This window comes from Cheilinus undulatus, linkage group 12 (assembly GCF_018320785.1).
Source record: "Cheilinus undulatus linkage group 12, ASM1832078v1, whole genome shotgun sequence".
Taxonomy (NCBI): Eukaryota; Metazoa; Chordata; class Actinopteri; order Labriformes; family Labridae; genus Cheilinus; species Cheilinus undulatus.
The window spans coordinates 23,250,472-23,314,595 of record NC_054876.1 but is presented as its reverse complement, the minus strand read 5'-3'; the positions used below and the strand labels follow the sequence as shown (position 1 = coordinate 23,314,595).

General features: G+C 39.0%; 1 protein-coding gene across 4 annotated transcripts; it reads right to left on the bottom strand.

Moving 5' to 3' along the window:
• Positions 1 to 6,198: 6,198 nt before the first annotated feature.
• On the bottom strand, positions 6,199 to 63,289 carry crebrf (creb3 regulatory factor). Of its 4 annotated transcripts, XM_041801012.1 has the most exons (13): positions 63,152 to 63,262; positions 57,400 to 57,462; positions 55,704 to 55,764; positions 46,116 to 46,376; positions 45,433 to 45,473; positions 39,962 to 40,087; positions 35,432 to 35,610; positions 27,882 to 29,056; positions 27,566 to 27,763; positions 23,775 to 23,964; positions 23,526 to 23,599; positions 21,548 to 21,667; positions 6,199 to 18,319 (listed from the first exon to the last, which is right to left on the bottom strand). In XM_041801012.1, the coding sequence occupies exons 5-13, from the start codon at positions 45,445 to 45,447 to the stop codon at positions 18,201 to 18,203; spliced, it is 2,196 nt and encodes a 731-aa protein (XP_041656946.1). In that variant the 5' UTR covers positions 45,448 to 45,473; positions 46,116 to 46,376; positions 55,704 to 55,764; positions 57,400 to 57,462; positions 63,152 to 63,262; the 3' UTR covers positions 6,199 to 18,200. The 4 variants fall into 4 exon arrangements, with proteins under 4 accessions (XP_041656946.1, XP_041656948.1, XP_041656949.1 ...); XM_041801014.1 differs by lacking the exon at positions 57,400 to 57,462 and having other exon boundaries at positions 63,152 to 63,283; XM_041801015.1 differs by lacking the exon at positions 45,433 to 45,473.
• Positions 63,290 to 64,124: the final 835 nt, after the last annotated feature.

The following is a 64,124-nucleotide window of genomic DNA, read 5'->3' as shown; positions in this document are numbered from 1 at the left end:
ATTGGCACTTACACAGTGGAAATTGGCCAGATTTTTATTTGAGTCAATTCACCGGGGATTACAGAATGGAAAAATACCAAGATATAAATTCAAATAACAAAACAACTTGAAAAACTGTAACATTAATAAATAAATATAAACAAGAAACTTATACTACTGATAATCATAATTAATCCTGAAATTACGTTTATTAATAACTTGTCGGCTGTCTCATATTTCTAACTTTTCATTTAAAAATGTATTAACAAGTCGTGATTTTGATGTTTTATTCTTCTTTCTTTAAGTTGATTTATTTTAACGGATAGAGTTGCCAGAAATTGCCCAAATATTAAGCTGTTATTTTTGCAATCAACACTGGTAAAGTAGGATGCTCATGGTTTCCATAGTGACAACAGAAATGGATGTAAACATAAGGTTTCATACTTGTGATTGGTGGAAATTAATTCTAGAGTGCTCATTCCATCCCGAGGGTATAAGTACAAGCTGAGATCAAAACTTGGCCTTTTTCACCAAGACATTTGGAGAGGTACGTTCATTCTGAGCTAGCAAGCTAGGCTAAAAGTTAGTTAAGCTAGCTAAGCTCGGTCATTTTACATATTTGCTTACTTTTTGTGAATAAATATATCATGTTGGGTTTGAAAAAAATTTGAGTGCCTTTGTTGCCAGAAATATTGTAAGGTTTATTTTAAAAAGTGAAATGGGTTGTGGTTAAGAAACGTCAGAATTGGTTTTGAAACCTTAAAGATTCCAAATCAAATTTGAGGGTATGAGATTTTATTAATGCTGTAAGATCTAAAGAAATATGACTAGTGAAGAGAGAAAAAAGTTATTTGTTAAGTAATTGAAATAAAGTCTGATTTTGATATTTTTCTCACATTAATGCATCGATATGTCAAATAAATTTGCTCTGTTAAATCAAAACAATCAAAAATGGCTGTGATCAGCTGTTTGAATGAAAACAAACATGTGTCGGACTTGGACTGTTATTTACACAAATGAGTTTTAACTCATTGTTTGACCTTTATAATTCATGATTTTGATTTCAATCAAATAGTTCGACCCTTATAAAACTCAAAAACTTTTAGTTTATTTGTCATATTTTGACCCATTAGACTCATGATTTTGAATTTATTTTAACACACTGAACTTTTAAACTCACAACTTAGGATTTAATCACATATTTTGACATTTATCTTTTACTGTGGCCTTTTAGAGTCATGATTTTAACATTTATCTAATTTTTTTATCTTTTGATTTCTAACTCATTGTTTGACCTTTAGCTAAAACTTCTAATTTTAAATTTCTACACATTGATTTACCTTTAAAACCCATGATTTTGAATTTTGCCATTGTTTGACCTTTATAATTCATAATTTTGACTTTTATCAAACATTTTGACCTTCAAGACACACAATTTTGGAGTTTATGTCATATTTTGACCTTTTGAACATTTGATTTGACTTTAATGTAATGTTTTGACCTTTAAGATACACAATTTTGACATTTATCTCATACTCTAAACTTTGAACCTCACAACTTGAATTTAATCACATATTTGAAACTGTTGATAAACAATTTTGACATTTATCTCATATTATAACCTTTAAGACTCATGATTTTGACTTTTATCTTGATCTTTATCTCTATCTTTATCTTTGACTTTTTTTAATTGCAGTTCTTTAAGCCTTGTAATTTATTGTGACTTAAATCTCAAAAGCAGTCCTCATGATTTACCCCATATTTAAATACTCATGGAAAAGAGGTTGACAGTTTATAATTAAATGTTGACCTTGCCAGGTTTTCAGGTCAGACCTAAATTCAGAATCCGGCCCCTGCTGTGATTAAGTTTGACACCTCTGTTCGATAGCGTGAAGTTAACATGCTGCTCTCCTTTTCTGTTACTGTACTGTACTGTACTTTGAAAATGTCCTCTGAACTCTTGTCTCTGAAATTTCCCATCCTGAACCAAATGAGATGCTCAAATAATGATTCTAAAATATGTTTTTGTTAAAATTGTTTGGCAGTTTTACTGATACAACATTGTGAATTTATCTTTCAGAACACTGAAGCGAAAAAAAAAAGACCACCGGGCAGTCGGCACTACAGGATAGAGAACCAACACCAACGAAGGAGAGAGTGAAGCTGAGGACGCTCGATAGAAAGAGTGACTGAAACTGAGAGAGACAGAGAGGAATGGAAGGACTGACGATGTCAGATAGAGAGAGACAAAGGAGCAGGAGGGAGATGGTAAGACAGGAGTCAGAGGAGAGGCAAAGGAGAGAGAGACAGGAGAAGGAGGAAACAGGAAAGACCTGACATGCCAGATGGATGTGTTTCAGGTCTTGTATTTCACACATCCATCTGGGAAAGCTTCAATAGGAAATGTTTGAGAAAAGGCAGAGGCTTTGAAAAAAACTCGGAGTGTGATTGGATGAATGTTCTGTCTGTCACATCTCTACGGGCCAATCAGAGCAACAAAACAAGTGACGTAGCAGCTATCGAGCTGCGCGTGTGCTGCTACTGAGGAATAACGCGAAACATGGCGACTATAGACATGTAAGTACTCGACTTTTGTCATTTTTGAAAAGAAAACAACTCGCTCTCTTCTTTGTTCTTCTTTTAATAAGTAAATGTTTTCAAGTTCTGATAAAACTGGCACTTTAGCAGTATCCACGCTAAGCTCTTCCTCTTGCTGCTGCTGGTTTATGTCAGGACTCTGCTGCGCCTGAAAGTACTGCCCGTCTTTGCTGATTGATCCTGTCAGTTTCTAACCGGGCCCAAACGGTTCAGATGGGAGCTTTGCAAGATGGATTCACCAGTGAAAAACAAGGAAACAGGGGTATCCATCTGCTTTGCAAGGTTAGGAAATGAGGTTAGATCACAACACAAACGTATTGTCTAATTTATTGATTTAAAAATGGAATAAAAGTAGTTTTTAAAAAAATTAAAACATGCATATTCATGTATTTTTTTCTAAAATAAAGTTACCTGTCCTAATGGTGTAGTTTAACAATTTACAAAAAAGAATTAACAGTAGTTAAAAAAATTAAAAACTGAAAATATTGTATTTTCTCACAAGAAGAAAGTGATTAGACCTCCGATGAGGGGGATGGTGGCGGGTTTAGATGAAGACACACAGTAACTAGTTTAAGAATTTAAAAAAAAAATAGAATTAAAGTTGTTTTGAAGAAAAAAAACTTTTGTTGTATTTTTTCACTCAAGATTATTTGTCCTCAGATGAGGGGTGGTGTTGGTGGGTTTAGATTATGAAAGATAATGAGTGTCTAGTTAAACTTTTGAAATTTAGAATAAAAGTAGTTTAAAACATTAAAAACTTAAAATATTGAATATTTTTAGTTGAATAAAGTTATTTGTCCTCCAATGAGGTGTGGTGATGGCGGGTTTAGATTATAAAAGATAATGATTGTCTAGTTTAATAATTACAAAATAGAATACAATTAGTTTTTAAAATTAAAAAAAACATTATATTTTTTCAGTTAAAGTTATTTGTCCTCTGCTGAGGGAAATGATAATATATTGTATAATATTATAATATATAAATTATAATATATTGATGCTGTTCTTGCCATTTGGATCACATGACAGGATACCCCATGCATGTATTTTAGATATATGAACATATAATTCAGCTGCAATCTCTCTTGGGCTCTGCTGGGGGAAGAGTGCATATTTGTGTCCTTGTTTCCAGATTTTAGATGTTCCAACAGGTGATGGGGCAACACCCCCACATGCAGAAGACTGTGTGAAAGCAACCTGCATCCTCAAGAGCCTTCTGAGGTCAACAGAAGCCCAACCTCCATCCCTTGAAGAGTCAGTCCCCATGGGTGTGTTGGATCCAACAAGTCCACCGGATTATCGATGCAGCTGAAGGAGAGGTTCACCTGGTATTTCAACCCTGAGGCTGCTGAGCGGTCCTGGAGGCATTTAGTTGTGACCAACCCTACAGTATTCCACAAACTAAAGGCCCTTTTCAGGGCTACTGAACTCTATAAAGAGCAAAGTTTCTAGAAGCTAAAACCCAGAACTCTAAATCATCTATGGGTTAATCCTAACCCTCTATCTATATGACCAGAGAAATAGAATTATCGCACTTCCAATTCAAACTGGAGGTCCAAAATACAGCCCGCTGTTAGAGGCGAAGCAGTAAAGGAAGCTTTTTCTTATAACACATGATCAAATGAATTTGGGGAAAGGCCACATAACTAAAAACGAATATGTGGCTCATCTCAGAATTTCAGGATTTTTTCTTGGATGAGCATGCCATTATAAAACCAGTGAGTAAGTAAGTAGAGATAAATATAAATGAAAATAAATGACTAAATAAAAAAAACAACAACAAAAAAACAAAAAAAAATGCATTTTATGTAATACAGGGGTATAAAATCCTTCACTATCTTTTAACAGGTGAGTAATATAAAATAAATGGGGAATATATATATATAAATATATATATATATATATATATACAAAAGTGAAATTGAAGGCCAGTGAAATTGAACTCAGCTTTCCAAGAACTGTGGTTAATCACAGTTAATTCCTGACTTAACAAAGGGGGCAATTAATTTTTCACATAAGTCCAGATTGTTTTGGATGTTTTCCCTTAATAAATAAAATCATCATTTGGAAACTGCATTTTGTATTTACTTGAGTTGTCTTTGTGAGATATCCAAATTGGTGTGATGATCCGAAACATTTTGATGTGATAAATGTGCAAAAAAAAAAAAAAAAGGAATCAGAAAGGGGGCAAATACTTTTTCATGGCACTGTATATTTTTGAAGTAGGTTGTATGGGTTTCTAAATAATGTATTTATGTAATGAATGAGAAATGCCCAAATCTTTAAGAATGACAAACCCATATAATAAACTAGAAAAGCATTCAGAGAGCGCACACCTCCGCCATCAGCCCTATCTCCCAATAGTGAAGAATCCTTTTAAAACATTCCTGGATCCAGACGGTGATCCAGATCACTCCCAAAATCTAATTCACCGATTACTCCCTCCCCAGTGGGGTGGAGACACGCTGAGGCAAAGCATTAGCTTCACTAGGTGTGGACTGTCATGGTGGAAGCACCCATGGTCTCACTGGACGACTGAAAGTCATGGCGGATGGTGAATATTCCTCTACTCCTCCCAGCATTGTGAGTATTCTCGCTACAATTCACTGTCTTTCTCTCTGTTACGCTCCGACTCGTCTCCTCGACCGAGTGTGCATCTTTCAAACTCTATAAACTCCAAAATTCTGAATAGAAACACACCAAAAATGCTGCTGGGATTGAAGTTACTCATGTCCGCCATCTCCTGGTGTAAGGTGGTAACAGCGTAGACCTCTGCCATTAGCCCTTTCTCCTGATAGTAAAACCGTGATCTGGATCAGTCCCAAAATCTAATCAGTTCTTCCTTATGCCTTTTGTGACATTTCCTGAAAATTTCATCAAAATCCGTCCATGACTTTTTCAGTTATGTTGCTAACAAACGAACAAACCCACCCAATCACATAACCTCCGTACCAGAGGTAAATATCAGAAACTTTAGTTGAACCTTTTCCTGCTGTTTTTTGTAGGTGGTATGACATAAACTTTTCATCTTTAATCAGTGACTATTTGTATCAATGCATCATTACATCCCAAGAAAATATTCACACCATTCAGTTGTTGTGTTTAAGTTTACAAGCTGAGTTTTAAAGGACACTGATCGCATCTGCACTAGTCTACCACATTCCTTTAAAAAGTTATTTTTCCCCATTATAACTTATATTCAACAGAAAGAGCAAGAGCATATGATAACATTTATATGGTTTATTTATTTGTTACCTCCACCAAGGAGGTTATGTGATCTGCAGGGTTTGTTAGTTTATTTATTAGTTTGTTGGCAACATAACTCAAAAAGTTATAGACGGATTTTGATGAAATTTTCAGGAAATGTCACAAATGGCATAAGGAAGAACTGATTAGAGTTTGGGACTGATCCAGATCACCGTCTGGATCCAGGAATTTTTTAAAGGATTCTGTACTATTGGTGGAGGCCTGCGCTCTCTGAGTGCTTTTCTTGTTAATTGTAATTTTGATGGCAATTCAAAAAGGAAAAAAATAAATAATATACCAATAAGTACACAGGAATCATCAGACATGTACTGTAGATGTACCAAGCTATATAATAATAATCAAACACAAGTCAAGTTGGGGTGCTAATGGTTTTATTATTTTGATATTAAAATCAATAAACATAATCAGACTAATGTGGTTACAAGCAGAGCTGTGGTACCAACTCCTGGCTGATACAACAGAGAAAGAATGATTAAAAAAATAAGAGAGAGGCACAAAAACACGACAGAGATTCAGGGCAGGTGTCTGCAGTATGTCAAGCAGCCAGAGACAAAGACTGTCAGAAGCTCTGAAACAGAATGAGTCCTTACAGTACAAACCTTAAAGAAAATAAAGAAACACAACCTCTTTTAGATTTCCTTCCCTGTGCATAAAGCCACCCACTGTGCCTCCAAGAAAGAAATGTAAAACAGAGATAAAGTTAGATAAACCAAAAGTAAAAACCCAGCACGACATTTATTACACAACATAAATATAACGACTGTCAAGATATTGTATTGAACAGGCATATATGTGAACTACAAATATAGACGTCATTGCTAAAGAGAGGATCAAGTTAGTTTCAGCAGGATACTTTACTTTCTGCAGGTTTTGCTTCTTTATGAAATTAGAATCACCAAGAGATCTATTATAGAGCACTTAGCAATGAAGACCAGCCTTCCTACTGAGACTGGGGAGAGGAACACACACAGGACTAACTACAGAGAGATCCCATGCTGTTGATCTAATCAAATAAGTTACCATACAAGACCAGAAGCATCAAAACAATGGCATGTAGCTGTGGAGCACAGGATGACCCATACCTCACACATTCTCTACATGTTTGGACTTGTATGGATTTCCTATAAAATCATCTTACTTCCTGTTGCTTAATTACCAAAAATTTCAATGAAAAGAAACAAAAGAGATGCTTTAAGATAAACTTTTACTTTTGTTTAGCTTCTCTCACTCCATGAGTTTTGGCAAGTCTGGAGGAAGGTTAATCATTGCAGTGTTGGATGATGAGTGAGTAGATATGAAACGAGGGGTTTTATTTTAATTATTTAGGGTGGGTTTTTGTCATTTGCTTTAATAAGATCAGTCTGCAGAGGAGAAAATTAACCCTTCCTCTTCATCGTTCATCATAGAGAAGGGTGAGAGGTCTCTGCCCACCAGCCTTTATTAAGTGGCCCCTGGCAAATCTCAGGAGCTCCCTGACAAGACGACTGTGAACCAAAGCCCTTCTAAAAAATTTACAAAAAAAGAAAAACAAAACAATCACAGCACCCAGAAAGGGGGGGGGGGGGGGTGTCAAAACCTCTCTGGCACACTAGAGAAGTTTTACTAGAAAACCGATCACATTTCTTTAATATTTCCCCACCAACATTAAATTCCTAAACTGAGCTCCCAGGCTGTGGAGCACCTGATCCTTGGTCAGTCAAGTCAGATGGACTTGTGTCAAGGCAAGGCTGTCTTTGCTGACTCATGGAGCCCGATTTGGGACCTCATTGACTATAATCACAGCAGCCATCTCCTACAGGTTTAAACTCAGGGTGAGATGACAATGCACTCAAGTCACACAGCTGTATAACAGGGTGTAGGACTTTTTTAACCACTTGTTTTCATTTCATGACTTCTAATAAATCTACAACTGGTAGTGGAAAAGGGGCAATCCTGAGTAAAATCTGAAAATACATTTGAATTAATACAATAAAGGTGACAACTAACATAAAAAGCTGGCAATTTTCAGTTGAAACAATGCTGTTAACTGCTTATTCTCCATTGATGTCTGTTACCAGCTCATCTTTTTTGCCACTCATTGGCTGGAACAGTGCTGCTACTACATCACATGCATACCCTCTGTCTTCTTAGCTAACACAGTGCTATTAGCTAATTTTAAATTTTAGTTAGGAATTTACAGCTAAGCTAACAGAGTGCTAGCAAGGATTTTACTCCCTACCGTGTGTTGAATTACTGTGAGGAGTTTGCTTTTACTTAGCTTAAACAGTGCTACCAAGGAGTTTACTGCTTAGCTAATGTCAAATTGTAGTTAGTGCTTTTCTATTACTTAGCTAACAATGCTAGCAAGAAGTTTACTTTTGAGCTAATGGTAAATAATAGGAGTTTACTATTACTTAACTAATGCAGTGCTAGCAAGGAGTCTAGCTAACTTGAAATTATAGTTAGCTAGCCATTACTTAGCAAACACAGTAAAAGCAGGCAGTTTACTTCCTTGCTAATGTTAAATTCTAAAATGCTGTTACCTAGCTAACACAGTGAAAACAGGGAGTTTATGTCTTAGCTAATGTTACATTTTAGCTAGGGGTTTTCAATTACTTATCTAATGCAGTGCTAGCAAGGGGTTTACTACCTAGCTGATTTTAAGTTATAGCTAGTTCAATATTCATAAGCTAACACAGTGCTAGCAGGGATTTACTCCTTTACCAATGCAAAATTATTGTTAGGAGTTTACTATTACTTAACTAACTCAATGCTAACTTTTTTTTTGCTAATCTAAAATTAGACTTTGGCATTTGCTACTTCTTAGCTAATGCAGTGCTAGAAATGAGATCACTTCTTAGTTAACACAATACGAGCTTAGTTAACTTGTTATGCAACAGAGTACCAGCCCAGAGTTTATTTCAGATCTTACGTTATATAAGCTGAGAGTTAAAATTTTGGTTTACTTAATGTTTGCTAGGAGTTGCATCTAGCTAGCATAATGGCAGATGTGGTTTTACTGGGAGTGTCTTCAAAACTCCTTATAAGAATAAGAATAAATGAAATATGCAACAAGTGCCCTTATATAAGACTTACAACCTGTCACACAGTAGTACAACATTACACCGTCATTTGAGCTTCCCAACATGAGTGAAACGCCAAAAGACATTCACTGCTGTGTAAAACAGTAAAAAAAATGCCCCTTCTGAATTTGTAAAAAAAACAAAAACAAAAACAAAAAAAAACCTCCAAAACAAAATACTTCAAGAGCTTCACACAGATGACTCAAAGCAACAATGAAACTGAGGATCCCTTCATCAAAATACAGAGAGGGTATGAAGTGCCCCTGCAAAAATTATGTCAGTAATATCTATCTTTTTTAAATAGTAAAAAAGATATCAATGATGCCACAATGGTTTAATAGCATCTGATGAGTGAAAATGATATTTTCAACATTATTCTACATTCAGACTAAGCCAGGTTAGGTGCGCTCCCCTTTTCAGTCTATGCTTAGCTACGTTAGCCAGTTGCTTCATATTTACCATAAAATAATGAAAGTGATAGCAAGGGTCCTGTCTGAGGCTATGTAAGCAAATACCTCATATCTTTTCAACATGAACAAATATGCTTTTATTCCTGGAATAAGAGTTGGATCGTTCAGTTAATGTGCAGATCTTTTAGTTGTTGTTAATTTTTGTTTTCTTTATTTTTTTTTGCAAAAAAACTACATTTACATAACTGCTATTAAATTACTTAATTGTCTGTAGCGTTACATGAATATTATCGCAGAGTGTAGGGGAGCGTTTGAATGTTGTATTTTTCTTATTCATCTGTTGATGATCAAACTGTAAATTTTACACTCTGATGTTCAAATCGATCAATTCACAGCTGTTTGGTTCAACATCATTTGATATAATTTTTAAACCATTTTAAACCATTTTAAACATTTCCAGTGTGCAGTGATTGGATGAGGGATGCAGGATGTAAAAGTCTTGTTACATTCTCACTCTGATTCATGTGTGTGAACTCCATGAAAAGTCCTTGACTCCTGGTGAAGCCTGCACCAGTGGAAAAGCTATAAAATTTGGATTTGACAAGTCATCTCCTAACACTAAATTTATAGGATGAAACACATAAATTTCAAAGAAATGCTATGAAAACATGAATCATGGAAAAAGGCAAAAATATGTAATTTAGGGTTAAATTTTGAACAAGCAACATGGAGTCAAAGTATAAATATCAAACTATAATCTTATTTCAAACAAAGTTTAAATACATAAGCTGGACTGGGCCTTATAAAAATACAACATTCATGATCGTTCTGGATCCTGACGACAGGAAGCTCCCTCTGTGCTTCAAACAAAAAAAAAAGGAAACAGAACAACAGAAAAAAGCTCCACCAGATACTCACATCTGTCTGAATGATCCTGCTGAGGAAGACTAGCCTACATTCATCAGCAAAGCAGCAGCAGAGTTAAACCTCACCATGTCAGCATACAGTGCAGCAGTCAGAACATGACACTGACCCCAGTCATCAACAGAAGAAATATTATGGCTAATACAGCTCGTGAACACAGCCATGTTAGCACCCAGCAACGGACAGATTAGCACCACAGTTTGCCTCCATGCTCAGTTTGTCGCTTCATTCGCAACCTGCGACTCAGTGCCAACACTGACTTCAAGGAGGGTCTGGCACTTCATCATAGCAAAGTTAAGAAAGGGAAAGTATGTTTTTTAAGTTTCATTTTCTTGCTCTAAAAGGTCATAAGAGGCAGCAACACAATGCTGCATGTTAAAACCAAAGAAGAAGAACAAGAATGCATCATAATTTTTAAGGTAAAAAGCAGGCCCAAGTTTCCTTCTGCCTCAGACACAGTGGAGGTTGTCTCCACGCAGACACACCAGCGGTGATAGCAGCAGTAGCAGCCAATACAGAAAACACAATAACGTGGCATAGTGGGCAGAGAAAGAGCTAAAAACAGAACTAGGTTTCCCAAAACAACATTAGCTTAGTTCACAAGTTGTCAATCATGGTTTTCTTTAGTGATGCTTTGAAAGAGAGATTTATTTTTTTCTATTTATGACAACAAAAGAGCTCAGATCTGCTATAAAGGCTGAATATATTACAAAAGTAATGACTGGGTTAAGTGAAGCTTTATTTTCAGTTTTTTGTACTTCAAGTGTAGGTTTTGGGAAACCCCCTCCAGACTGACACAAGGTGTAGATTTGTGTTCTCATATATTTAATTAAGGCACCTGGTTCAGCAGGCATCATTTCAAAGTACTTTTTTTTCTTGTTTATGTAAAAACCAAGTGCAAGGTGAGTAACACTGCTGGGCTTTTGACTGTTGTAAAGATAAAGGTGTGGAGAAAAAAAGCGGGGTTGGTGGTAATATTATACTGTATTTGTGGTGTAGACACGCTCAACGAAAATCTAGAGTCTCTTTGTGCTCATTCATTAGCAGCAAGAATGAAATCATTCAACTGAGAGTACAGTGAATTCACTTTCTGACAATGGGGACGCCAAGTTATTTCCTAACATGCAAATGATTTCCAGACGTCACTTGGTTGTCTCAGTGCTCTGCAGGAAATTGGCATGCAGCGTTCTCACTGTATCTTAATCACAGAGTACATTTCTGGTGTGTCGTTTAGACACAGAGAACAACAGTAAGCATACAGCCTCTGAAGATGAGGCGCTTTTACAAGCAACAGGGACAGCTCACATGGATTCAAACAAGACAGGAAACATTGAAATGTGAAAGAGACGTAAAGCCAGACTCTGAGATCTGACATCACAGCCTGCAAGAGGGTATTCCTGCTTTTATTAGTCCATTATGATAAGATATGGTTTATTTTTTTAATCTGTAATTTCCCAATTATCTCCTGTAACATTCAGTTGCTCAGTCAGTTTTCAGAGCTCACTGTCTCTCATTGGTTGTTTTGGAAACGTTCATAAAAACCAATTGTGGGCAAGGCCATCGAATAAATTTACTTTTAAATTGTTACATTTATGTTCTCAATGTGAAGGTCGCGACCCCCACAGATGGGGTTGCCAGACGCCTTTCAAAGGATTTCAAATGTGGAATAAAAACATGGTAATTTGGTGAGATTTATGCTGAAATTCAAGTAATGTTTTTTAAAAAAAAATCTTTAAAATGTAAGTATGCACAAGACTATTCTTCAATGTCCACGGCTGTGTTCAACATTGCTTCGACCACCTTCAGGTACAGGGGGGGTCCCCGGTCTCTGGCTCCTCAATTTTGGGGGTCACAGACTAAAAAGTTTGATAACCCCTGGTTTAATGCATCAAATGACTAACAGAAACCAGGTTTAAACAACATTTGTGTGATCAGCTGGCTGCCATCACATACAAGTTATAAGCCTTACAACTCAAAGTAGTAAAACGACAGCTTGGAAAATGTCCTAATAGTTCTGAGATTATCCTTCATTTTTTTTCCATGCTCAAAATTTTAATAAAGTACTTTAATTTGTTAGGTGTAAAGAATTAATCATAGAGCTAAGCTCAGTGCTCCAGGTCTGCAGCAGCCAACAGGGGGAGGAGTCTAAAATGTGTTATATCAGTTGCTGTAAAACTATATATATGCAAGATTTTATTAACAGGACAGAAAACTGTTTCAGCACTCTAATTTTATCAAGGTTGGGTGGTTCCTATTGCATTCAGTTGCCCATGCCAATGTGGATCAGAAAGTCCCATCTACTTTGATGCAGATAGATATTAAAATTAACAGGAATATTTTATTTCAGATAGGTAAACCCAAAAAGAGCAAATATTCATTGTCATTGCCTCAATCAGTCAGGTCAGTTTTTTAGAATTTAATGTAATCATCTAAAGACAGAATTTAATTACTTACAACATCTTTTAGTGTTTTTGATGACATTTTTAACTTTTAAAAAGAAATACTAACAAGAACAGCTTTGTAAACCAACAACACATTAATGATTATAATTAAATTCTTTATAAATGTTTAATTAGATTCCGAATGGAGACAGATATAATCAGCTGACTTGCTTGGCACGGACATAAAAAAGGTTTGATTATCTGGATGCAAACGTAAACATTATCACTATTTTCCCAGATCATGTTTGTCTTTAAATGTGGTAGATAATTGGAAAATAACAGACATAACATTAAAAATTCTCATATTATATTCTCTTTGTTATTAAATGTATAAACTACGTCTTAACACACCAGAGTTGTGTCATAGTTTTTAGCTGTATATTTTGATCCTCTTTGACTTTCAGGCAGTGACGTCAAGTCTTGGAATCTGGCTTTTTACAAAAGAAATACCACAATAATGATGATAACAGGTCAGTAACACAGAAATCACCATTCTGCTGTGGAGCAAGACTGCATGTGAATCTTTCTCCGATTGGTCCGGCAGTTGTTGCTCATGCTCTGAATATGATGCCATTAATTTTCTTGGATTATTTCAGATATAATGAAAAGTAATCAGCACCATGTGACAAAAACCAGTTAATTTACGGTTAGAAATCTGAATCAAATTTTCTAATGAGTGGACACATTTAACATCATGTCTGTTTGAAAGGTTGTGATTTGTTGTGATAAGTCTGTTGGCCTTATTTTTCAGTTCCTGTAGAGAGCATCGATCTACATTGATTGACATTTATAGTAACACACACGCGCACACACGCACATAAAATATTTTGTACAGAGTAAAGAATGGCGACAATAATTGGAATACATAAATATATTTTCTTTTGATTTTATATGTCATCACATACGTCAAATAGAAGAACGATATTACCCTGATTTGCTGAAGAAGAGCTTTATGGATCCACTTAGCTTTTATTGGACAAGAGTAGCACAAAGTTACACACTCTAGTAGCTTAATATTTGACTGTATAGGATTTATGTCATCAGAAATCAAAGAAGGAATAGTTTTACTGGCGTGGATTTATTCACTCACTCCTCCACTGTTAAAATGCCACAGAGTCTCCTGGTTTGAATGTAAAGTTGCACAGCTTTCGCCTCTCATTTTAAATGTAAAAACCTGTGAGGACTCTCTTGAGAACCAGCCTTGTGATAGACAACAAAACACACATTCCTTCTCTTAAGCCTCTTGACAGTCGTCAACCAGCAGCTGATGTAACCGCTGTCGACCCCCTATCAGACCTGGGCAAAAAAATCTGAAAAATGCTTCAAATATTATTCAAACTGAGAATGAGTCATTCAACTTTTGAAGCAGTATCTCAGGTAGATTTCACCACGTCTGTTCTTCAGTCATGGTAGTTTTGAGCCAATCAGGCTGAATGGATTTTGTTGTTGTTGACCGTATTATGGCAGAATGATGCCTTAAACCTCAGGGAACATCCCTTGAGATCAGACTCATCTGCCATATAGTTATTGTTGTTTGTGTGATGAAAAGTTACTAAAAGGCAATAAGTGTCCGGATTGAGTCTCCATTTGTAATTGGCTTGCCATACAGTACAGTGATATAGTAACTTCCCCCTAAGTTGGCTGGGAACAACATCTTTCAAACAGATTGTTTCCAGCCACCCCAGGCTAAACCCCCTCCTCATTAAGTCACAAGTAGAAATCAGTTTACAAATGATAACAATATAGCTCTCTGGAGAAATGTGTCTACACTGTACATCACCCTGAAGAGGAAGCCAAAGCAGAATCAGTTTTTCCATAGGAAACCTCTACTGAAGGCAAATGAATCATGACGCCAAGGGGGTCAGCATCAGGATCAATGTAGGGGCCCTGGAATCAAAACCCTCTTTTTTTTAAGACCACAAACACACTATCCCCTGACCAGGAAATAGACCTATCCCATCAAGACACTAAACTTTCCCGAAACCAGGCGATGATACCCTCTTATTCGATGCCACATATCATCACATGGCTCCAGAAACGTGGAGCTACAACCCTCACCAGGTCACACAACAGTTCCTTGCTTTTTTATAGACCTAGCTGAGTCAGGTAATAGACCTATCCTAGCAAGTAGTCGTCAGGTACACTTGCAGCATTCACACCAGGCCTTTTAGCAGCAAATGGAAGAAAAAAATGCTTTTCTTTTTGTTTGATTTTTTTTTCCTTTTTTGGACAAAGTGCTTTTGTTTTCAAACATATAAGATAGAGTATTCTATACACATATCTAACATTGAGAAGATAGATATTAACTTATATAGGCTATTTACAAAAATGAATCACTACTAAGAAAATAGCTATGGACGGGAGAGCAAGTCATTAGGCTACAGCTAGACTAAAATAAGAATCATGGATACTCATCATTCTAGTTTCAGAAAAAGCACCATTTCTCCCTTTTTAGACAGAACACAAACAGTAAAAATATATTTATATATATGTGTGTGGGTAGCACTGGCTGTTATAAAGAAAGACCACAGCTCTGCATCACCATCGTCAGACATCAGAGTTCATTCAGTGAAGGAGGACTTTCTCACCTAAGACTAACCTGAACTCAGCCACTCTAAACGCTTATTGTTTGTATTTTCCTGCTGACTGTGTAGGTTGTGGTTGAATTTTAGAGTTCCTGAGATTAGCAGCGTTTCCTCTGAGGGCAGAGCTACGAGGCAAGCATACAAGCATCATGCATTTTTTAACAAGGGTTAAACAGGCTACTAGTTTGTGGCCTTGACTTTGTATCTCTGTGTTTTGAAGTTATTGGAAGGATGCAAGCTGAAGACCAGAGGCAAGGCCAGGCAGGAAAAAAATCAGCTATTTGACCTCAAAGGTAAACACATCAATCTCAGGAAGGCAAAATCAGACCAACTCTATCGTTAAGGAGGGGGTATTTGTGAAAATCAGAAGTGGAAATACACAGTGCTAAATCCAGATCAACCTGGGACTAAAATATAAGAGCTTTGGCTTTCTTGCAGCACCTGTAGCAACACCTCATCCTCATCTTTCCTTACATCTTCACACAGCTCAGACAGGATGTCCTCATCCTCTTTATAAACTAGAACAGGGCTTCACTGCATTGTGTTTAAATAAAGTCCAGATTATCTGCAGGTCACTCAGCCAGCAAACCAGACCACAGGGGTCTAACTATCAGACACACTGACGGTGTTGTAAGACTTCTCCTTCTCCCCACCAACTCTCCTTCTCTGAACTTGAAGAAAATCTGACCAAAATTCCAACAGGAAAGCTAGCAGGCAGCTAAAGTACAAAAATATAACAAGAACTTCTTTTTTTTTTTTTTTTTTTTTGGCTTTTGTTTTTTTTTCCTCTAACGTTCTCGATGCAAGGGTAGGCTTTAGAAATGTGTCATGCTTAAAAATGAATCAATTGTCATGAAAAGTGGCATTTCACCATTGATAGATATATATATCATTAATGTTCTATGTACAGTACTTGAAAACACAATTCAGTTAATATTTTGTCGATGAACTAGACCTCGTCTACGCACAGAAAAATCAAACAAATGACACAACAAAACATTTTGGTTATTGTTCATGACATTTTGACAAACAAGCAGAATATGTAACATAGCTTATCTACCAGCACTCTCAATTTTTGTCCTAGAAAGCGCCATAAACACAATTAGCATGTGGAGGGAGGAATCAGTTCAGGAATGAAGTGCTTGCTAAGCAGTAAATCTACCGGAGAAGCCCATAGATGGGATTAACTTCTAGATTCAAAAACAATAAAATGAATGTTCCTTTTCTGTACAGAATTGGACCCAAGCTAATTTCACAGTTCATTGAATTTCCCTGACCCTCCCACATTTCTTACATTCAATACGGCGTCAGGTAAGCTGTGCAAAACCTTACTTAAACTGGCTGTTCGCCATTTCGTTGCATGTGTCTTTGGTACAAAAAACAATCAAAATATAGTGTGCAAATATTTTTATGTAACTCTTAACAAAAATATCTGTTTACCCCTCCCCCGATCCCTAAAGACAGAGTACCAAAAACCAAAAGTAATCTATTGCAGAGCCCTCCTATTTACACAGACTCTGTGGCATCATGCAACAAGAGCTTCCATTTCTTTATATGTACATTCAGAAGATCATCAGACAACTGAAATACACAACAAATCTCACAGGTGTGTCTCTATCTCCTCACATTCACTAACAATCTCCCTCAGTGTAAAGTCATCCCCTCCTTGGCTGGACCTCAGGGAGTTCTGACCAATCCCTCGTACACACGCACTCTCTCACTCAGACTTACAGAAACACGCACGCATACATACACAAGGCACGATGAATAGAACTCTGATCAAACACTATAGTATGAACACACCAAACTGTTAGCCTGGTCGTCTCTGCTGTACAAAAAGGAAAGCCAGTGCCGTTTTTGTCACTCTGAGACACTTTTTATGTACACTTTCCAAGAGGAGATGGATCACTGTTTGTCATCTTTATCTAAAAACATCATCTTCCTCTCAATCTGCTCCCACAATGGCTTATTGCCCATTTCACTCAGTCCAGTTCAAACTAGCACAAGGCCAAAAAAGCACCAAACCACACGCACAACTACCTCCTGTTGTTTAAGTTAACGTCTTCAAAATAAAAGCTTCATCCTGCATGCTCAAAACTTCAACCCAGCAGGATTCTGACACTTAAATTGTGAAACTTTCGTTTGATTTTTTTGTTTTGAGCTTAAATTTGCACCTCCTATGTAATAACAACAGCTCAGCTGGTTTTAAAACGGGATGGCATGAACATATTTAGGCCTTCAATACAAAATACATCCTGCCAACCCATGACGCCTCGGAGCATGCTGCTCATTTTCTTTCTGTATGCAGCAGTCCATGCACCCAAAGCTGTTTTTATTTTAGTCAAAGTACTTTACTCAGTGTGGACATCCTGTTTTTGTTGTTGTTGCCATGAGAGATGAACCTCTTCTGAGAAATGATAACTTCTCTTACATCTGATGGCAACTGACGTTGAACAATTCTTCCTCTGTCATTGCAACCTCGAACAATTGCGTGAAAGTTTTCCAGTGGTTACACTCATACGATTTTTTTTTTTTGTCTCAGCCCTGGAAGCAGACCGTACACAATGCTTTGCTTTTGCTTAACACACCTAAGAATCCCAATGGATTTGCAACATGCTCTTAGCTACACACCTATTCATCCTTTTCTTAAAAAAAAAAGGCGCTTTACCCAACAGATGCTGGCGATGGGTTAGGAGAAGGTGATGCACTGACTCTGCACACACTGTGTAGAGACAGGAAGCTAGGGTGTCTGCCATACAGGTGCATGGCGAAAACAAGCACACATATATACACACAGGGAGTGGTATGTGTGTTTGTGTGGCTAACAATGTGTATGTACTCTGGATTTGAGGGGCATGCAGAGGGGAGCATAGTTACAACAGGACAGCACGGTGATAATATTTAGTCCACTCCTCTCAGTGGACCTCTGTTTGTCTAGATTTTGGAGGTGGGGACGCGCAGGCCGATCAGTCCACCGGTAGGATCACCCTGCCCTGTGTTCTCCAAGATCTTGTTGACAAAGTCTGAAGTCTGCCCAGCAACAGGTGATGCCACTGCACATGGAGACACAAAGACATATAGTTTAGATTTTTCTTTTCCTCTGTGTAACTAATTTAGTTCTGATGAATACTTTTGCAGTTTGCACTGTTTTTTAACAAGATTCTGACATTCCACAAAGTTTCCTCTTCTGCGACCTGATCTTAGCTAATCACAAAATCTAAAAACACTCGAGAACACTCCTTTGAACATTTGAGTACTGATATGCAATGCTGATAATACCGTAAAATTATCAATTTAGCATTTATCATCACTCAAATACAGACTATATAACATTTAATTCAAAATTTTACTGCAATTTAAATAATTCCATACTATAAAACTATTAAATTAAATACACAAATTCATGACTAACAGTGTTCCAAATTATTATGCAAATGATATTTTTCTCTGGTTTTCCTAAATATTCAATGCAAATGACAGTCAGTGTAATTATCAAGTCATCATCTGTTAGAGCATAATTCAAATTTTACTGAACAAACCTCCCAATGATAACTACTTTTTTTTTCAAAAATAAAAAACTTAAAATGTACTATTTCATATTATTATGCATAACTGAGTTTCAAAACATTTTATAGGTTGTAAAGAACTGAAAATGGTCATTTGTTGAATTTGCAATATTATGAGGTCATATTTACTAAAATCAAAAGCTATTTCAATCAAAAACATCTTAACAGGCCAAGTTACATGTTAACATAGGAGCCCTTCTTTGATATCATCTTTACAATTCTTGCATCCATTGAACTTGTTTCTACTTGCATTTCTTTGCAAGATGTCAGAATAGCCTCCCAGAGCTGCTGTTTTGATGTGAACTGCCTCCCATCCTCATAGATCTTTTGCTTGAGGATGCTCCAAAGGTTCTCAGTAGGGATGAGGTCAGGGGAGGATGGGGGCCACACCATGAGTTTCTCTCCTTTTATGCCAATAGCAGCCAATGACACAGAGGTATTCTTTGCAGCATGAGATGGTGCATTGGCATGCATTAAGATAGTTTTTCTACAGAAGGCACAGTTCTTCTTTTTGTACCATGGAAGAAAGTGGTCAGTCAGAAACTCTATATGCTTTGCTGAGGTCATTTTCACACCTTCAGACACCCTAAAGGGGCCTACCAGCTCTCTCCTCATGATTCCAACCCAGAACATGGCTCCACCACCTCCTTGCTGATGTCACAGCCTTGTTGGGACATGGTGGCCATCCACCAACCATCCACTACTCCTCCATCTGGACCATCCAGGGTCGCACGGCATTCATCAGTAAACAAAACTGTTTGAAAAAGAGTCTTCACGTATTTCTGGGCCCACTGCAACCATTTCTGCTTGTGAGCATTGGTTAGAGGTGGCCGAATAGTAGGTTTATGCACGACTGCAAGCCCTGGAGGATCCTACACCTTGAGGTTGGTGGGACTCCAGAGGTACCAGCAGCTTCAAATACCAGTTTGCTGCTTTTTAATGGCATTTTAGCAGCTGCTCTCTTAATCCGATTAATTTGTCTGGCAGAAACCTTCCTCATTATGCCTTTATCTGCACAAACCCGTCTGTGCTCTGAATCAGCCACAAATTTCTTCACAATACAATGATCATGCTTAAGTTTTCATGAAATATCTAATGTTTTCATATCTTGTCCAAGGCATTACACAGTTTGAGGCTTTTCAGCAGCAGAGAGATCATTTTTCTTTCCCATATTGCTGAATAATGTGGAACATCCTTCTTAAGTAGTTTTCCTCTAATTGGGCACACCTGGCAAACTAGTGATCGCAGGTGTCTGAGATTGAGTTCAGTGATCCAAAGAGTCCTGAGACACAACACCATCCATGAGTTTAATAGAAAAACTAAAAAAGGGAATGCTTCTGACACTGAAATCCAATTTGCATTATAGCTTGGAATACGGTGTAAATGTGATCAACTTTTAATGTAACAATGCAATGTTTAAGTTTATGTGCTAAATCAAAAATTATGAATGTAAACTTGGAACTTTATTAAGAATTTTTATAAAAACCCTTTTCTAAAAACGAAAATCGGTATTCACATGCACGCTACAATGTGTTTAAGTACCATTTTTCCCCTTGAATGCATCCTTTCCTTACTACAGTGTGATGCATGTTGTTTCTGATGACAGCACTATCTGAACAAGTGATATCCTCCAGTTTATCTATTTGTGGCCTATGTCCATAACATCCACTGCTGGTACTTATCATATTGTTAAATCCCCCTTTTTCCACTTATTTTGAGCAGCACTACATCCAATTATTCAAGGAATCCAGTGTGTGATTGTTTTGTAGTTAATCTGGACATTACTGACATCTGCTCTCACCTCTCTTCCCCTTTGCCTTCTGTGTTTGCACACAGCCCTGCAGTCTCACTTCCTTACAAACTGAGTGATCACACAGAAAGGAGACAAGTGAGAGATGCCACCAAGACACCTGTGACTACTCTGAAGGATCTGCATACTTCAGAGATGGGAGAGACTCTGCACATAACAACTGTTGCCCTGGTTCATCGTCAGTCAAAGCTTTATGGGAGAGTGCAATGTTGAAGAAAACTCATTAAATCACAATGTGAATTCACCAAAAGTTGTGCGGGAGACTCCATGGTCAAGTGGAAGAAAGTTCTTTGGTCTGATGAGGCCAAAATAATGCTTTTTGGCCATCACACAAGGGGCTATGTTTGTCGCACACCAAGAAAACAGCATTAATCTGATGTAGGTTTGTCTTAAAACTTTCTCAAGCACAAATTGAAGAAAATCTCACCAAGACACTGCTGAGTGATGAATAATAAGTGCTGTTATATGCATGATTTCAACTGCTATTTTCATTTAAAATCAAATTTTATGGATAAACACAAAATTTTGTAGTTATGAAAGTCATTAGTTGCCACTGCAATGTGTGTTTTAAATATGATGCAATAGAAAATCTTATTGCCTTTGACAAGAAGATAAAGATTTTCTATCTTGTCACAAGATTTCTAATTTCTTAACACCATTTCTTAATACCCTTATTAAAGTTGGTTTTAATAAAATGTTGCCATATATTTCAATCATATCAGTTTAGTGATGAGTTTATTTCTATCCCTTTGTTTTGAATTTTGACGTTATCAAAATATGATCACATCATACAACAATTAATCAAAAAGTACTGTCTATATGAAAATTTGTTTATGAGGACCAATCAGCTGTGAGTGACTCAGTCACTTAAGTCTCTATTCTGTTTAATCATATATATTTCTCACCAAGTGTCTCCTGGATAAGATGCTCCAGAGTGTCTGTCATGTTGGTTGGACGAGGAGAGGAGTCCTCCACTCGGGCCACGATTTCCTCCTTGATGGTGTTGATCACAAACAGCAGACGATCTACAGACAAACACCGATATACAGAATATAAATATAAAGTCTTAACCATCTCAGAATTGTTGATACAAAATGCAAATCCAAAACCCAGGCAGCTCCAGAACAGGGATGATAAAAATACCTGATCACCTACATTTATTAATGATTTAGGCTTGACGAAGCATGAATTTATGAGTGATAAACACATTTAGTTACACAGTTGCAACAAAAAGTATGTGAACCCTTTGGGATTTCTTGGATTTCTGCATAAATTGGTCATAAAATGTGTTCTGATCTTCATCTAAGCCACAACAATAGACAAACACAGTCTGCTTAAACTAATACCGCACAAAAAATGATATATTTTCATATCTTTATTGAACAAAACATGTAAACATTCATAGTGCAGGGTGGAAAAAGTATGTAAACCCCTAGGCTACTGACTTCCCCAAGAGCTAATTGGAGCCAGGAGTCAGCCAACCTGGAGTCCAATCAATGTGATGAGATTGGATGTGTTGGTTAAAGCTGCCGTACCCATAAAAAAAAACACACACCAGTTTTGGAATTGCTGTTCTCAAGAGGCATTGCCTGATGTGAGCCATGTCTGGCACAAAAGAGCTCTCAGAAAACCTACAATCAAGAATTGTTGACTTACATGAAGCTGGAAAGGGTTACAAAAGTATCTCTAAAAGCCTTGATGTTCATGTGTCCACGGTAAGACAGACTGTCTACATATGGAGAAAGTTCAGCACTGTTGCTACTCTCCCTAGACGTGGTGGTCCTGTAAAGATGACTGCAAGAGCACAGTGCAGAATGCTCAATGAGGTGAAGAAGAATTCTAGAGTATCAGCTAAAGACTTACAGATGTCTCTGGCACATGCCAACATTTGTGTTGACAAATCTACAATAAGTACAACATTAAACAAGAATGGAGTTCATGGGAGGACACCACGGAAGAAGCCACTGCTGTCCAAAAAAAACATTGTTGTACGTTTGAAGTTTGCAAAAGAGCATCTGGATGTTCCACAGCACTACTGGCAAAATATTCTGTGGACAGATGAAACCAAAATTGAGTTGTTTGGAAGGAACTCACAATGCTATGTGTGGAGAAAAAAAGGCACAGCACACCAACATCAAAACCTCATCCCAACTGTGAAATATGGTGGAGGGGTCATCATGGTTTGGGGCTGCTTTGCTGCCTCAGGGCCTGGACGGATTGCTGTCATTGACAGAAAAATGAATTCCTAAGTTTATCAAAACATGTTGCAGGAAAACTTCTGTCCGCCAACTGAAGCTCAACAGAGGATGGGTGATGCAACAGGACAACGACCCAAAGCACGAAAGTAAATCAATAACAGAATGGCTTCAAAAAATAAAAAATACGCCTTCTGGAGTGGCCCAGTCAGAGTCCTGACCTCAACCCGATTGAGATGCTGCAGCATGACCTCAAGAGAACGATTCACACCAGACATCCCAATAATACTGATGCACTGAAACAGTTTTGTAAAGAGGAAGAGTCCAAAATTCCTCCTGACTGTTGTGCAGACCTGATCTGCAACTACAGGAAACATTTGGTTGAGGTTATTGCTGCCAAAGGAGGGTCAACCAGTCATTAGCCCAGGGGTTCACATACTTTTTCCACCCTGCACTGTGAATGTTTACATGTTTTGTTCAATAAAGATATGAAAACATATCATTTTTTGTGCAGTATTAGTTTAAGCAGACTGTGTTTGTCTATTTTTGTGACTTAGATGAAGATCAGAACACATTTCATGACCAATTTATGCAGAAATCCAAGAAATCCCAAAGGGTTCACATACTTTTTCTTGCAACTGTGTATCTGAAAAAGTACAGTGCATGTTTAATGCTATATGTGACGTACCGTATTCTGTGCTGAGTCCCCAGAGCTTCACCTTGTTTGCTTCATACTGGGCCTTCTTCTTTAAACGACAGGCTCTACAATACACAACAGACATGACATTTTTAAACATGCCAAGAAAAGAGGCAAACATGACACATGGTCAGAATTTATAAAGTTCTGCTTTCTTAAACTGAACCTACGAGGTCAGTGTGAATACATCTAAGAATCTGGTATACTTGTGCAGGTTCTGTATACTTGTGCCTGTTTTACCTGGAGGCCAGCTTGTTCTTCTCCTTGCGAGACCGTGGTCGAGCGGTTACAGGTAGCTCACTGACGGGGGTCAGGTCACTGATCACCTTGTTCAGTTTGCGGAGCTCGGTGCCGATCTGCAGCAACTTGCGTGGATTGGGAGTGAGGTCTTCAACATCTGTTCGGCGAGACTTTTTCAGCAGGTACTTTCCTTTAGAAGAACATGAAAAAAAGCTGTCAGAGGGGATTATCACATTGAATTTACTGTGTCAGCTGGCATAAACTATACAAGCATGCTGGAGTTGTTTTGATCGACTGCAGCTCAATAAAGAAGAGGGTAGCACTGACTGGAGGTGTTTTCATGGCGCCATAATGTAGATCCACCATCACTATACTGCAAGACATTTATATTGGTAACTTGACAGGGTGATGTTTGGTGTCCCTGTCTGTTAATTCAAAATGCCTTTAGTAATGAAAGAGCCAACACAGCAGAGGTTCAACATACACACACCTGCTGCTCTCTCAAGCTGGCTCTGCTGATCCTGTTTTTGTCTCTGCAACATCTCTGTTTCTACCTCAAAAGACACCACAGAGAACATTTGTCCCCCTATCTTGCCTCTATGATGTTCACAGTGAAAGTGAAATGTCACAGAGCCATAGTGTAATGCCTTAAAACAGTATAGTCAATAAGCCTTATGCCATCAAATGGGGGAATAAACCTGAAAATCCTCTCCACAGGAGTTGTATATTTATGGTAAAACACCAGCGGAATAAGAAACAACAGCACAAAGCTGGTTCATTTTCCCCTTTTCTTCTCTCTCTGTCTGTTTCTCCTTTTAATAAAATTCAGTGTCAATTCTGAGTACACAGCTTTCACTTCCACTTTCTTTGAGGAAAGAAATCTCTACCTTTCTAAGCGTTAAAAACAGGAAGTCAAAGAAAATATCTCCATTCTGATTATTTTTCATAATTGCTTCAATGTTCATCTTTCAGATCCTTTGATGTTATTTTCTACCTGCCACCTACAGACAGGCAAAAAGGCTTTTTAACCAAGAGTTTACATTTAATGCAACAGTGTGTCAAAATGGAAACATAAGTCACCTCTTTAAACATTTTTTTTATGACAGAGTAAATTAAAATACCAGCATTGATGCAACAGAAATTTTTGCTGTCTGTTCATTTCATTTCTACTGTTGTTTAAATTATGTGAAATGAGACATGCTCCATTTTATTTATCTATTTATTTATTTATTTAGTTTCCAGTGTGAACCCTCACACTGTTGTGTCACTGCATCAAGCTGTGCACAGCTGCTACTTTGGAAAATCCGAACCATCAGAGTCCAGCAGAGTGAAATAAAAATTATATACACTCGGATCAATGCAGTGAAATGCTTTTACATTCTCTTGAAGTCTTATCCTTCACATCTTATTTATTTTATATTCTGTTAGAAAAGAATGCCCCTCTGTAAATGAGGCATAACCTGACATCTCGGACAACCAGCACACCAACTGTTGTTTACTAATGCATGCAAACGGAGAAAGTTGTACTTAAACTGGCTGTGACATCTATAAGACATTGTAATAAAAGTTGCATCTTTAAAGGTACAATATGTAGAATTTTCACACTGAGGTGTCTAAATTATATAGGGTATATACAGAAAAACTGAAATCGGATTTAATACTTTTTACAACCTTTTAGAGATGCTCCTCATACTTTTTAAGACTTATCACATCTTAAATCTCTAATCAGTTTTATTATGGATGCAGTTTTGTGCTGATAGTAAGACAAGAATGTGACAAAAATAAAAGAAAAAACAAGTAGCAATTTTTGTTTTAGTATGTAAATTAAGCTTTCATTGAGCATTTTGAGATTAGACAATGAGAGATAGCTAAATGGAAGGTCGTATTCTTTAATTATGCAGCCTAAATGTAGCTTTCCTAACATCTAGATGTATCTATTTACAGCCCCCCCACCAAAACAAAATATAAGTATCAAGAAAAAAAAACAAGTTATAATTGCCAATTTCATAACACGTATAACCTTTATTGGGATTTTAAGCACTGCTGTGTAAATAATCACTTTACTTTTAGCTGATAAGTCATAGCACACAATAACTGAGTTGTATTCATTTCAGTTATTTATCCCCATAAGTCTGAATTCAAGAGCAAGCACAGTTTAAAAAAATTAGTTTGATTAAATCAAAATCTAAAACTAGCCAACAGCCTCTTTAGATAAATAAGTTATTAAAAAGACTACAAAATTTTAGACCTTCCAGTCCTGCATTTAAGACTTTTTAATACTTTTTAAAAGCATTAATTTTGGCTGAACATATTTAGGAACCTGTGGACTTCCTGTTATAAAATGACTTACACTATTTTCTTTTTTGCGTACTTACATTCACTCAAATACTCCCAACTGTTTTCAAAGACTGAGAAATTCTTAACTTTTACAGTTGTAACAGGATGTGTTTGTCAGTCTCCATAACAAGAAAGCCCGTACTAATGCTGTCAAAACTTATAAAGACTGAAAGTTCGGAAACTGTTGGCTTTAACCAAGGATGAGCAAGCGTGCTTGTGTAAGTACAAGTTAGCACAGCAAGCATTTCCCTCCACTCTACTTAAAACGATTCATTGCCAAACATCCATAGTCTCCGCTCTCAAAACTCTGTATCTAACACGGTCAAAAGGAACTAAACAAGCTAATGTAGCTAGCTGTTAGCTGTAGCTGTTAGCAACTTGCTTCATCCATTCTGGTGGCTTTTTCAGTCCAGCTCCCTACCTCGTCAGTTTGTGGTGAGGTTTATAGGAAATGTCTAACTAGAAAAGCACTCGGAGAGCGCAGACGTCCGCCATTAGAAAAACAAACTAACAAACCCTGCCGATCACATAACCTCCTTGGCGTAGGTATTAAATACTTGTGTTGTTGCCCTGACCTATGGATGTTTTTTCCCCATTCACCTCAGATTATGAAGCTACATTGCATGCTGCCTGGACAATATTTACCGTGATATTAAAGCCCGGTTATCATGATAATAAAAATATGACCGGTATGATAACTGTAGAGGAATTTTATCATGGTTATCATTAATACCTGTACTCTTTTCATTCCTAGTACAAACATTCCCAAATTCAACAGATTCATAACGACACTAGATAATTGATTAATTTATACGTTTTCTTAGCGTATCACTGTTGTTTGTATTGTTTTGAACAGACATCTGCAGAGTCCCCTATATTTTTACAAATATTTATCATTGTAAACAAATTTTGTGACTCCACAAGTACTTCCCCTGTGACACTCATGTCTCTTCAGGCACTAATAAATTCTTACGACAGGGAGGCGAGCATCTTAATTGCATATTTAACGTTATTTGAAAAGTAACCAAGAGTCCCCAAAAAAGCATGACCTTGGACATTTGTCTGGTCTAACACCAGACAAACTGGTAACCAGTGTGCTATCAGTGTCAGCACACACACAACTTCTGTGTGTGCTGACACTGATAGCACGCATAGTTGACAGGAGTGAATATTAGCTGGCCTCAGTATCACCGCTGTGACGACATTATAGGACAGGGGGAGATTGCTGTGACTCAAACTGCAACATAACAATGCTTCACTCATTTCTGGGAGTGTGGAGTAACAGGGAATCGATCTTATGTCATCTTTTGTTATCGTTTTGATTCAGAGACCCCTGGCTGGGGAATTTACATACTTAAACAGGCGTGGTACATTAAATCAAGGCACCAGGTTTGTTTATGTTGATTTGATGCTCCAGTGCACAGCTAATATTGTACGTGTGTGTTTGTGTGTACCATGGAGAGGCCCATTCTTCTGGTACAGGTTGCTAGGCAGCGTGTGTCTGTCCCACTCAGATGGCTTGAGCATACGTTCCTGTTTGGAGGGGGTGAGCTGCTCGCTGTACTCCCAGAAGTAGCGACGCTTGCCTCTCTTTCGGCTTGAAACTCCTGCAGTCAGACCTTTAATGTCCTCCATCAGCTCCATGTCGCAGCCTGGTGGAGGAGGAGGAAATGGAGAAGTGAAAAATAAAGACGGTAATAAACAGTTTAAAGAGGAGACAGCAAGTGGTCTGGCAGGTAAATCGCATGTATGAGGATTACATGTAACTACCTGGCTCAGAGAAGGCGTCACTCATGTCGTCGTCCTTGTCTGCTTCATAATCTTCATCCTCCTCTTCATCCTCTTCCTCCTCATTCTCAGACAGCTCATGCTCACTGCCAAAGCCCTCATCATGGTCTTCATCATCCAGCTCCAGCCCGTCTCCTTCCTCCTCCTCTTCCTCTGCCTCCTCTTCCTCATCCTCCTCCTCTTCATCCTCCTCCAGCTGGGAGTGAGCTCTGCCGGCCAGTCTGCTGCGGGTCAGAAACAGGGAGTAGTTATGTTCTTCCTCCTTGCTCTTCTCTGTTCCTTCACCCACTAGAACGCTGCCGCTAGCTCCTGCCACGTTTTCACCAACGGCGCTGACAAGCCCAGAGGTGCCACCCTCCAGCCCCTGGCTCGTTTCCACCAGCTGTGGCGTGGAGGCAGTCCGGCCTCCAGGCATCTCTCTCTTCACTATCACCTCTGGCCTCCGCTCAAAGCTTGTCAGGCTGGCAGAACCCCCAGCTGCTGCAGCAGGAGATCCCACCACAGTGGCGCTTGCTGATGTGGAGGCTTTCTCGTCTTGGGGCTGGGGGAGACTCAGTGGGGGATCTGACCGCTCAAAGTCTGTCTGGGAGGGCTTGTCAGGCTGAGTATTACGCACAGCGCTGACACGGACTTTAGCCTTTCGCACAAAGTCAGTGCCAGGAGAATTTGGGGAGGCCATCTTGCTTCCTCTCCCTGGAGCCTTGGTTTGACCTTGGCCATGGTCCTGGCTGAGGCTGAGGAGGGTCTGAGTTTTGGCCATAGTCTCTGTGCTGGAGGGGACGGGTCTGGTGGCTTTTTGAGAGCTCTCAGGGAAATCTGGGAGAAGGTTGCAGGAAGGACGGGAAGAGGACGTGGAACTCGGAGAGGGCCGTGAGGAACCTGGTCCTTGGCCAGGGATCAGGGGTCTCTTACTGTGACAAGGGAATTGTGACGGCTGAGGCTGAGGTTGAGGCTGTGGCGAGGGAGTTGGCAGGGTGAGGTCACCAGGGGGGTAAAGCGCCTCACAGACGGACTGAGAATCCTCGCTGTTAAGCTGAGCGAGCGTCGGGGTTCGACCAATCACCTCCTCATCTTGGTAGGGGCTGGAGAAGTCGTCTAGTCCCAGGAAGTCCACCTCTTTGGTGCCCCAGATGTCACAGCTGGCCAGCCGCGTGTATCTGCAGAGCACAGACACATGCTGGTCACTGAACATGAATGTGATATTCTGATTTATAGCCAAAGTTTCTGCAGGAAATTTATGGAAAATGACCACTGCAAAAACTAATTGATTTCATTCAGACATAATTGTTTGTTGAAGAACTTTCTGCAGTAATAGACAAATACAGAATTAGGATAACATATATATATATATATATATATATATATATATATATATATATATATATATATATATATATATTTTTTTTTTTTTTTTTTTTTTTAATGACACACTTGCTTTAGTTAATTTTGGTTTTCATTTTTTCCATCATTAAAGTAACACTTCTTTTTACCTGTTATGTGTACACTGCCATTACAATACTATCACTTCATGTTTATTGCTTTTGCAGCAGGTGAGTAAAGACTAAATCCAGTCAAGCTGTTCCATTTTATTAAATAAAAGGATCAAAACAGCAAATACAGAGCTCAGAGTCTATCTCAGTTAGACATCTGGTAGTTACAGTTACACACACATAGCTGCTGCTTTAATCTCTTCATGAGCTTTAGGAAAGCCACAGCAAGGAGCAAAGGGGCATCTGAAAACATAAATATGTTATTATGACTTCTACTGACCCAGAAAAACACTCCATAACCCATCAGAGCTAGCACACAGCAGCAGTGGATTAATCTGGACAGTCCAGGTGGTAAAAAAGTTATTTCCTCATCAGCAACTCCTAATTAACTTAACAACCACAGTAAAATCTGATTGAGCAGACTGTCCAAACTTTGCACAATCAGCAGTATCCAGCTCAAAGCTTTCAGACTTCAGAAGCTACTGTAAACATCACAGGGGAGAGAACACAAACTATTTTGGCAGCAAAACATCAGGATAGGCTGCAGGACAGACGGAGCATCACCTGAGATCTCAGGAGACTGCGGCAGCCAGCTGCTTTGTTGTTTACCGACCTCTTAAAACCACTCCCTGCCTTTAAGCAAACCTTGAGCTGCTTTCCATCGTCCACTGTCAAAGCACGATGTCCTGGCTTGAGGGGTCTCTGTCAGCTCTACTGCTGCAGACCTTTAGGCATTTGTCCAGTCTTAAAATGTTCACTGCAAAAGTTTTCCTGCAAAAATCAGGCTTCTGAGCATAATGGCTGCACTCTCCTCTGTGTTTAAGCCCTCTTTTTGGCATTTCAGATTTATTATTAGTGTTTGCAGGAAAAAGACAGTGAGGGGGTATGCAGTACAGGGCCAGGGTCAGACTCAAACATGAGTCACTGCAGTAAAGTTTAAGTCTTTATACAGCAGGAATTCACTCTACCAGGCTGACAAACTGGACATCCCTTCTCTGTCTGAGCTCTCTTTGCTGGCTTCAGCAAAAAAATTCTTATAATCCCCAAATAATTTCATTAAGTAAGAAAAACTGAAAAAATGGGGGTTTGGCTATCAAAGTAAAAAGAAATTATCTTTTATTCCTATCATATCCAGTGCATTAACTATCATTTTTTGAAAACACAGCCTGCCTCCATATCTCCTCCCAGGCCCACCATTCAGATCACACATAGGGTATCACCACCTGTGGGGGGCTTTGTTTTTCCCTACACATCACAAGGGTGTTTTTATGATAAATATTAAAATGAACTTGCACACCACACACAAGCTCTACCTGGGCATCACACCTAAGTAAATTAATTCTCTTGACCTATTTCCTGAGACTGGTATCTGCGATCAATTAGAGAGTGCAAAGCATCCAATCGCCCTGCTGCTCTGTCTCTCCTGCACAATGTCACACAAACACACTGTGCAGAGAAACACTGTCATTATGTCTCTCTAATAAATCCATCCATTGTTGTGGGAATTTTCCTAACAACCATCAGCTTCTGCTGTTGTTTAGTAAATGAATTTAGCGCTGAGTAAATAGTCAAGTTTCAATCTCCATTTCCAATTTTAGCATTCCACAATCATGAAAATGAGATAATTGAGATTTAATGATTGTCATGCCACATGCTGTGTTACTGAGAGAGATTAAATAGATTTCAAAAAAAGGCACTTGTTGGTTGACAAAATAACCATGACACCCTCATTCCTAATGAACCTGGTTTTGAGGAGTCCGCTCTGGAACGATGCAAAATAATTTGAAGTATTTGTTACATGGTTGTGGCTTACTCCCAGAGCAAAACAACAAATGTACAATACTGTGCAGAACTTTGATGCATATTTGGGCTAAAATCAGAGAATGAAGTAAAACACAGATGTGGTGAGTAAGCTGTCAGAGGGCACAATCAATGGGAAGGAGAACTAACACAACCCTAGCCGTGCTCATGATGTTAGTGCATGTCACCAGGGGCGTGGGAAAAATAAACTGATGAAAGAGTCCACACCTTTAGGTTATAGTTGGGGGTGGATGTGGTGAGTAAGCACAACCTAGGGTACTGTCTGGGTAGGTAGTAGAGTTGCCACGAGCCCCTGGACCTGCTGAGGATGTCCCAAGGGCCCAAAACCCACATGCTCTGAACCTCCCTCCCATCTGTGGGTTGTGGCATATCTGGCCCGGTGATGACTGTGATCTCAATATCAATCATAATAATCAGGGATTATGATTTTTGTCATAATCAAGCAGCCCTAACAGAATCAACCTAAAGCTGCGGCACCTGACGGGCTAGGGACAGGAATAGAGAAAAGGAAATGGAGAATTTAAGGGTAAAACAGTTTCGTCTGGGTGTTGATGGCCCAGTGGTTCGGTCGCGTCGCGTCCCATGTATGCAGACAGTCCAGGTTCATGTCCGGCCTGTGGCTCTTTCACTGCATGTCATTCCCCACTCCTTGGCCAGAGTTGACCCTGCCTCCTCTCTACCTGCCAGTGCCTCTACTGATCACAGATACATGCAAAGACTTGTGAAAAAAACCTAACTTCCATCTATTGTGCGCCACCATGTGCCATCCCCTGTTTAAAAGTTCACTTCTGTCGCTGCTGCTTCTTAACGGGATAAAAACGTTGAGATGTTCTGATTATTGTGTGACGTCACTAACAAGAAGTTTCCTGCACATGTTCATAAAATCTGATTCAGGAGGAATAACAAGACCAACTTTTGAGATTAACAAAATAATGATGAAAAGGCAGAGAGAGGTAAAAAGAGGGCTGAGGCAGCCACTGTGCATCTGTGTTCATTTTGGGAGGTGAAGAGGGGTGACAACCGAAAAGTGTCATAATGTAATCAAAGACCTTGGATTGGAAGACCATGCCAATTCTCTGAAGTCTTACTGTGCAACGCCAGACCCAACCGAACCAAACCACAGAAGAGACAGTCAAGCAAAACGCTTACCTCTTTGTGTGATCACTTTTTTTGTCTCTATGTGTTTGGTCAGCCGAGGTCTGTGGAAACGTGCCTCTGGACTGGAAACCGTCCTTTTTCAATTTGTGGCCCTGCTCCAATGCAATCCTCATTGCCAGTATCTTGTGCATTTTTATTTGAAATAATTTCTCAGAGGGATGGCACTTTAATGTGCAAAGGTTTACTGTGGTCTTTTCAACTGTGCAGTTGAAAGAAGACACACATTGTACACACATTGCCTTATATACACTCTTCATGATTCCTGCCTTTTTTGAGTCCTAGTCCAATCAGAATCATTCTTCCGCTATTACAAATGTCAGAGCTACAACTCAAAAGGGTTCTCAACCAATGAACATCAATGACGCAGTTTGAATATCACATGAACATCTGGTAAACATCACAATGACGTCTTCACATTCTTTGGAAGCCCCACTCTTCCCCTCCTGGCACAGATCTCAATACAAACTACCAGAATCCCCCTATCAGCTCCAGGAAAGAGCGGAGTGTGCTTCTACTGTGGAAGTCTACTGTGTCTGCTTCCTGTCTATTTCCTGCCTGCTTGTGTGGGTCTCTGCTGCCCTCATCTTCCTACTCTGTTGACATATTAAACATTACAATGCATAATTGCTGAATATATAATTTCATACATGGTCCTGTGCTTGTGTGCTCCAAACTGTACCATACTTAACAAGTAGCCGTTATTGTTGCTGACTGTCAGTGGAGCCAGTTGGTAAATTACAACCTTGATGAAGCTGTTCAGAAGAAGAGCAAAACCAAAACCATACACCAATCAAAGCTTTAAGTAGGGTAATTTTCTCTCCTTTTAGTAAGGAAATGTTATCCAGTTCCTATAAGTTGCCACTATAGCTGCATCCATGTTAATCTCTTCACCAGCATTCATTGTTTATAGGCAGTACCACTAAATCACGCCCATAGCCAAACCCGCTTCCCCTTTGAATTGACACTAATTGGTTCAGTCATTCTCTAACTGGCAGGGCTCAAGACTTAGGACGTCCTGTCATCCTGGGGACTGTACAAATTGTGTGTGGGAATAGGGGTGGGCAATATATAGAGTATACTCAATGTATCATGGCTTTTGCCACATGAGGTGTAAAAATTTACTATATTGCAACCATCAAGTTTAAATTACGCACAAGTTTTAAGCTGTCAGCAGTCAATTCTCTCTTCCTTTCTCCCGCTGTCTCCTGAATGCCTCTCTCATAGCAGACAGCATGTTCCCCCACCCATCCAGAAAATTGTCTTTTGCTCATGCATTATTTGCATCAGAAGAAGGGGAAGGGAAGCATGAGAGACATAGCCAAGGCAAGCTAGCAGTGTTAAGAGACAGAAGTTTGAAAGAGTTTTCAGCAGTAGCAAAAAATGACACTGGATAATTTTTCTTTGGGACTCTCTTTGGGATGATTAAATATCATTTATAGGACCGGGGCAAAAAAATATTCAGGAATGTGTCCAGTCCATCAGCTTTGTAAGGTTAGGTGGTATGAGCATGACATAATTAATGATGCATCCAAAATGACAACGATTCAACAGAACTAACATTTTTTTATTGCCTTGTCTGACACCTTGACCTGATGTCAACAACGTGAATCCTGATGCCTACCAATCAGTACAAGCATATTTGCTCTTATCTTTGTAACAACATTCAACAGAGTGACATTAAACAAGACCCTATTGTTTCTTCCTCCGGGGAGTTCCTGTTCTGATGTGTGTCTTTTATCTATGATGTATTTTGCCAATATTGTGTATGGATTGTCCGTGGGCAGGTTAGTAGGTTGGGTGGAGTGGGTTCAGGTCATATTTCCTTTTATCTCTACTTTGCTCAATCTGTTTGTAAAGCACTTTGTGCTACATTGTCTTGTATGAAAAGTGCTATATAAATAAAGTTTGATTGATTTATGTGCACATACAGTGATTTTCTTGGCATTTGATCAAATTCATAACTGAGAGCGGGTCCATATTGTCCTCCTCTTGATACATTGGGAAAAGTCCATAAGTGTTATCCATAATAAATAATCCATAATCCACTCCACAATTGTTAATTGTTTTGTTTTTTTGATTCTTGTCAGAGCAAAAGACCACTAGCATCACACAGGGTGCTTATATGATTCACTCTCTCTGGCCTGCCCTCTGATGACCTGTGAACTCCCACATAGTAGCAGAGACAGCGGTGACGTCAGAGCAGTCGGGATTACACTTGCAGTATAGCCAGGCTGTTGGCCCAGACGGGACAAGAGGCTTGTCACTTAGTCTGACAAGGTGCGTTGTGACAACACAAAAAATCGAGTAGTCTGAGCTTGCCTCAAGAGGTAATTGAGAAAATGTATCCTGATTTTTAACATTTTTTAGTGTACTTAGTATGCTTTTTTTTTGGTTTAAACACCCATAAAAAAACAAAAACCAGACACATTTTTAGTCTATCGCTCCCCACAGTGTCGGACTTCTCTGCCCTGCCTGTGCCTCTCAGCAAAAGCTGAGTCATACCCAAAACACACTGTAAAAAACAGGGTCACGAAAGTTTTGTCTTATTGTTCAACAAAGGTGAGGTTTATCTGTGGGCTGTGACGATGATATCAAACCTTACTTAATGAGGTTTTGGCTGTGATTAAATTTAAAATACATGATATCCTCGAACAATATTTAACAGCAGCAGAGCTGTGTATATGATGATGGTGGCCTATAACAAAAACCTGTATAATGAGCAAAAAGTGAGGCATTATGGATCAGAGGAGAATGATAAATCACTGATAAGCTTCACTAACAGTATTTCTAGGTAGGATAATTTAATAGTTGTTTTATTAAATTCTTTGGGTTGTTTCGTCTGCAAATGGGAGTTAACAACAATAAAAATCACAAGGCTTCACAGGAAAGAAGTTACAAGCCATGCATTTAAACCAGCTAGAGTGACTTCCTTTTAAAGGGTTTCTTTCTGTGAGCAAATCAGAGTTTAATGAATTTTATATGGACATTTTGTCTGTTGTTTTCTTGCAGCTGTTCTAAACTTGATCCTAATTAAGCTGCACCAATTAATAAATGATTGAGTACCTGGTGAGGTCTTCCCAGTAGGAGTCCCACTGTTCGAACGTCGAGTTGCTGTAGACTTCTCTCTCACTTTCGCCCACACCCATGAGCTGATCAACGCAGCCCTCTGTCTCCTTCCCTCCGTCCCCGACCCCCACCATGCTGTCCCTGCAGGGGCTCTGCCGGTGGGTCATGTCTCTGTCCTGCAGAGACGAGGAAAACATGGAGGAGAATCAATAAGGCTGTTCATTAGGAGATTATTTACTTTTTATTCTTTTAGTTAACTCTTTGTTGTTAGATATTTAGTACAACATTATAAACATGTGCTTAAAGGTATTACTTATTGAAAAAAAGACATAAGAAATCAGTTTCAAAACTTATAGTTTTAACATTCTTTAAAAAACTATCAATTAGAGAAAAAAGGAATGAGAGTATATCTCACAACATTATAAACAGAAAACCTATTCTGGGAGCAGAGTTTGCCCTTCTGCAGACAGCGTTGAGAGTCTTGTGAAAACGAAGAGTTAACAGTCTACAGTAGTTCAGCAGAGAGGCCATGTAGATCCTCCCAGGACTCTCATTAAAGTCCAAATAATGAGCACACTGCACTTTGTATATGAGGCAGTGCTATTTGTCAACACTAGGTGGCAGTATGACAAAGCAAGATGCAAATATGTTTTTTTTTTTGCAAAAAAACAAAAGCAAAAAGTAGAAAACAACAGCCCAAGTTTGGACTCTCATCCTGGTTCCATCCTATGCCAAAAACTTACGTTTTTGTGGCTTTTGAGCTCCATCTTGTCTAGAAGGCATCACTCAGATAAAATCCCTTGGACTAGCTTGTTAAAATGTGCAACCCGTCCATCAGTGAAAACACCAAAATCTGACCTTAATCTGTTTGTAGTGTGTTTCCTGTACATTCTAGAGGATGGTACTAAGAGCCCATTTTTCCATCTGGACCTGATGCATATGTGAAACGGTTTTCATGCATGTAGCTCAGTACCCTATCACACGTTCGGAGCCCCTGTGGGGCCAAATTTGGAGGTACGTGCAAACTTCCTCCACCAGGTGACTATTTGCACTGGGGGATCATTTTTGGGGAAAGTTTGGTGAGTTTTTGAGCATCATAAGGCCCCAGAACAAGCCACAAACAGCAATTTTATTTTGAAGACTTATAACTGTTTTCATCTTGCCATCCCACCCCATAGCCAGGCATATGAAAGATACTAGAACAGTCTAGGGCTGTGCAATTTTATACCCCAAAATTGTTGTTAGTTTTCATTTTCAATTAATCACTCCTAAAAGATTTAGGTTGTTTTTCAATCCTGTGGTACATTGTATAGGTTGCATTAAAGGTGGAAAAAGTTCTTGACCCTCTTTTTCTTGCATCATGTTTTTTTACACACTGACTTTTTAACAGGTGTGTGTGTGTGTAAACTTTTTATATCCACTGAATGTGTTCCCAATTGAACTTTCTGTAAGGTTGAAAAAGAGAATAGCTCATGCAACACTCCTCTGTTTCATCATTGTATTACAGCAGTGAAAGACACTCAGAGCATGACAGTGACTCACTATTGTTTAGTCTACAGAAGACAGTAAACTACTGTAGACACCTGCAGCTGACAGCATGAGTGCTGACATGCTGACAGGTGAGCTGCCTGGTTAATGCTCCCTCACATCATCCTTAATGTGAACCAGTAAGTGTCACATGGCTTCTAAACAAACAAACAGAGCCCTCGCTGTTCCAAACACTTCATGTAAAAGTTCAAGTTAAAGTTGTAGTGTCATCTATTTTTTTTTATGACAAAGGAGGAGGGATAAAAAATGTATTCAATTAAACTAATTTATAAGAAATGTTAATGTTAGTGTAAGAGCTGATCAGCTATTCTTGCCATGAATGTCTGAACCTCTTAGTGACAGAGCAGTATGAGCAGCTGTGCCTGATCTGAAAAGAAGTCAGGCTCAAAAGATGGTCAGCAACGTCTGGAGTCTGTCTGTAATAAGGTCATGCAAGACTTGTGCACAAAGAATGTGAAAAGAAGGGACAGCGACACACAGACATGTTACATTATGTAACAAAAAAAAAAAAAAACATGTACAAATGCACATGCATCTGTAAGCTGTGCACACAGCTAGGCTTACAGCATAGATACATGAGGGGTTTTTGTTTGTTGTTGCTTCAGGTGCTTGCTTTTACTTCCATCCTCAAACTTCCCCTGTGGCCTGAAAAAGTTGATGCCACACTGACTACGCTTAAGGTTAAGATGCTGGAGCTCTGGCTTCACGGTCGCCTTTTATGCAAGTGTTCTACAAAGTTTTGGAAAATATTGACAACATTTCAGTTTAATATTGTTTTTTGTTTTTTTTATGCATCTATGAATGACATTCTCAAAACTTTTTTGCATTTTCGAGATTTGCTTTGCAATTGCTGCTTGTAAACTGAAATGAGTTTATTTGGAGCACAGTTCGGATTACAGCTGCAAAAGGCCCTTTTTTTTTTTTTTTTTAAAGGTTTATTTTTGGCATTTTTGTGCCTTTATTTGATAGAGAAGGATAATGGATAGAATCGGAAACAAGGACAAGAGCAGGGGAGAGACATGTGGTAAAGGGCCTCAGGCCGGATTCGAACCCGGGCCGTCCATGTACATGGGGCGCGCCTTAACCACTCGGCCACCTGCACCCCCAAAAGGCCCTTTTTTTGACTCAGACTGACTATGATATTGTTGATGATTTAGGCAGACTTGCTTTGCAAAAGCCTGTTTGTGCTTTTGCACATGGTGGTGTTGTGTTGCTGCAATGGGACTGACATAGTATACTTATTAAACCACGTGATGTACAAATGAGCATTTGAGTTATGAAAAGTGACATTGTTGATGTTTTAGCTGAAGAATGAGCCTGTGTAGATGTGACGCTGACCATGGTGCTGCATTGACAGCTGTAGCAGTAATTTCAGCAGGGTTTGGCCAATCTTGTAATAAATGGAAATTTTTTTGGTGAGCACCGGCCACTTTTATCACATTATGAAGCATTTAAATTGGAGGGGCCGCCATTGCCACGCCCTTTGACTAATGAGAAAGTTGTGAATAACCTTTGACCTTAGATATCTCTTCTTGCTCTATACCAAAGATCAAGTTGTTTGGATGAACACCTCGGACTACTTTGTTCAACTACGACCCCTAAAATATGCCTCGTTTTACCAAAAAAAAAAAATGTCTGACTTCCTGTTTGGTTACAGCATGGTTCCAAGAGGCTTTTTTGTGACATGACACATCTGCCCACAAATGTTTGAAATCCTATGTTAAACCTGCTGGGGGGGCTGATGTTTGAAAAGGGGGCCAAAAAGGCTCGGAACACATAAAAATAAAAATAACAATGACGAACCCGACCAATTTCAATAGGGTCCTCGTACCCTCGGTGCTCGGGCCCTAAATATTCACCCCCTTAAAGGTGACTGACTTAATCCAACAGAGGTCTAGCCAGTTGGTGCAAGCAGTCTCACACTTAGTGAAATAGGGATCACCTGAGTGCAGTGAATGTGTTTCAAGTGATTGTAGTATAAAGACACCTGTGTCTGGAAGGTCCAGTCACTGGTTAATCAGTATTCCTGGCTACCATACACCATGAAGACAAAACATGACTCCAAGCAACACTGTACTGTGAAGCACCGGTGTGGCAACATCATGCTGTGGGGATGATTTAAGCAGCCTGCGCTCAAAGGCTTGTTAAGGTAGAGGGTAAAATGAATACAGCAAAATACAGGGAAATCTCAGAGGACATTCTTATTCAGTCTGCAAGAGCACTAAGCTGTGCTTGCTTTTACTTTGACATTAAAGAGTTTTTTTAAGCCAAATTGTGTCTGATTTGTGATGGCATTTTGTTTGATCACATACTGTATAATTTTAAACCACTGCTCCTCAAATACTGCTGCTCATAGTCAGCACAAGTGTGAGCAGCCCCCTTGCCAACTTCATTGGCATAGCATCGTTATTTTTAGGTGTTGAAAAATGAAGCCGGTGTAACAGTACAGAAGACACATGATAAATTCAACATTTTGTAAAATGCTTGCAGAAAGCAAGTTTTGAACCTGAGTCACCAGCACCATAGCCTAATACTACGCTAGTGCTTCATCCACTCTTTTGTTGGAGATGGCTTCTGTGTAGAAACAAGCACCTGAAGAGACTAGAAATAATTTTCAAAAATGTCTCTGAGTCAATTCATTGAAACTGCCTGCAGGTTCAGCTGTGTGCACTTCTTACAGCCACACATGCTGACATACATGTGATTCTTTCATCAACCAGTGAGACAGGCATGTGTGCGTAATTCTGCCTGTCTTGGCACAATTTTGTCAGTGGTGTGTATGTGTGTGTCTTTAATCCAGGTGTGGACGATACTAAAAGTTGTATGAAGAGTTATTAACTGAGTCTGTGCCCTAACACTGGGTTAAGTAGTTTCCTTTTTTTACTGGATTTGGACTGCTTTTCCCAGTGTGTGTGTATGTGTGTGTGTGGGTGTGTGGGTATGTGTGTGTGTGACTGTGAGTATGTGCAGCCTACTCACCAGTTCGTACATGAAATCTGGGTCAGAGCTGGTGGCGAGCAGCTCAGTGCTGGTCAGGGCCTGGTCAGCAAACGAGTAGTTCTGAAACGCGTCCCCAAAGGGAGGCTCCATCCCACTGACACTAGGCTGGAACACAACAGAAAAAAAACACAGACGTTCGTACAAGTGATGAACTCCTTTTAAACCTTAGTTACTTCACTGTCTTGAGTAGTGTATCCACTATCTCATACTTTTTAAAAGCTCAGAATCCTTTACTGTGATAACCATTTGTAATAATGGTATGTAAATACTGTAAACATGGATATATTTGCAAATAAATAAGATGTTTTTTCCCCACAGAGAAAATAACTAATATATTGTCAGAGGAGAATATTTTTAGCATTTTGTAAAAGCAGCAACCTCTACTGCTGAAAAAATGCAACCAGTGTAAAATCTGCAGTTCCTTTTGTGTCCACTAGAGGGTGGCTGCAGAAGTCCCATCACAACGAACACTAAAATGCCCTTTTTGACAACAGAAATAAATATGTTAAAAGCCAGGTTTTGAACGGAACATCTATTTTTTTCTTTGGTAAATCTGTGTGTGTGTGGGTGTGTGTGTGTGTGTATGTGGGGGGGGCAGGGGGGTCTTTACAGCAGGTGGGTGTGTTGTGCATAGTTTTCCAGGTGGCTTATCCCCGACTTCAGCTCCACGCCCTTTCCTGTTGCCAGACTGACCAAAGGTTGTTTTCAGACAGAATTTCCCAATTGGTGACCATATTTGTTGGGCTCAAAATTCCTCCTCTGAAGCCAATGTGTTATGCCACAAAGTATACATCCATGTTTTATAAAGTCTGTGATTGTAGTTCTCAGCTGTAGTAAGCCATACAGCCCAAATCAATATCAGTGTTGGGTAGCATTACTTTTGAAACTAACTCATTAGATTACTGCGTTACATACTGAGAAAAGTAATTTGTTATGTCACTGTGTTACCTACTTCTAAAACTAACGCGTTAGAGTACTTTTGCATTACTAAATATTAAAACCCTTTAACCACTCGCTCCACTCGTTGGTTGTAAAAACGACAGATAACGACCGCATGTCTGCATTTAAATGTGCAGACTCTAATGCCTATGTACAGCCTCATTTACAGCCCATAATCTGTATCTCTGCAGCCTGAGAACACCGCTAACAGCCAGGAAAACCTTTACACCTCTTTAACGTGCTCACAATCTGACAACAAGCTGAGCAGAAGCAGACAGAATCACTCCAACGCTGTGCGTAATAACAGCGCATAATTGGAACAGCTGCACAGCTGATTCAATGAAAGCAAACGGAGCCTTTAAACTTACGTTTCACCGTGATGCTGTTCTTGTCCCTTTTGTCCAAAAATCCATCATGATGGGATACTTCCACTGTGGCCTGCTGTCCTCTCTGTCATTTCACTGGCCCAACAAGCTAACAATGCACGCGTAATGGCACAGAATGTTTACCTTCCGCTGGTATGGCGCTACGTGCTAACGTGACTACAGGAAGAGAGAAGGACAAACAGAGCAGATGCTTCAAGGAACTTTTTTCTTTCTCTCTCTTTCTCTCTCTTTTCGAAGCCACGGAAGAGAGTGGAAATGTAGGATTTTTCTTCCAGTAACAGATTACTTTTATGAAAATGTAACTAATAACGGGATTACTTGATTTGTAAAACTAACGCGTTACATTACTCGTTACGCCAAAAAAGTAATCTGAGTACTCTAACAGATTACTTTGTAATGTGTTACCCCCAACACTGATCTATATATATATATATATATATATATATATATATATATTTTTTTTTTTTTTTTTTTTTTTTTTTTTTAAACACCTGGTATCAACACATTCACTTCAAGTTTTTGAAAATAGTGTCTTTGCAGTCACATGATCCTGATGCTAAACGAATATCCATTGGAGGTCAGGAGGTGGGGACAGCCATTAGGAATGAATAGGAAGGTTTTCTGAAGCTCTAGATGGACCTGTGTGCTGCAGTTATCATCAGAAAAATTTTGACGTTCATTGAGTACATTTCCTACAATTAACTAAAAAGTGATTTTTCCACAGTTCAACTACCTTACCTAGTGTAAAAGCGATCAACACCACACTTTACTCAGTAAAGCAGATCTCAAAAGTCTTTGGGAGTCTTGTAGCGAGCTAAGAGGCTTGCTGAGCCTCTTTTCTAATTAATTTTTTAACTAATTTTTATATATTCTTTTAATTGAACCTGATATGCCATCAACCGATTAAACCTTGTGGGGTGAGCGACCAAGTAATGTGTCACTCACTAATGGGGCTTTTCCACTACGACTTTTGGCCACGCCAAGCCAAACCAAGCCAAGCTGATCTGCATTTCTATCACCAGTTTGGCTGCGCCATGCTGCGCTCAAATAGCCCTGTTTATGAGCAGGGCCAAAGCAGGCCAGCCCCACCTTCAAGCGCGCCGCACTGACGTCAGAGCGCTTCGCGGGGTCCAATTTCCTGGGGGGAATTTTCCCTTCTGCAACTGATAATCCCTCCATGATAAATTTTTACCCCACGGGGAGACGGGGAGATACGTTTTATCTCTGCCTCTGCTGCCCATAACTCTGTTACAGGGGTGTCAGCATTCACTGTATCACTTAAATATTTATGACACAAGACCAAAAGTCCAGACTTTTGTGCTCAAACTAAGGTCAGAGAGTTGTGCAGGGCTTCTCACATTGACGGGTGAGATCAGGAAGGACCAGGCGCAGATCCAGGAATACACCTTTTTCTGCCCCTACTAATAACAAAAGTTTGACCCTGTCCCCTTCTTAAAGACAAATGAATTCTAGACTTTTAAAAATAAAATGCTTGAGATGTTTGAAACATTTCGCCCATGACGGAGTCTGTCTTTGATTTATTCTGGCGCTAGTAAAGCACGCCGTTCTCACCGCCCAAACCAAAAATATGACTGTGTTCATTTTCTGCTCTTTAGAAACCAACAAACCAATAATAAGGAGACTGTCATTTAACTTAAATGCAAGAAAATCCTCCTTCTTTTGGTGATGAGCGCAAATTATTGTTTGTTTGCTGTTTGCGATTGTTATTTAGTGATGGATAGAGAGAGAGGGAGAGGGAGAGAGACAGAATGTGAAAAGAGCAGCTTTTAGCGCTGTCTGTCTACAGTTTAATTGGTGCTTTAACACGATGTAAAGTCATTCAGATTAGAGAGATCGAGGAGGGCGTGAAAAGCTGCATCATCAGCTCTAGATACACCCTCAAATGGGTAGCTCGGTTGTGGTGGAAAAGCAAATCCCCTGCTGTGCTGGGCTGCCGCGCCAAGCAATGGAAAAGCTCCATGATAAGTCTGTACAACAAAACAGCTCTTTTACATGAGTTACTGTAGCTAGCTCCTGTGTGAGTGCCAGTTTCCTTTCCTCCATCCTTTTTTGGTATTTAATCCACATTTAAAAAGCTAACCTGGAACCAAAAGAAGAACTATTTGGGAGATAAACGACCAGCTCTACTGAGGTGAGCCAAATGATCTGGATCTCTCGACAGAGATGGATTTCTCGTCACAACAAGAAAGGCTTTGTGGAAACAGACCATACACAAGTGTTGTGTAACACCATCCAGCATTCAGACAGAGGCTTCTTTAATTCATGCCGTTTCTCCATGAGTTTTTTTAGAACTAATTTTTGCATAAATAGTTCACAATTTTAGGACACAGATACAGACTAAGAATTAAGAATGTTTTTATTTGCACACCGGCCTTTTTGGTAGCAATTCTCTATGCAGAAATCACTTATAGCCCCCCAAGGGGAGTACTCCGCTGCTACGTGACATCTTCTGCATAGAGCCTATACATATTGAGCCAGGTTTAAAGGCTTTCAGTCGCCAAAACCTAGTTGTCATTCTATATACTGATATTTCTACACAACAGTCAAAATGTGTAACCTTGCAAAGCAGATGGATACGCTCATTTCCTTGTTTCTCACTGGCGAATCCATCTTGCAAAGCTCCCATCTGAACCGTTTGGGCCCGGTTAGAAAGTGACAGGACCAATAAGCAACGAGGGGCAGTATTTTCAGGCGCGGCAGAGTCGTGACGTAAACAAGCAGCAGCAAGAGCTGATGCAGTTATGGAGGAGGAGCTTAGCGTGGATGCTGCTAAAGCGCCAGTTTTATCAGAACTTCACAACATTTCTTCGTTAAAAGAAGAAAAAAGAACAGCAGTGAGTTGTTTTCTTTTCAAAAACAACAAAAGTAGAGTACTTACATGTCTATAGTCGCCATGTTTCACGTTATTCCTCAGTAGCTGCTCACATGCAGCTCGATAGCGGCTACGTCACGTGCTTTGTTGCTCTGATTGGCCCGTAGAGATGTGACAGACAGAACGTTCACCCAGTCACACTCTGAGTTTTTTTTCAAGGCCTCTGCCTTTTCTCAAACGTTTCCTATTGAAGCTTTCCCAAAGACATTATAAAGTTTCCACATACGTATGGCCTCACATATGTGACTGATGTCCATATATCCATAAATGTAGATGGACTATGCCTCATACTGTCCAAAGCAAGTAAGTGCACATTTTAATGGGTGGAAAAAAACTGATAAAAACTACTCCCAGCAATGAAGATGATACTTTTTCTGTTTCACCGTTCAGCGATGTGTAATATGTGTTAAGGGAATTACTGAGACACTTAGGTTGCACGTCAAGCAATACGTGACAAAGTCAGCCCGCCAGGATCGTACCATGTTTTGAAATATATTTTATGAGATAGATATAAAAACAGCTGAAAAAGCCCAGCCAGTCAAATGTTTTTATGTTAACCAACCTGTTTTTCAAAGTATAACACCTAACTTTTCACTCAAATATCAAAATATATTTCAAACTGCCAAAATGTTTCGACAGCATGTCATATCGACTGATAGATCTTTGTGTATTCTGTATCAAAATGATCAGTCTGTTAGCTAGTTAGCAGCTAATTCACCAAGCTAGCACAATGCCTTGCAGTCACTCACAAATATGCCACAACAGCTGAATTTTTTCACAAAGCACATCATGTACAAAAATATAACGGGGGGGAGGAGTTTCACAGGCATGTCAGAATTACTATAGGAATGAATGGACTTTATTTTTTCTTGCCTCTGTGACTATATGCAAGAAGAATGAGGGTTTATTCAAATAAACCTGCTCTGGAGATTAAGAGATGTTCATACATTTGCAATTCAGAGTATGTTTTCAAACCGAGTTAATACACGGACATGACTCAGCAATAGCTAATGTTAGAAAGAGAAAACAGGGCAGTGGAGAGCTGAAGTTCTAACACTTCAAAAAAATAAAAAGTATTGCTAATGAAGAATTTTCTCATCAATGAAGTTTGCTTCACTGGCTAATTTAAGCACTTTATATTAAAGGGGTAGCTAATCTCTACAGAGAGTAGTTTTATTGTATTTAATTTTGTTTGCCACTTTTTTTTCAAAGCGATGCAAGAAAATCAATACCTCACAAGTCTGCATGGGGAAGGAGTCAGGATGTGTTTCACCTAGTTTCGCACAGAAACAAGAGAGAGAACTGACATAAACAGATAAAGAAAAACTTGTCAGCTGAAAACTTAACTTTACCTGATGCTGAAGCTCTAAACTGTAGTTTCATATCATGCTAGCATGAAGCCAAACGGGTTCAGAACAGTTTAAGATAAAAGTTCAATTAGATCATTTAAGAAGATAAAGCTCAAGAAGATGGTCAATTTTCTGAGCTAGTATACTGTTATCATATGGATCCTACAGTAAGACAACAGTTATGGCCAAATAATTGTCTTTTTTATGGATTTAGTGTGAATATGCAAAACAAAGGGAGGAAAAGCTGCGCCTTTTAAAAAGAAGACACACTTCAGGAGGCCTGAGATGGTCCTCTCCTGAGGCTGATTGTGTAACGTTTCTATTAATTCAGCACCACAGAGAATTAAAAAAACCTGAATATGAAATAACGTTAGCACTCATCACTCTCTGTCATTCCTTCATATCTCCAGGAGGATTCAGAGTTCACATATTCATTACACAACTCTCTCACTGTAGTTTTCTCTAAGTTCAGGGCATTTTGGCTGATTGTAGTTAGCATTCAAAAGCCCAAATTAATCATGTGATCTTTTCAGATTCGTCCAGACGTGTACACTCTCACTTCTTACCTGAGGCATTGCCAGGCACAGCTCAGAGCTCCAGCGGAGGAACCTCTGGGCTTCCTGTCCGGTCCCAGTGGTGGTAGGTCGACTTACAGCACGATGACTTTCTGCTGAATGAAGACGATCACAGGGTGATGATGGATGCAGCCTTCAGGCAGGGGGGAGGAAGGGGAGAGGGGGAGGGGGGTTCAGTTGCTTGACGTGACCTGCTGTGGTCTGGTCTTGTGGTGTGTTGTGGTTTGGTGTGGTTCTCTGAACACTTAAGGTCTGTGGGAGAAACGCAGAGACCAAAAATAGAGTCAACACGGAGGAAACACAGAAAGAGCACAGCAGAAACACATACATTAATTGACCTGATGTGAAAAATACACCAGGGACTAAAATCAACCACTGCTGAACCACTGAATCACCAAAAATGTTCACAGATTTAATTTCTCACTCTTTCAAGCCTAAAGGTGCAATATGCAGCATTCTGGGTTTGTTGTTCTCGGCTCTGAATTCACACGGAAAGGGTGGCCCTTCCTTCAGCTTGTTTATGTTTTACTCAGAGTCTCAAAAAAGTTTCATACATGTTTTAACATGAACCCTCCCTGTTACCACATGGAAGAAGAGACAGTCCCATCCACTTAATATTGTACGAATTGACAAAACAGCAGAGTTTTGTTTCAAAAGCAAAAGTCAAGGAGAACCCCAACCAGAAAAAATGATCACAGACACATCCATATAAACAATGCATCCTGAGGGACGACCTGATATCAGGACTCACTTGCCTGTTTCTCAAGCAAACGACAGCCCATACTTCATTCTGTTGCATCATTTATTTTCTTCCTCATGCTGTCACACATATGTTTTTACAGGAAACCATGATTTACTATATGGCAAATACATGTTGTAGGGTACCAGTGAAATTGAAATGACAACTCAGTGTTAATGGATAAGGAAGCTGATTCTAAGAGTTGGCTGCTTTTTCAAGCAATGGGGGCCAACTTCTGTTTGAGAGATGGTTTCCTTTGTTTTCTTTGTTCTTGGTGAGCTGAGACAAAAAGTCAGGATCTCTAAAAGAGCAGCAACTGCCATCACTCCACACAAGACTCGATGAACAGAAATAAAACCGTTGTTTGTTTACGAGCAGAATACCACAGATCCATGCCGGCTGACTGGTGGTTGTTTAACACTAATATCGCCATCAGGTAAAATTCACCCAAGGCTGTTCTTTGATTATGTCTAACTTTGTAATGATGAAATCTAAAAGTCTGATAGTCACTGACTTTTCCCAAAGTTTATCAGTAGCACCTGGTGTTATAAAATATGTCTGCCTTACTCCAACTTTTATAAATGGCTATTTGTATCTTAAACAGCCATGCGGGTAAAACTTACCCACAGTAAACCCCTGATTTCCCCTCTGTTTTATTTCACACCAGCAGATAAATGATAGATATTGCAATAATTACACCTTGTCTTTATTGCTTAGTGAAGTAGAAGTCATAGCTCAACCTTTAACATGGATACCACATGCCAAAAATCCAGGGCCCAAATCAGGTATAAAATCCTGTTAATACATTATGTAAACAGGGTATGAGAGACTGGCACTTAAGTATAGTGTCTATTGGATATCTTTGCTGAAAGCAGCGTATTATATCTTTAAAAAAAGTTTAAAAACCTAATATTTTATCAATAAAACTCCTGATGATTGGAAGCAAGTTGTGATAACAACACTGACACTTAAATTAATCAGCCTGTTGACAAATCATTTTAGCTCCAGAGCAGCATCATTAATCATTTAAAAGCACATGTGTGACCTGACAGAGAGGGTATCTAAACCTTGTCTTTGTGTCAGATCTCTGCAGAATTTCCTTCTGTAAGTGTCTGACTGTTCATGAGTTCTAAGCTAACTATCTCTGTCCCTGTTTGGTATTTAGAAACTCAGCGTTTCCTCTGAAAAACAGCTAAGGCTGAAACGAACACTGATGGTGTTTTCACACATGCACTAAACTCCCAGGATTAGCTGCATATGAACACAAAGAGCCACATTTTCAACCAATCTCTATCTAGGACACCTCCAGCCAGCACGGGGTTAAATTTCAGCAAGAAGTGGAGCTGAGCCAATATGAAAGCAGAAGGAAATATTCATGAACATTCATAGCAGGTTGATGACATTTAAATCATTCCTTCTGAATGAACCAAAACAGTAAATTGTGGTATAGAGAGATTCAAAACTGGCTGTGAAGCTGAGGGGAGCTGCAGATTCAACAGATAATTCTCCCTAAATAAGAACAACATTTTAGTGGCTACCCCTGACCCCTTTTTTCATTTTTGAACTCTGTCAACTACTTCCTTGAGCAGGTGTTTGATCCATTTACTTTATCTCAGTTATAGAAGAATTCTTCTTTGGCCTTTTAGATGTATTATCTCTGTATAAATTAACTCAACATTCAGGCCCATGTTTGTCATATAAATAGCTGCTATATCTTTAAGGTGAGACATGATGGGAATCTGTGTCTGAGTGTTTCTAAAAAAGCCGAAGTGTTGTCTCCAGGCCTCTGTGTTTACTGATGTGTAGCTCTGCAGTCTGTCTCCATCTCTGGAGCTGGACCTAAAGTCAACACAACCCTGGGCCATACTAGCCTATCTTAATCTCTTCTGTTTTCCTCTTCTTTCCTTTGCTCTCACAGACTTTCAGGGGCCTGTATCATGACGCAGTGTAAACCAACAAACTGGGTTGAGCTGCCGGTGGTTGAGTTGAGTACTCTTTAATACATTCAGTCACTAAAATGACAGAGATTGAAACATTTTTAGAAATGAGAAATTCTGGTTACTTTTCAGAATTCAACAACACAGTTTACAACTTCATAATATGATTAGTCACCTCAAGGTAAAAAAGGAACCAAGGCTTCAAACTTGTATTTTTTTGTTCCAGTCTTGATTTGAAAATCTTTCAAAATTTTATAGAAATGCCAGCGCAGCGCTGTGATTGCCATCTGTGAGAAAGTTCTGATAAACTGCCTGCCAACAAAATTGCTTTGTGTTGGTGTAAATGTAGTCTTTTCAACATTTCTGGTAATGTCAGACGTTTTATAGTTGCACAGCTTCCGGACATATTGAAAAGCTGATTTATAGCACTTCACATCATCCCAATTTAAAGTCAGTGAGCTGGTATGACTGTGTGAGGCAACAACAGAAACTCATCTGATGTGCAAGCTGTGAAGAAGTTTGTGTTGCTTGTATTGTCAGGTGTTAGAGGACAAAAGACTAATATACAAATCCAACCCTACTAAAATCATCTTTAAGTCTCTTCTCAACACTCAGGCAAATGTTCAACCTAATTTTTCAGATTGGTTTATTTTGGGTTTTTTTGCCTTATTTGGAGAGGACAGGACAGCGGATGGAATAGGAAGCAAGGTAGAGCGATAAAGGATTTGAACCTGAGCTGCTGACTGGTTGTACTCCTTGTATGGAAGACTAGCTTCAATCCACTAAACAATCTACGCCCCAGTGAAACAAGTTTGAATTGAAAGTGTTTGCTCTGTACAGTAGTAGGGTTGGGTATCGCTTGTGTTTTTTCCTATACCAGTGCTAAATCAATACTCTTAAAATGGTACCGGTACCTCAACTATGCCTGAATCGCTACTTTTAGGAGGAAAAAAAAAACGATAATGGCTCCTGTCACTAAAACACTTTAATAATTTGCAAAAGCATTTATAATTTCAAAATCTACTTTTTACAAATTCATACAAATAATTAATAAAACATTTAACAACCCCAAATAATTTGTTCTTTCAACTAACAACTCCACCTCTTCGCTAAATCTCTGAATGACTTATTTTTATGTCCAACTAGAATTTGCAAATGTCAGTTGATAATTTTATGTATTTATTTTTTTAACACTACTTTGTTCTGCTTTATTGCACAAATGGAAAAATCAGGACCCCCCCCCACACACACCTGAAAGTCTAGATTTCCCCCCGCTCTAAAACGAGTCAACACATGTTACGTGCATCAGGTTAACATTTAGCTGCAAGGCAGAGAGGGCTGATGATGGGACAAAGGGCAACAGCGTAAAATGAAAGGGAAACAGGAATACTAAGCTTTGACCGAGGTAAAAGTTAGACAACTTTTTATTTCTCTCATCGATCTGATCAACAGCGGTGCCGCTGCTGCGTGCATCTCTGTCCGTCTTCAGACCAATCAAAATATTTCATACTGAGACCAACAAATACCAGAAACAAACATAGAAAGAATGAGAGGTAGCGCTTAAAGTTCCTGCATTGTCTGATCATTTATTTTCTATCTTTTCTGCCAAGATGAGCTCGCTAATTCAACGCAGAGTGCATCATAGTCTCCTTCATTAAAGTCCATCGCTCACTGTGCTCTCTCCCTCCGCTGTGAACATTTACAAATAATAATCCATCCAGATCATCAAAACTGATCTCATGTGACTAAAAACTACATGAGTGGTTACAAAGAAGTGAACACAGAAAGCGTTATCAAATACGTCCTTCTTTTGCTCAGACATGAGTTCAGCATGCCAGCACAGGCTTGTTTTAGGGAATTAGCAATCAGGGGTGCACAATATTATCTGCATGATATCGGTAGCAGCAGATAGTAGCTTAAAAAGTCTGCAGATTAAATGAACAGTCGATTTTAAAACCAGTATTTTGGCTATAAAAATCTGCCTACAGCTGAAAATACTGGCCCTACAAACAATCAAGTTAGTGGAGTTTTAGGCAGGACAAACAGATCTATACTTGCTGACGTCTTTATTCTTCATTATTCCATACACTTTAGTTATTTTATGTCAGGGTTATCAAATATGTGGCTCATGGGTCAACTGTGGCCCTTTTTCAATAAATTTAAGGTTGTTTCTATTTAACTGGTGAACATTTTATTCATTTACATAAACAGGGCACTCTTTTTTATGTTAAAATTAGTGGAAAGGTTAAAAAACAGAATTCCAAAATATTAAAACAGAATTTGGGAAAAAAATAAAACGGATTTCATAGGGCCCTAAAGAAGAGATTCACACACAGAGAAACAGGTGAGCTGTAGACAAAGAAATTTTCATATTTTATCAGTGCAACAAGTCCCTGAAATCGCACACAGATCCACAGATCTCTCTAACTCAAGTTAGACATTATGCTGTACCAGACCTTTGGTTTAATGTATTTTTTTCTGACTGGACCTTTTTGAATTTTAATTGTTTACCCCTGCTTTCAAGTGTGTTTTAAGGGCCTAAATTTGTTAATTTGTCCTTCCTCAAAATCTAAGTTTAGTGTTTTTAGGATTAAAGTTGTAACTCAACAATATTTAAATACCGTATTGGAATCAGTTAAAAGTAATTTGTAAATATCTGCAGATAGGATAGCGTAAAAAATCCAATATCGTGCATTCCTAACCACAACTGTTACTAAGGATGAGGGAAGCCACAGTTACCCTACTGGGATAAACATAACCACGAGCACCCATAACGGTCACCGTAAAGGGCAAAAAAACAAATACTGTGATTTAAGTTTCAGGCCATATGCAGCTCTACCTTACAGATGTTGTAGGTCTGACCATCATGCAGAAGCTGACACACTTTCCTGACATGCACCTCCTTTAAATATAACTACCAGCCCTGTGATTGGGGGTTAAATCAGGTGACTGTCTGAGCAATGTCCGCAAGTTTATTATGTGTCCTGTAGTGTCAGATAGATTGCTCCAGATTTGTCAAATCCACTTGCCGACATCTGGAAATATCCATGTCTGTGCCACAGCTGACTCGGTACCTGTTTATTCCACCTCCTCTTTCTTCTTCTTTGCAATACCTGCTGTACAATCAGCTGCTGCTCAACTCCAATTCCAACATGATATGCTTAGTTTCAGTTGCCATGGTTTCCTTTACACAAATAAGCAAGGAGTAGGCGGAGTGTTGTGGAGTGACGCGGACACACCAAGACAGAAGTAAGTAGTGCTCACACCAGTATAGTTCACTACAGCGTAGATCCGGTGCTAAAGTAAAAACCAGGCTTGAGAGTTTTGTAACCATTGGAGTGTAGTGTAAAATTATGGGCATCCATCCCAAAAGAAAGAGTAGAAGGACTCTGGCAGTGCTCTCGTTATGAGCAGATACATCAGTATTACAGGTTAAAACAGCCTGGAAGCTAATGTCTCCACCCCTACCAACAGTTAAAAGGACTTTGAAACATTTAGTTCATAGTGATATAATTCAAAAACAATTTTAAAATTAACTTGGAGCTTTCTCAGGGGTTCGAAGTGTGGATTGAAGAAAGGATGATCAGGTGATTTACAATGTCAGAAAAGGAAACTTCTTGTTGCATAGTCAGATTATTGGTGTATGGGAACAAATGAATGTCTGACAGCTGTTAAATGATTTCATGCTCTTTACAGCAGCCTTCAGTCTCCACAGAAGCTGCCAGAAGTTGTTGCAATAAGAAGTTTCTTTGAAATTTGTGGTGCAGAACAAACTCGGCCACTGTCATGTGCTCAGAAAGCACCGGCTTTTCTAAACTAAACTGAGTCCCAGTTCTGATTGACTAATTATTTGATTGAGTCTGTATACACAGCTTTTAAACTGATATCAATATCCTCTGCTAACAACTGCTTCTTTCTGCACCTAATACTGGCTCCAACACACTGTCAGATTTTGGTCCCTTTGTGCTTTTGCATTGCAAATAAATGAGAATCTGCATGATCCCTGCAGCGAACAGCTGACACACTAACCAATCCCACCCCTCTGAGGCCAGATTCAACATCACTTCCTCTCACTGGGTGCTGCCTGACTCAACTGAACTTCTCACCCCAGAGCTCTGTCCCTCTGCACACACTTTGCATGGAGACAGGAAGTGGCAGAAAACACACACACACTACAAAGCACAACAGTGACTGTAAAAGCAACACCTCCAACCCACCAAAGCCAGCACACAAGGCTGTGCACATTAATATGCACACACCATCACTCCTAATGACAACAGTATTTTTGGAAGTTCGGCCTCTGAGTGCGACACTGAGTTGTGATCATTATCTTATCTCAATGTGTGCTTCCTTTCAGGGCAGCTGTGTCTGGTTTCACTTGTAGCAGAGACACAATCAGTGAACATATGGCTCTAACACCACAGTACCCAGCAGCATTAATACAGACTCTGTGTTTTCACAGAGAAAGCAGCCTGTGTTCACACCCAGAGATCTCACAAACATGCAGAAAGGGAAACCTTGCCTCTGTTAAAAGCTGCACAGAATATTTTACAGTAGCAGAATTTAATATAATCCAACATGCTGCTCAGTAGCTGACACCAGCTGTGATGTAGAGCCGGATATTTATGACTGCCAACAACAGCCCCCAAAACACAAGAGATGAATTTCTCACTAAGGCTTTACTCAGACTGAAGACTTATTTATACTCCTGCTCCAAATCTATGCAGAGCTAAAACACATCCTTAGCTGATCTGAGCATTTATACTTGTGATAACAACAACAAAAACTACCGCAGTGGGGTTACAGTGTTGAGGTTTTAATGTTTGTTTGTTTGTTTGTTTATGGAGATGAAACTGAGTGGATGTTGCTGGCTGGGACCTATTAATGTTGGACAAGAAACGGTCTGAGAAAATATCAGCATTGTAGAAAACAAGCACACATAATACACTTTAAAACAATGTCGCTAACTGACACCATTACAGCCTTGAATCATGCCTATATTTAGAAATTCATTTTAGCTGATATCAATATAAATACTAACATATAAATGTAGGTCAGACCTAAAACTTCAGTCCTTAAAACACAACTTAAAGTAGAGCTGCACGATTTTTGCCAAAATAATAATAATTATTTTGATCGATAATTACATATTTTTCCTGTCAACTTCAGCTGAGAGATACAAGCAGCTCACAAAAAATAGGCAAGCCCTCTATTCTCAAGATTTCCTGTACGTGAGACGTGCTCTGAAAGCTCTGACTTGTTAACATACAAGCTGTGGTGCTGCTGAGCCGCACGTCTCATACACCCAGTCTGAAACAGGCTTAAATCAGGCTTAAGCAAACACTTCAGCTGGCTACTTGTCCATAAATGTGCAAGACAGGTTACAGCACTCCCTAAAGTATATGATTAGGCTCACCTAGTTTGAGGAGCACAAAATAATTCTGCTCAGAAATCATATTAAAATATACAAGTACACTTCAAACACCACCATCAATTTTACTCAGAAACATTGAGTTGAACTAACTCTGTTTTTTGTAACCTGTTCTAAATACTTATTATAAACAAGTTGCTTGTACTTCTTGGCCATAACAGCTAAAGGGCTCAGTTTACTTTAGTTAACTTGGTTTAAACAAATAAAAAGGGGGTAAAATAGAGTTGTGTTAACTTAAAAATTCAAAACAGCTATTTCAACTCTATTTTTATGAGCTGATAGTACAGTTAGGCTACTTAGTTATAAGTGAACAGTACTCAAGCAATTTAAGTATTTTTGTTACTACTAAATTATTTAAGTTATGACAAATCTGTTAAGTTTTCCCAGAAAGCCTTTGGGCACTAAACCTTGATGCACTCTGTTCGCTGCCACTGCCAGGAACCTCTTGAAAAAGAGATTTTTAATCTCACTGAGGTTATCTCCAGGTTAAATAACAGTTAAATTAAAAAAATTAAATAAAATGCACCACGAGTGAAGTTGCTGCCTCAATTAGAGAGGTCCTGCCTATGGGGGGGGGGCAATGTTAATGTTATTAATGGCAGTGAATGTTGGATGGCATACTGACATTAATGAATTAAGGTGAAATGACAACTTAAAAAAAAAAACACTTCTTCAGTGAGTACTGTTTGACAATTTAAGGTGAGCAGTTAATGGTGTTATTTTGAGTGCTATGAACTTAAAATATTAAGTACTGCACACTCAAAGTAGATGATTTAACCAAAGTCCTGCAAACTTAAATTAACATTTGAATCTCAGTTTTGAGCACTTAAAACAATTGATTTTAAACTAGAAGTGAATACTTAAATGGTTCATTTAGAACAAGCACTGCACGCTAAAAATAGACAAGTTTTTAACCTACAAAAATCAAGTGTAGTTTACTTGTTATTTTTGAGGCAACGAGTTTCCATATTTTTGTAAGTAAGCTCAAATAATTTTATTTTACAGTGTATGATGATCATCAGCTATTAAGATTTTTACTGATGCAGTCAGCTCAAACAGCCCATCACACCTATTACAGCAGCATGAGCCATTTCTTCAGCAGTATCATGTGTGAAGTACACGCTGGATTACATGGAGGTTTTTACAGAGAAATATCATTTGAGCTATCAGAAAAAGGGAGGGGGAATCTTCAGTTAAAGAAGCCAGCTAAACCAACAGAAGAAAAGTGATGGTGAACAGTTGTTTTTCCTCAAAGGTAAAAGAATTGTTGCAAAAAAAAACAATCATGACATCAGTTCTATTAATGTAAGAAGCAGCTCAGCTAGCAGCCTTTACTCCTGACATCCTCTTTCAGCTGAAAAGTGTTTAAGAAGCACTTTAAACCCCATTTAGTACTTTGACTGTTTTTAAATACTCAGTCTGTTTATAGAGGCAAAAAGAGACCACAGGACATAATTCAGAGAAACTGTTACCAGAATTGTGGCTTTCGGCCACTCCGGCCTTCGGTCTTATTTCCTTTCACCTTTCTGCCACCTAACAAACAGAAAAAACCTGATGAAGACAGAACCTGCTCAATTTTTTTTGCAGCATCATGTTTACATCCTGAAAGGGTATCAGACATTTAAGTTGAGTGAAAGAAGTGTTGGCTGTTTGCCCGCTGTGTCCAGAAACCCTCCCCTCACTGTCAATAATGTCATTTACTTTTATGTAATGTTGCTGCTGTGGCTTCACCCCTCACAACTGCTGAATATCACATGTTGGATATAAAAGTCTTCAATGATCTTCACTGCTTCTTGCCGACCAATTTTGATATGAGGGTCACAATGCAAGCTCTAAACCACTGCAGTTTCCTGTGTTGATGTTCACACTTAGGGTTGTTTACCATGAGCTCAAACAGACACACTCTTCTGTCTCTGTAAGAAACAGGCATCAGCTGGGGTTGCATTACAATTGTTTTGCCTTGCATATGATGATAGATTGATGTATTAGCCAAGCTAATTCTAATTCTAATTCTCAAGCTTTAGAAAGGACACTGAACAACTTTGTAAATCATCAGTTTTCTTGCTGATTAATGCGCATTAATGAAGTGAAAACAACAAAACTGTTCACATTATAACTCAATTGGGCTACAAGTAGATTACAAACTAACTGAGCATCTGATCAACCGTACAGTATTTTGCAGACAAAGAATACATTTATTAAAACTGAGAGCAAATATAAGCAGGATGCCTGAATGCACAGCTTTAAAAAGACGTTTGTAGAAACTTCTACTTCCATTAATTTTAAAACTTCACAAACAAACAGGTCTAGGAAAAAATATCCATGAATATTAATATTTTCAAAACCCACCACTTTACTTTACATTTCCTCCTCTTCCTGTTAGTTTATGTCTGGATAAAAAGCTGGGTTTAGCTGTGACAGCGCGGTGCTCAGCTCAAAGCTCCACTATCATGCAAACAGCTCACATTCGCTGTCTCACAACATTGGACAGCTTCCAAGTAGGCCACGCAGCGGTGTCTTATTTGGAAAGAGTTACCTACTGATAGCAGTCAGTCCCTGATGCCCTCAGAGATAACAAGCTGGAGATGCAGAACTGTTTATTAACTGTGATCCCAGCAAATTGTGGAAGATCACTTTGCCAATTCCTGCATGTAGTCCATGTGTGCACATACAGTCAATGTAGAAGCAAACAAACAGAATTCAGTTGCTGACAGGCAACTGTGGGCAAAGTCTGATACTTCCAAAGACACAGTCAAATGAATGTTAGAGAACAAGGCCCTGAGTGGACTGAATGTCATTCTGATTATATTAGCGTATATATTTTGCATTTGCCATATATCTAAAAAATGGACCTCTGGTCCATCAGCAGACTTTACATATACAGAGAATTACAGATGAGACAACATTTTTCACAAAATAGAAGTATTGATAAAGAGACCGGCCTACTCCATCAACAACATGCCTTACAATAACAAATTCTTTGTTCAGTTCACTGAGCTGCCTGTGTGCCAAAGTACTGCATTCTTCAGACAACAAGTTCATAGCCGACTCATGGAAAACAGGGTTACATTCAGCTGTATGTCAAAAATACAAACAATTTCATAAAATATATGTATGCGGTCAAATAGGGTTGGGTGGCATGGCCTAAAATCAATATCACAGCCCTACCAGTATTATAAAGGTTCGTATGATCTATTCCAGGGGTCGTTGGATAAGAACCTGGACCTGGACCTACAATCATTAGAAAGACAAAGAGAGTAGACAAAAAGACGAGTGAGCTGAGACAAAGAGTCTAGGGCCCTATGGTTTCCGCGTTGGTGGAATTGCAGACAGAATCGCGGAATTGGCCAATAAAAACAGAATCTACCATTTAACGTGGATATCGCAAAAATTTTAATGAATTTGACTGAAATGCTGTGTTTTTTTATTAAGAGGAATGTATATCTGAGGATTATGTTCCAGGGGGACACTAAAGCGTGGCACAACTTGTGCTTCATGAAACAAACACTCACCCCGCCCCCTTCTAAACAATAACAGCATGTCAAAGCAGCTTCAGAAAAAACACTGGAAAACATTAGCTCAACGCGGGGCAGTACGGGACGACATAATGTTGAACCTTCAAGAAAACCCATCCGTACAACGAGTTATTTTACCTCACCACACCTGAAAGTCACAGAGAGACTCTGCACTCTGAGGCACAGACACATCTCTCACCTAGTCACCCCTCGAGGGCTTCAAACCTGAGTCAGACAGACTCGGACAGACTCGAAGTCCAAGAGTCTAAATGATGCGCAATTCGAGTATCAATTAGCTTAATAATTCCCCCTGTAGATATTGTGGTTCCCTTTGGTTGCTTAATGAGTCAACACGTCTGCATTAATGTGGTCTAAAATGAAGCAGACAGACAGACAACAAGGATGGAGGGAGATGAGGAGAGAAAAGTTACAGTCAGGAGTAAAACAATGCAGCATCAAACTGCATGCACTGTTACACACTGATAGTAAAGAAAAGTTTAGGTAACAGGTTTACTTTTAACCATTTAACTTTAACGTGACCCTCTTACTAAGTTACCATCACTGTCTGTTTGAGAGAACAGAAGGATTTCTTCATTTACATTAGAAACATCAGTTAGGATGTGATTATACATGTGGATGTGTCTTATGTTGGAAATATCTGACGGTTACACTGGTTATAGTTGTTCTATGTCAGGGTTATCAAAACTGTGGCTCATGGGCCAACTGTGGCCCTTTTAAATAAATTTAAGGTTGTTTCTATTTAATTGATGAACATTTTATTCATTTACATAAACAGGGTACTCTTTTATGGTAAAATTAGTGGAAAGGTCAAAAAAGGAATTCCAAAATATTAATATGGAATTTGGCAAAAAATAAAACAGATTTCATAGGGCGCAGAGATTCACAGACGCAGAACTGGCTGAGCTGTAGACAAATTTTCATATTTTATCAGCGCAACAAGTCCTTGAAGTTGCACCCAGATCCACAGATCCCACTAACTCAAGTTAGACATTATGATGTTTCAGACCTTTGGTTTAATATATTTTCTCTGACTGGACCTCTTTGAATTTTAATTGATTACCCCTGATCTATGCATTCACGAGATAGCAGACTGGAATCTAATACTGAATGCAAAATATCAGTAAATTTACTTTATTTGCCAGAGATCATGTTTATATGAGAAAGACACATATATCTGGCAAGAAAATTCTGGCATCACTTCACAAACTCTGACCCACAGCTCTCCCAAGCACATCAAAGCAGCTGCATTACACCAATTAACACCCTGTAACTCACACAGAGCTATACAGTGCCACATAATGTTACGTGTGCTACAAGAAAACGGGTCTGTTATTTTACGTTATATACAAGTATCAGCATAATTCCCCATTATCCTCCGCTTCACAGACAGAGCGCTCAGCCTCTACACTACCTTCTGCTAAAAGGGCCATTCATAAAATCATGCATATTTCCATCACTGATATTGTAGAAATAGTTGTACTGTAGGACCAATGCACATCTTCATTGAACACACAGGTCCCATATGAGACAGACAGACAGCAGTGTATGGAAAGAGAGATAAGGAGGAGTCAGTTACAACAATGAAGCATCACCCTGCATAAACTGTTATGTATTGTGAGAGTGAAAACAAGGTTAGGTAACAGATTTACTTTTTTACCATTAAGTCTCCATCACTCTGTGTTAAAAAGAATAGAGGGATTTCTTCATTTATATTATAACCATCAGTCAGGCCCCAGAGTAATTATACATAATGGATATACTCACAGTCTTACAACTTTTGATGAATGTTCTAAAATGTTGGAAATATTATGCTGTTACCCTGAGTATCATGAGTTTACATCAGGGGCGTCCAAACTATGGCTCGCAGGTCAACTGCAGCCAGTCAATTAATTACATAACTTCAATATATTAACTGAATTTAAGGTTATTTCTATTTAATTAGTGGGAATTTTATTCATTGACATATACAGGACATTCTCTCCAATGGTAAATTAGTGTAAAGGTAAAAAATAAATTGGAAAAAAATAAAATAGATTTCACAGGGCCCTAATATACAGCTGTATTACAAAGTTAAAAGGAATAATGTCTTTAAGTGAAACTCTAGGTGCTACAACACCTCCTCTCCCCACAAAACAAGACTGTGATGGCATACTGAACTCGTGTAGCATGAAGTCACAGAAAATGTTTTTAAAAGTCTCTCTGTGTTCACATCTTAATAACTGCAACGGTACTTTTAAGTTTCTTTTCTCTCCTGCTGAGGTGTGTCACACTGCTACTGACAGCACATTCTCTGATGTTGGCCGTGGACTTTTATTGTGAAAAACCTGTAGAAAACATTATGCTTTCTGACACAACATCACCAACCTTCAAGGTGCATGGGGGATGCATAAATATCACTGTTTAACTTAGTTTTAGCAGACTACAATGTCTACAGCTGCTTCCCCAATCTGTTGAACGCCCCAGCCTGTCTATGCCCATCGTCATCAGCTTAAAATGAGCGAGTCATCACACACCTAAAAATTTGTTTTTAATTGTTATAAAACGTTTCAGTGCTGGGCCACTGTCAAACCAAGTCACTCTATTGCCGCTTACTGCTTACGTTAAATGCCCGATGGATCGACAGAGACACTTTACAAAGTGAGCACACTTGCTGTATGTTGCTGTACAGCATGTTGCATGCTGTATGTTGCTGTATAAATATTAATCTTAAGAACACATTTTACCTCATTGTTGTGATTCATGTTAATTATTCTGACACAAAACAGGCAACATTTGCTACCAGGCAGCTTTTAAGTGGGTTTTAAGAGGGTCTGTCTTAGCTGATTTTTGTCATACATCACTCTGCTATGCTAACAGTGGCATTTGTTATGCCTCTTGTGTGCACTAAGCCACAGTGCATACATTAAAACCAGTAATGACAATGTAACAAAAATCCACACTCTCAAAACTCTATCAACGATGGCACTGACAAATTTACCACCCACCACTACTGTTTGACATTTTTTGTCTCATAAAATGCCAAAATTATGCAGCTTAGATCCATGATTAATCCTGTTTCACCTTATTTCAAAGGTAGGCATGAATCATCAAATACAAGAGTATTCTTCCCTACACATGACTAGTTCTGGTTAAAACCACTCTTAAACCAAACACTGCAACGCCAGGAGGATTACTGTAAAAATAGGCTCCAAATCTTTGGGCAACCCCATCCAGGGAAGCAGAGCTTTATTCACTTATCCCAAAGAGGTGTAAAAGATAATAGCAAAATTTGCTGCCGAGCATCACACCTACTTACGAAACTGATTTGTACATAAAACTAATAAAGAAAGTATATCAACACACAATCTAAATTTGTAATAGCAGAACTTACTTATTCACGTAACACTGATTACATTTGTGAGCAAGCACGTGTTTATTTTTTTTTATCTAATCTTCACTTTTACTATGCAATAGTTAACTGGTTTGTCGTAATATCAGAATTTTAAACTTCCATATGATGCAAGCAAAATCAAGTTATATCAGCACCTGTTTTTGATACAACAGCAACAAAAAATACAAGCCACTGGCATCAAAATTGAGTGATTTCTTGTTTAGAGTATTGAAAGCTGCAGACAACTCTTGCAGAGGGTCTATACTGTATAGAATGTTGCCAGCGGCTTTGTATTGTGATTGGTTTCAGTTTTTATGGATTTATTTCATTGCTATGCACCTATCTTAAAAAATATCAGGCCTTTTCTTAAAGATTGAGTACTTGGTAATAGGTGACCATCTCCAGACAGCAGTCAGAAACTGCAGCTGCAGATACAGGCACAGGGGACTATGCAGTATCCCAAACCATATTAAACAACGTCAATGCCAGAAATCCAGTAAGGGCAAGCTCAAAGGGAACCAACTATAGCACAGAATAAATAAAAAATGTTTGATTATTTTCGTCTAATATTCGGAGTAAGACATTGATTATGACATCTCTGCATCCCTTGGTGATGGATCTGCTCGCTTCAGAGGCACAGCTGAACAGTATGACAGTCTACATCTCAGCCTCCCTCTCACTCTCTATCACACAGGTATAGATTATAGATGACCTATTTTACACGCAAATAACACTATACATGTCACCAGTTTCTCCACAGTGTCTGTTCCCATCACAGATGCTCAGCAAAGCAAAACAGAGGCTCAATCTAACAGTCGGTGCCAACACCCACGTAATCCATGTTCGCTATTGATCAAACCAGGAAGACAGCCCGCCTCCAGGCGGACGTCATTGGCTGCCACGGCTGTCAATCGCCAGGGCTGCTTCATAATAAACAGCCCGTTTCAATCTAGGTTGAAGCAGAAGATAAACAAGTTGAAGGCCTACATGTCCGTGGCCTAGATATCTATATTTAAAAATTATTTAAAGTGAAATGCACTGGCTCACACGCAAAAAGGGGAACAACACAGCATATACGTCAATCCATATTTTTTTAGTATTTGTACCGCGAGAGAAACACAAAAGCACACAATGTTCACCTAACAAAGTCAGTAACTAACTGACAAGTTAAAGCAGGTAGTTACGGTGAATATAATCCTCTACCGGAACGAATAAAGATATTTCTTCGGTGAGCATGTAAGTCTGTTATATACCCACAGCACATGGAAATTTCTAGCTCCGTCGAGCTTTGCTCTCAGCAGCAGTGGATGTTTTGTGTTGGGGGGCGTGTACCAACACAGAGCCGTGGCAGGATAAAGTCAATCGTTGGCCATTTCGCAGGTGAAATATGGCCTTTATACAAAAAAAACACAATTCAATGATTGTCTTCACTCCGTTTTCCAATTTCCGTGACACATAAAATAGCGGTAAGACTTACAGTACTACCACGATAGTTTAAAAGTAGCATACAAGCCAATCTTCTTACATAAGTGCATTTTTAACCACCTTGACCCCGAGTTAGGCATGAAACCTCACTTCTGATGAGACACAGCATAAAAAGGTGCCAAGGTGATACTAGTGAAATCAGTTATATTGAATGTATTTCAAGCTAAGTGGTATTTCACAGCGACTGATAATTGTACCTTCAAGCGTAAAGCAAGCGGAAAATTCAGCACGGAAACACTTCCTGCAAGACCTACATATACTGCAATGCACAATAAACAACAAGTTGCAGGTGTATTTGGTCAAACACAGTGATTTTAACGAGGACCTAACGAGTCTTGCTTCCTATTTGCCCGCAGCTCACTGTCAGTATGGCCTCCGTCCGTCCGCCCCCTTCCTCATCCCAGCTGAAGCCCGATACACAACAACAGCCGACCTCCCGTTAGCTTCAAAGCTAATCCTCCACCGCGGTTATACCGAGACACTGCTCAGCAAAGTTAGCACAAAACCAACAGATGACGATGCTACTCACTTTTAGGACGCCCACGCTGAAGTACTGTTTCTTGTAGGACCTCGTGTGTGTCCTCCTATTGTAGATAATAAGGCCCCCTTTTCAATGGAGTCCACACGCTGTTACAGCTCTCTCGGGTTTGTTTTGTTTTTCTTCTTCCTGACGGGTTCCTGGAAAGCGCGTGACTGCCCGACCACGTGGTAAACTGCTGAACCAATAGGAGAAGAGAGGGAGACGGGGTGAAAACACTTGTGCAATATTTCATTTTTCTCAATATAATGAAATATTGCTGTGTAGAATAATAGCTAAAAACAGTAAACAAAAAAGAAACCTTTACCAATCCAGGGCCTTTTATAACCTTTAACTCATACTAAAGGCAATGGCGTTTCAAAAGTTTTTTAAAGTCCAATTTTTTAATTATGTTGTAATAATAGGGTATTTTGCTCGAAACAGACAGTTAAATGTAATTGTTTTCCTGTAATTGAGTAGCTTTTGTGTATTACGTTTAATACTTATTATTTACATCAAGTATATTTTGGAGGGAGTACTTCGTTAGCTAACTTTAATACTACATCCAGTATTGTGTACATTTTTTCATAGTCTGTTAAACACATAAAAACTATACTTGCTAAAAGGGACATCCAAGATTTAAACTAGGAGGGATGGGCCTGATTTTTTGCTTACACAACCACATGGCGATCAGTGGCACAAACATGAATTCCACATTACATCTGTTGCAATTACTTTATGATGAAGGTGTACCTTCATTTACACAAGCTGGGTAGAGATTCACAACCTCTAGTATATTTTGTACTGCACATGAAAAAAAATGTCAAATTTTGCTTTTCAATCCCAGCCCTGCAGGTATCAAAAATGAGTGCTCAGTTCTCTGAATAAACTTTTTAGAGTTAAAACCATTGACTACCTTTGCTTGAGTACAATACTCATGCACTATTTCCACTCCTGAATATTGCAGTTGTAAGAAGCACAAAAA

Excerpts from the sequence above, each read along its gene's own strand:
- crebrf (XM_041801013.1), bottom strand. Across the intron at positions 23,600-23,774 it reads AAGAACAAGCTGGCCTCCAG|AGCCTGTCGTTTAAAGAAGA; the intron begins GTAAAACAGGCA and ends TGTGTATTGTAG. Across the intron at positions 18,320-21,547 it reads TCTTATCCAGGAGACACTTG|TGGCATCACCTGTTGCTGGG; the intron begins GTGAGAAATATA and ends CTCCATGTGCAG.